Consider the following 72,089-nt stretch of genomic DNA (forward strand, 5'->3'; position numbering starts at 1 on the left):
AGAGTTCTAGTTACGGGATCTGTTTCAGGATGCTAGAGATTGATTTTTCCGAAATTGTTTCTTTATATACACTACTTTAGACATGTCGAATTGCGACGAAAATTGGCAGGTAGCATTTTGAAGTCCTTATAAGGCAATTCTGAGACTGTTGAGAATTCCACTGTAATTAGGATTTATTGACCGGCTTATCTTTTTATTCTGCATCGGGGACCCAAGATTAAAAAATATGTTCAAACAACTATGACCTAGAACTTTACCAAATTGATGTAAAGACTGCATTCTTGAATGGTGTACTAATGAAAACCATCTATATGAAGCAACCTGAGGGCTTAATAATTAAAGGTCAAGAAACTAAAGTATATAAATCAAATAAATCTTTATATGGTTTAAAACAATCTTCAAGACAATGGTACTTAACATTTCATGATGACATTCTACATATGGGATATGAAGTAAATAGATTGGACCATTGCATGTATGTCTCGAAGAGTGGGAGTAAATTCACAATACTCTCATTATATGTATATGATATCATGATAGCTGAAAATGACTTAAAAATGATTGATAAAACTAAGTCATGAATTTCTTCTCGATTTGAGATGAAAGATATGAGAGAAGCATCTTATGTCCTAGGCATAAAAATAACTATAGATAGAAAATCAAATATGTCGTGCTTAAGCCAAGAGAGATATATTGACTCTGTTCTTAAAATATTTTAAATAGAAAATTGTAACCATTATCTACTCCAGTTGAAAAGAGAGTAAAGTTGTTTAGGAAGGATTGTCTCGTAGAAGGCAAAGAAAAGCCTAATATTCCCTATGCATAAGCTATTGGTAGCTTGGTATATGCAGTAAGATGTACAAGACCAGATTTGAGTTATGTCGTATGCCTTGTTAGTAGATATCAAAGTAATCCATGCATAACTCATTGAAAAACAGTAAAAAGAATTCTGAGGTACATTAAAGGAACAAAGCATCTAAAATTGTATTTTCAAGCAGATAAGCTTGAAGTTGTAGGATGTTCAGATAAAGGTTTTGCTGGGGATAAGGATGATAGTAAATCCTCCTCATGACATATTTTCCTCTTTGGAGGGGTAGCTGTTTCTTGATCTAGCAAAAAATAAGGGTGTGTAGCTAGGTACACACAAGAAGCAGAATACATTATATGTAGCACTGTTTGTACTTTTACCATCTGGATAAAGCGCTTCATAAATAAGTTGAAGCTGTAAATAGTCGATAGACCGATCCAAATATTCTGTGATAATCAAGTTGCAATTAAATTAATTCAAAGTGGAGCAAATAACTCCAAAGGAAGACATATAGATGTTCAATATCACTACATTAAGGATGTAGTTGAGAAAGGTGACATAACCGTTAGTTACTTGCCTTCATCAGATATGATCGCTGATCCATTGATAAAGGGTCTAAGTGTTGAGCTACTGTCTAAGCACACTACCTTAATAAGACTTAAAAATATTTAAGTTAGTCAATTTTCATGAGTGACAAATCCGTATTATAGTGAAATCCTCATGATGGACATTTGTCATGAGAGGCATATCGGTGAAAGCGTGAAAAAACCTCATGACAATAAATTTTCTTAAAGGTCATACTCAAAAGTGGGAGTATGCATGTGACTTATTATTACGCTCGGCCATCATGGCCAAGTGGGAGATATTAACATGTATGGCCATAAGGCCTAGCGTGACTTTGCCTACAATTGTGGGAGGAATCCTATGGTTATCACATTCAACGTTCACATGAAGTAACAACTATATAAACATTGGATGAATATTCCTAAGATCAGGGAAGACGCTTTTCTCAAAGACCTGTTGGAAAGATAACCATTAAGCCATTTTCTTCTTCCTATAAAATAGGAAGCCAGAGAGAGGAAGAAAGCAACGAGAAGAAAGAAACACAGAGCTTCATCTGTAATTAAAAATAACTTCTCTACGCTATCTCAAAAGGGCAAGAAAAATCTAGGTTATGCAATTATCAGCTTCATGGCATCTCTTCTCTGATCTCGAGTTGGTCACGTGCTCCATCGATTTTCACTAATAGAGAGTATGATTTTCCAGATTGGAACAATTGCACACTTACGAGAGGTCTGTCTTGAAAGGAATATGAGGATTTTTGAAGGGGATTATCTTTGACAATTTAGTGATTCAAAAGAGGACATTGCATACCTTATGGAGCCGGTACTTGGTTACAAAGGAAGTTTCAATGTTTTTAAAGTTGATTTAGAAGTGAATATTATTAACTTTATGGAGCAAAGGGTGCTTAAATTGAGACCCATAGGGCATTGGGTGGCTCCTTTGGTGAGTGCATCAAGATGAATTGTAATGATAGTCCGATAGACGATATTTTGCTTTGTAGGCCCATGTTGAATTACAACTACTAATGAAGCGGTGCTTCAATGTTTGAAAATCATCAAGGAACGTTGTATTCAATTTTCATGCATTGTCAATGGGGATTCTTTGAATGTTATTAATTAGTGTAACCTTATAACAAGATTCTCAGGGAAATTGCGATCAGGTGGATAGAGATCATGGATTTGGTGCGTGTCATGAATGTGACTTTTCAACATGTGTATAGGAAGGGTAACGAGGTTGGCTAAAAAAGGTGTTGTTTTGCAGACTTTGGTAATTTCGAATGTTTTTATTGTATGAATTCCTTGTAATTCTTTCTCCTTAATAAATTATGGAACATTGTCAAAACAAAAAAGAAAAGAAGAAAGAACATCGCATTTATATAAACTTTTTCCTATAGTAATTATTATACTATGTGCATACGTGGTGTTACAAAAAATGGTACAAAGGTGAGAAGTTGTTGGATGAGAAAATTGTATGACATACTTCTATCGGAGCATACTATATAATTATCTTATATTTTGAATATCTTATATCAGAGGACTATTAAGTGTTTTAAAGAGCTAAAATTTAGTGATCTACATTGTTTTTTTTTTTTTGGGTAATTCAGAGGGGATGACGAGCTCCGACGTGTTTTTTGAAATCGTTAATGGTTGTTTAATGTGTTAGGTGAGAATAGAAGCCTAGACTTTACTTGGGGCACCCCTGGTGCCATCATGACCCAACCCCATTCTCATTTAGTGATCTAGTTTAATTCACACATAGGTGTTGTTCATAGGCACAATTAATTTCCAAGCTTTTAAAAATCTTATAAATGATTTCTCGCCTAAGTAACGTGTTCCTAATGGAGCATAAGATCATTTGAAGTTTGTATGTTATGTTATGTCGTATTATCGGCTTATATGATAAAGTTTGATGTTTTTGTATTATTCACCGAGCTCCTAAACTCCTAACAATTTTCTTTCGGCCATGTGGTCCACGAACCACATGGTGTTTTTTTACAATATTTACACTGAACCATGCTCTTAACCTCCTAACAATTTCTTTAGGCCCACGTCATCTACAAACCACATGGTGCTTTATATACTATCGATATAGATATAGTTTAAAGAAAATGGAGGTCGAGATTTACATGGTGCCATAATCAAATTCCACTCCAGGATTGAATGCGCGGATGTTAAATCTAAAAAATTATTAGTTGAAGTCCCATTTTTAGATAATTGATATAAGGATTGTCTATAAAGAGACCATTTATCTTTGGTAAATAGATGTCACAACAATTTTTTTCTCTTAAGTTGCAAAATAGGTTCTTGTAACAGTGTCATCAAGTAGACCCAAGATTCCAAAAAGAAATCTTTCTCGAACTTTGTGACTGAAAAAATGTTTTACACAAATCCCTTGGAGTTTTAGTGAAGTGACCAGTTGTACAATTTGGTTCCGCCAGACCATGATAAACGCACGAGTCTTATGCATATGTGTCATTTGGTGGGAGGGCGAAGAGGTGGGCTTCAAGAACGGTATGCGCCAATTGCGTGCGCTCTCTCTCCAGCCGCGTCGCGTCACAGGAACCCGAACGTGAAATAAACTCGGTAAAAGAGTCTTCACATGTGACTGCGGAGTAGGTTTTCTTGGCTTTTGGGATTCCATATCCTCTGCTCTTTCGCATAAGTTTGGTCGCTGTAGAACGAAGAGAGGAGAACGCTAAGCTTTCGAGTCCCCGTCGACAATGGCCAAAGTGGAGAAAGAGACGGCCGCCACCATGACTGAGGTTTACCCTTTTCCCCTTTCCCCTCTCTCTGTCTCTTCTGCATAGCTCGTCAAGCATTATGGCGATCTCCGATTCTTCTGCCAAGCTTTTGTATGAGATGTTCATGCTCGAGGATTTGTTTATTTAGCATATGATCCTTTTGGGCACTGACACTCGATCCAAAGCTTTGATTTTTTGTTTTTATTTTTTTTTCCCTTTTTGTGGCATTGATATTTTACAAGTAGAAGCTATTCACAACGGTTGTTGGAGATCTACGAATTTTACTCAGGGGAATTTCCTGTTGTAAAAATCCATTCTTGAATTTGCTAATGATTGATGCTCTTAATGGGAATCAAGCATCTGGGTCAAAGTTACAATGTCGATCCATTAACTGATGTGGAACTTTTCTTGTGGGAATTTGTCCTTCCATAGCCTGCATTTCCATTTCAGCAACGCATGGGTACCAGAGAAAACGGCTTTTTTTAGTTGTCGAATAAAGATAGCCTGGTTGAAGGTGCTGGCCTCATCTGAGGTGAACAATCTAGGGATGACTGGCTTTTTTTTTTGGAAAGAAATTCATTCTTTATTTTGGATTCAATTTCATGCAATTGCAATGCAGAAGCTCTCTGCCAATTACCTGCATGACTGATCAATGATAGTGGTCATTTTTCACTTAATTCCATTCCTTTACGAGTACGTACAGGTGCCCTTTACTAATTCCCTTTATCACTTAACTTACTGGCAGTTTGGTGCTCTAGGTCTCATAAGCCTTTGGGTTTTCATGCTTGAAAATTATCATTTTTAATATGGATAAATACAAGGTATTGTCAGGTTTTATTGCAGAAACCTATTTGATAGAATTAGGAATAGTGGGAAAAAATGCCACAATCGTTTTTTTTCTTTTTTTCATTTATTTTTTTAATGATTGGCACTAGCTGATGTCATGCTGATGGGAATGTGTTGCTTTTGTTTGAAAATGTAAGCTGCGGATCATTTTCTTAGGACACTAAATGAGTAATCTGTGTAGTGTAAATGCGCAACTTTTGTCCTCTCTGGTTTTCAAAATTCACTTAGGATGTACTGCTACTAATCTATGACATATGCTTTAGATGCGTTAGCCTTTAGCATGTAATTGTTGAGACCTTTTCCAATTTTTTTGGATAAGTTGAAAAAGAATTGCGGTAAATAATCAAAACATTACATGTGGTTCTTAGGAGTTACGGCCAGCAAAACAATCTCTTAGAAAGCCTTTTCATTCTAGATGGCCACACCATCCCTAACGGCTTTGTTGCCTTTATGATCCATGTAATATAATCTGTATGCATACAATTCATCTGCAGTATTCTAATTATTTGAGTTATTCTGTAATCTTTGCTGATAAGTTGCATACCAGACGGATTATGAAATCAACAAAACTAAGAATCACCACACAATAAAAAAGATTACTCCCTTGATTTTCTCCAAATGTGTCTTGTCTTTAAATTTTAAAATGCCATGCCCCCATGCTACTTCCATCAAAGTCTAATTGCATGTAAACTATGGTTGGAGCAGTGTAAACCACCCCTTTTATGTAGAAGGAGATTCGTACTTAGATGCTATAGGCGGCCATATTTGGAGCATTAGTGAGTATACATCAAGTTATACTACAAAGAGTGCAGAAGAAACCTGGAGAAATGGTATTAATAGTTTAATACCACCAGCAGTTTCAAAAGGCATGAAGTGTTCCTTATGAAACCACCCTGGAAAATTGGTCTATGTCAAATAATTCTAGCATGCATGTTTCTGGCCTTCATGATTAATTTTCAGAACCTGTATGCTGTATGAATAGTTCAGATGTTCTTCTTTTCGTCTTCTTCATGGTTATTTGTAATACTAGCACACACATTATATTGGCTTGCAAACAGATCCTTGCAAAATTTTACCACTCAATGTATGCATATTGAGTTGAACTGAAATTTATGAGCACACTTGCAATTCATACTGTAGGAGAAAGAGGAACAACAGGAAAAAGAAGTTTCATCAGAAGCAAGTGTTGATGAAAATCAAACAGATGCACCTGAAGAAGTGAGTGAAGAAAACAACATTGAAACTGCTGCTGCGGAGGAAAGCAGTGGAGCCCCTGAGCAACAAGAATCTGAGGAGCAAGAACAAGAAGAATCTGGGGAGCAAGAGGATACCGAACAGCCACCAGTCATCAAGGTTTTGATAGACATCGATCAAATATTTTTGAAAATTCAATCATATTCTCTGGCACTTAAGCTCTTATATGTGTAAAATTTAACATTTATATTTAAGTTCCACTTATCAAATAACGTTTATCTTTCAGATTGAAACAGCTCCAGCAGATTTCCGTTTCCCTACAACAAATCAAACAAGGCATTGCTTTACTCGTTATATCGAGTATCACAGGTGGTTTATGGTTTTCTGTCAACAAGTAGTGATTATATGATTTTGGTCTCATCTCCTGATTTTACCATTATAAGCTAGTGCTGTGAAGTTGGCCAAGTATGTCTTCTTGAGTCAAGATCAGACATTATTCACTAGTAGCAACCACTCTTGCATTATCAGGTGCATAGCAGCAAAAGGGGAAGGTGCCAACGAATGTGATAAGTTTGCTAAGTACTATCGCTCGCTTTGCCCCGGTGAATGGGTATGCTTTATTTTCTTATTCATAGCTATTAGAAAATCTATTATTCATATCATCAATGAGATCTTTCTTAGTGTATTATGGTGACATTAATATTTAGCATTGGATGCAAATGTATTCTCATGATCTTTTTCTAGGAATATTATCAAATATAGTGGCTTATATTCATGCATGTGAGATGCCTCATCTCATGGTTCTGTTTTTGTTGAAATGCAGTATCTAGATCATTCTTGAGCTGCTCCGGTTGAGTTTTTTTAATTTGGATGGATGAATAGTCATTTGTATTGTAACCATGAACGAGAAGCATACTTTGTGGACACTGTTTATGATTGAGGTTGAAATGCTTAGTGGTGTTTCGTAGTGTAGTACTTCTTGTAGTTCACTTAATACAATGACCAAACATTTATTTTTCTTTTTATTTAATTTTTATTTATGTCTTATGCTCATCGATTAGACTCTTTGTTAACGAAGCAAATTTCTATTAGCATCTACTTTCTATAGAGGTCAATTGGACCAACAAAATTAAGTTTTTTCGTGATGCTCCTTTATTGCAAAGCAGAAGAAATGCATGGCATAAATGCTATGAGCTAAACTTATCTGGCTCTTGTACCAAATAACTTTGTATAACTAAACATGGGATAGGAAGAACTGTAACCATTTAAAGAAAAACAGCACTGGACTAGAAGACCAAAGCCATAGAACAATTGCACCAAAGTTGCAGATTTGTGTAATTACTGAAAGTAACTTGCTGTATGGTTGGACAAGTTTGGAAGTTTTATCACTTATTAAAGGAAGCATATTGAAGGATTTATTCATTATCTATCTGGGCTCTCCATATATGATTCCTCCTCGTCTCATTGAAATTCAAATACACTTCTTTATTTTGAGGCTACATTTCTGTGCATGCTTATGGTGGCTTTTTAGTTTTTACTTGTGCATGTCTGTCATTAAGAGCGCATACTTTTCTGGTGAATTTTCTACAATCAGAAACATAAAGGCATTTTATTCTGTGCATAGATCTTCTTACACTAGCCCGTTCGAAGCCCTAAATGGAGACTTCATTGGTAAAGCCAAAGCTATCCTGGATGAGAATCAAGGAGATTCCTCTACATACGCGGATGTATGAAATCTTTGGGACTATTGGAAAGATCTAATCCAGATTCGGTTACAATAGATTTGGAGACCATTGTGGGGGAATGCTTTGATGTTGTGCGGCTGCAGGAGTCTACTGAAACTTGACAGCATCTGAATAATGTTTTTGTGGTGGTTGATGGCAATGAGGACAAGATCTAGTTCACAGAGGAGAAAGCATAAGCTATAGGGACAAATGTTGATTGGTGGTTCCGAATAATGAGCAAACAGTGCAAAGATGGCGGTTGATACCAAGGTGGAAGAAGATGAAGCCTGGGTAGTTGTCGACTCAACAACTGTCCAGGTGGCTGGAAAAGAAGGAACATGATGAGGAACCCATGGATGGAGGGAACTCAGACAGACGATGAACAATGATACTGGCCAGGAAGATTATGATGTAGTGGCTAGGCCGCATGGCAACAAATAGATGGTATGCATTAATTTAGGGGTTTGCAATCACATTACCCTACAGAGGCCAGATCAGCGGATGCCAACTGACTCCAAAAGCATCTGCGAGTCCTTCAAATCATGAAAGTATCTCATATTAATTCAAATTAAAATTAAAATTTGAATTCGAATAAATGAAGGTAAATGCAATCTGTGAGGATCGGAGAAGGCCACTACTGCCTCGGACACATGTCATGGAGGACGAGGCTCTCTTCCACTGACTAAAAGAAGCTGAGATGAACGTCTGAAGAAATGATCCTATGACTAAGAAAGAGCCAGGAAACGATTATGTGGAGGAAATTGGGCCAACTATCAACAGATTGAGGAATGAATGTTGGTTGCCAATTGGCAACAAATTTGAAGCTGGACATTGGGTGGTGGGGAATGACATTGGGCGACAAGGGTAGATGAAAATGGAGCCCTTATTTTTCTAATAAGGCCGGAACACCAACTTGAATATCAAAGAGCAGTAGAACCAAGGGGGCTGGATGATGAGCAATGAACAGAAACTGAGGCAAGGCACATATTCATTCAAACAGAAGTATTGAGCTCAATGAGGAAGGGGAGAAGAGAGGAATTATGAATTAGGCCCTGCCATAAGAAAACTGTATGGGGATGGAGATGCAGAGCAATGGTAAAGGAGTAAGACTGGAGGTTCAAAGGAATCAGACACTAGGATCAAAGGTGTGAATGTGAGAGGACCCATTTCAAATGAAGTGAATTATGGGAAAGGAGTAGGTTATAAGAAAGCAAACCTCCTTGTGCCACATAAACAACCCATCCCATATCCCGCGCCCCTTGGGGTGCCCCAATCATGAGGCTTGCACCTAGGTGAGCAAGAGTTGCTTAGGCAGCCAAGACCCATGGCTGCCTAGGTGGCTGACTCCGTGTTTTACAACATTACCATAAGGTACTCAAATAAATAACCACAGTTCCATAGTTTATAGATATAATTGAAAATCCAAAGTCTGAAGTTCCAAACCGCGATATAGTCAAATTTAAGAAGAAATTACAAAAAAGATGCAAAAGAAATTTAAGAAGAATTCAGGCTTCAATCTCCATTTTCTTTGTTATCATGGGCTTCTTTTCGGTGATCGCCGTCCAATTCTGGGCAATTATTTTTAGAATCATCATTTTAATATAATGGCCCACCTCAACTTCCTAATAGTCCTCCTCCTCTAAGATTGAAAACTTTCTTGAAGCCTCCTCAACCATATCCCAAGTCAAACCCCTAACAGGGAAGACTTCTTTATTCCCAGGGTCTACATCCAAGCACTTACTGGCATCATCCATGTCTTTGGATGCAATGGAATCCCTCTTCTCATGCTCATTGACATGCTCTTTTAGCCTTTTGTCATACTTGACAAAGAGTAAATCACTGAGCCTCTTTTGCTCAAGTATGTTCTTTTCCTTTGTATACACCGGTAGGAAAATGCATGAGCTGAATTTAGACTTCAGAGAACTAAGTATTACTGTAAATCTATAAAAGATTAATAGTATACTTATGGAGTTTAATAACTATAACTTAATATAAGAATATTATTTTAAACTAATTAATAGTAATACACTAATAATTGACTACAAATATAGCAATATTGATATGAATTAAGAAATATAAATGATTATACTCTTTGCTAAATACAAATTGCCAACTTAGCATCTCAAATGAACTCCAATTGCGATCAAAACCAGATGAGCTGCATGTTAACCTCAATAACCAGATGGTCATCCTTGTAAGTTTGGAGCACTACTCTCATGTTGGCTCTAACAAATTATATACAATCAATATAAGTCTATAATTTGTTTTCTATAATGTTATATAAAAGTATGAATTATGCAAGTTGAAATAGGAAAGAAATGAATCATATTGATAGATTAATTATATTAGATATTGTCTTTTGTTTCGCTTCCATTTCCTTCCCAATGATTTGGTCCTTGGTCTCACCACCATTTCCTTCCCAAATTTAATGCCTTCGCCGATATTTTATCCTAGATATCTTTATCAGGAACTAGCTTATCATGATCCTCACTAAAGCCCTCCATCATTGTGTTCTTCGTCTCAATATCTTGGTCAGTATAAAACCCGGGTTTAAATAGTACCCAACTACATGCAATGGCCGATGCAGCTGCCTATCCATTTTCTCTCTATAATCTCCTTTTTGTTTTTTTGATAACTGTTAACTTTTGTATTGAAAAAAGAAGAATACAAGAGATGAAGGTTAATCCAAGAGTACCTTAGTATTGAGACTCCTGGTAAAAAGAATAGGTCATCCGACCCTATATAAAATGGGGTTATAAGATTATCCCCTTGCACAATAATTTGTAAATGTACAAAGAAGATACAAAAGGAAAGTAAAGCAAAAAAGTAGAGTGCGTGCTTAGTGCCCGACCCAAAGAACTAGCTGCGGTAGGGCCTATTCTTCAACATGGGCCATGGCTCTGTCCTTAGCTAGCAGATCGATGAGCCCGTTCGACGTCCTTGAGATATTCATCCATAAGACTGGCGTATCCCTGCAAAGATGCTCAATCTCATGATAAATGGGCACAAGATACCAAGGGGGAGAGGTTGTCCTGGAAGCCCAAGAGATAATGTTTCTAGCGTCACCCTCCACTGAAAGAGACTGCCCTCATGACCGATCAAAACTTTGTTTGCCTTTAAGGAGGGCCATAGATTCGGCAAACTGCGAATCTTGGATGACGAGGTATTCAGAGTAGAAGAAGCGAATGTTTTGATGGTGATCTCTAAAAACCCCTCTTGCACCTGTGTGGCCTGGGTTGTCTAAAGAGCAGCCGTCAAAATTTAGTTTGATAGCTCCTTGGGGAGGAGGTTTCTATGCAGGTTTAACTTTGTTTTTCTTCGGATTGTGGAGGAGAATATGCTCCCAATTCGGGAGGAAGGCGCCCATAGGGATACCGTTGAATCAGAGATGGTTTGACGCCCAGAAGGTAACCAAGGATGTAACCTTAAAAAAAATCGAGGGGCCAGGGTGAACCTGTCCCCAAAAAATTTGGGCATTTCTTTCTTTCCAAATGGTCCAAATAGTTGCTGCCACTGTTGCTTTCCATAGGATTCTACTCGCCTTCCGCCAGTGCGCATCCAAGTTCAAAACGAAGAGGTCCATAACAGTTTGAGGTATTACCCAATGCACCCCGAACAGTTGTAGTAGTAGACTCCATAGATCATGGGCCACATTACAATGCAGAAACATATGGTTATTTGATTCCTCTTGGCTCAAGCACATGATGCACCTATTGGGAATAGGAATTCCTTTCCTTTGTAGGTGATCCATAGTGAGAACCTTGATGGAACCTGCGATCTAGTTGAAGGTTTGCACCTTTGGACGTGCAATAGTCTTCCATACCTGAGAAAGAATCGAGGTTGGGTTGAAAGGGAAAGTAGGGGGTTGGATGAGCTTTTAGTTGAAGGAGGCCACTGTAAAATCCCCTAATGGAACAAGGGACCACACCAACTTGTCCCTTCCCTAGAAAGGGATAAAGGTTTTGTAGAGCAGTGACGAGAGTGAGAGGAATTGATTAGATTCCCCCTCTGAAAGGTTCCTTCTAAAAGAGGGATGCCATCGTCTTCTTCCTCCTTCCAAGCTGAACTCGTCCTCTACAGTAGCCTCTCTATTCACCGCGATTGAGATCAGGGATGGATAGCATTCCCTTAAGGGGGCATGACCTATCCATAGGTCAGTCTAGAATCGCACTCTAGTGCCTTCTCTTGGGCACAGTCTAATGTGTTTCCTGAATAACTCAAGTGAGTCCGTTAAGGACCTCCACACCCCTGAAGCATTAGACCAAGGTTTGGTCTCTGGGACCCATTTGTGGACTAGAATATTATACTTATTCTGTAGTACCTGAGCCCATAGGGATTCAGTTTGGGTGGCCAAACACCACCACCATTTCCCTAAGAGGGCGAGGTTATGTTTTCTCAAGTTTCTAATTCCCAGCTCCCCCCCCCCGGTTTTTGGGTAAGAGTACCTTGTCCCAGGAGATAAGATGAAACTTTGTTTTTTCAGCTTGTCCTGACCAGAGGAAGTTCCTCATGAGCTGGTCAAGGCTGTTAGCCACCGAGGCCAGCATTTGAAAAAGAGATATCATGTATACTGGTGCATTGGTTAGGGTAGTTCTACCTGCTTGTAACGGGTACCTCCCTTTCCAACCAGCCAACCTTCTCTCCACCTTGTTTATAACATGGGACCAGTGGCTCTTTTTAGGTTTTTCGAGGCCTAGAGGAATGCCCAAGTATGAAGTTGGGAGGTCCTCCACTTTGCATTCCCACTCTGGAATAAGGTCTCTAATTTGGTTGGTGATGATAACAATACACATCACTTTTTATTTCTCCATATTTACTTTGGGTCCAGTGGCCAATTGAAAACATTTGAGGTAAATTATGAGGTTTTCCACCTCAGAGGGGGAGGCATCAAGGAAAACCAAGGTGTCGTCTACGTATTGCAGATGCGACACAGTGGACCCTCTTCTCGAGGAGCTAAAGCCTGAGAGAAGACTAGCTTGGTAAAGCCGACTTCAAGATCGGCTAAAGACCTCAGTCGAGATGGCAAAAAGAAAAGGGAAGAGAGGGTCCCCTTGGCGCTGGCCTCTCGAAGACTGGAAGTACCCTTTGGATGTACCGTTGATAAGGATCCGGAAAAGCACCCCCTCATCCACTGGTGCCGCCGGTTTCGAAAGCCCATTCAAGCCATTTCTCATTTAGAATCAACAAGTTAACATGGCCATAGGCTTTTTCCCAGTCAATTTTAAATATGAGACCAGGTTTTTAGCTAGGTGCCTCGAGTGGATGCATTCGTTAGCTATCAATGCCCATCAAGGATCTGTCTACTTTTAATAAAAGCCGACTGTGAGGGGGAGATGACCGATGGAAGAACCTACTGGAGTCTAGAGACCAGAACCTTAGAGAGAATTTTATAAGTTAAGTTGAGCAAACTTATGGGAGGGAAGTCCTTAAGCTCCTCAGGCCCTTCGACCTTACGAACCATGGCAATGAAAGTGACATTGATGGATTTGTTGAGAATACCACGCTGAAAAAACTCATCGAAGAAGCTTAAAAAATCCAATCAAAAAGTTTCCCAAAAGGTCTTAAAGGGGGCTACAGGAAACTCATTAGGCCTAAGAGCTTTGTCTTTAGCTAGGTCAAGCAGAGCTTTAAGAAATCCTCTTCGAGGAATGGGGGTTCTAACATAATTGCCTATTCATACGAAAGGTTCAAGAAATCTAAGTCAGCCATGGAAGGTCTAAGACTGGTAGGGGCAGTATCAAGGTTCTGGAAGTAGTTGATGATAGCGGATTGAATCTCTGTTGGCTGTTCTAGATAATAGTTATTAACTTTGATGGTCGAGATTGTATTATCTGTCCTGCGATAGTTAGCCAGTTGACCCTTGACCTCTGATACCAATAAATCTCTTCTTTGTTCAGAGTGGAGAGATAATTAAGTTTTGTTTGGGTTCTGAGCTCAGCTTCAGGAGAGGACAAGGGACGGGATTCTTCGAGGCTATCCAGTTCTTGTAATGTCTTAAGGAGATTAGACTTGATTTGAGAGAAGTTCCTCGAAACAGACAATCTCCGGGACTTAAGAGAGACTTTGAGGAGTTGAATTTTCGATTGAAGTCTGAACCTTGCGCTACCATTGACCTGGGTAGAGAAAGAGTTCCACCAGATAGGTATTAGAAAGGAGAGAGACTTCTCTTCCATCCAAGCCAATTTGAATCTGAAGGGTTTAGGGCCCCTATTGACAGCTAAGGTAGACAAGAGGATGGGGCAATGGTCTGAGACCGGTTTAGGCAGGGCCACAGCATGAGAGCTTGGGAACTTTTCTTCCCAGTCAAGGGAAAACAGAAACCTGTCTAGTTTGGAAAGTGAAGGTTGGGAAGAGTGACTGGACCAGGTAAACTTGTTTCCTTGGAGCGGGATATCTAGCAGGTCGTTCCTTGTTATAAAGTCAGAAAACCCCACCATATCTTGAGAGATATGAGAAGTAGAGTTACGTTCGTGGGACCACCTTGTGATATTAAAATCCCCACCCAGGCACCAGATAGGATAAGGGAGAGAAGTGACATAGTCCAATTCGGACCAAAGGCGCGGTCTACAGGCCGCAGAGCAGGGGCCATAAACGGTAGAGAGATTCCACTCCAGGCCATCAAAAAGCCTGGACAGTATTAGGGTGACGGAAAAAACCCTGATATGCGAGGATTTTAGTGTGTGCTCGGTGGGTTCCCAAATAACCTAGATTACCCCTAAAGCACCTTCCGTGGGTAGAGCTACCCACTGGCAAGGTCGTCTACCCCATACCTGAAGAACTTGGAGTAGGGAGGGCTCTGGGCTCTTTGTTTCAGTGATGGCCAAGATGGAAGGACATTGTTTGGAAGACAGGTCCTTGATGGCCTTCCTTTTTGAAGGATGACCCAGGCCTCTGATATTCCATGAGACAATCTTCATGAAGAAGAGGAGGAGTAGAGAAGAGAGGCTATTCTGGGTGAATGCCTCAAAGAGCGGTCTAATGGGGAGGGATGGACCCTTTGATAGAGGATGGACCCAGGCCAGCTAAGGAAGAAAAGAGATTCAGAAGCTCCCTGTTTCCTTTGAAACCCACCTCCATACGGCTCTGGGGATTGACAAGCATGAACCGGTGTGCTGCCGTCATACTCTCTATAATCTCCTTTATTTGGCCATAAATGCTCTCATCATTGGCCAAAGCTTCTGCTATCTCTTTAGCTCCATCTAGTGTATCATATAAAGAACACAACAAGCATCACTTCACTATCAATTGATCATAAAATTTTAATAGAGTAGAAATGCTTTAACTGGGTAGAAATGCTTTACTTGAGTACACCACCCTATTCCAAAAACACAAAATTATATCACATGTTTCTTGCCTTAGCATGCTTGTACCACGTGCATCTAGATCACTCTTTTTAAGTGATCTCAATTGGTTTCTCTTATCCAATATGCTTTCTAGACTTAGGAAAGAGGTGGCGAATCTTGTGACCCTAGGCCTTACTCCTCTTATGCTAATGATAAAGGTTTGATTATAGAGTAATATTATCATGACCTCAGCCTTGTTAATTGTCTCTTTACGTGTGGCATTGTTGCCGATAGCCTCAAGCATGAGATCTGTGCAATATGTTGAACATGGTATCCAATGAGGGCACTCTTTGCACAACAAATTATTAGCATCCAAATAGATGCAACATTGTATATTACAACTTTGAATGACATGCTCCTTCCCTACCTTCACAATACAATTGTTAGTTAAAAAAAAAAGCTAAAATGGTAGCATGAATATCATCAAATGCTTCAATAGACCTCAAAACACTATTCCTAAAGGACAATTCACCATCATGCTCATCAAACTCATACTTCTCTTACTAGTGCATGTATTTATCGTTATTGAGACCCCACATTGCATTTGCACATTTCTACGGGCTTATTTGGCATTGGGTCCTTCAACACTGACCCAGAAATTCGCCGATTACCTCCACCATTCCATCGAGCGAGTTGCATTGAAAGCAATACCTGCCTGATACATCCACAAAGTAATACATACTGATTTACTTGGGCTCGATCTACCTTCTTGAACTTCTTGTTTTGTCGCTTCTCTATTGTAGCCTCAGAATTTGGGGGAAAAAGGCATCCATTATCCCCTTCATATGGGACCCTCTTGTCCTAGCTTTAGCATTTCGAGGGGAAACCATTTCAATTATCCCTTCGTCACCTTTGTCCTCATTATAGCAAAGAATATTCACCCTGGAACTCTACTCTGCTATACTTGCCTCCCTTGCCACCCGTTTCCTTTTTTCTCCTCACTTGGAACTTCCTTGCATGGGGAAACACCTCCCACATTGCCGGCAAGGTGTTTCTTAAATCTATTGATCCCCATGTTTTTGTATCTTTATTACAAAATGCTGCAGCCGACCCCAGTTAGTTGGGAAAAGGCGTTGACAAGGATGATTACAAAATGCAGTATTCTTATCAATTTCAACTGGGCAAAAGGTAACCATATATCCATCCTGAATCCCCCCTACCATTAGGACCTGTAGAATACCTTTTGAAAGACAGAAAATACGAAGATATTTTACCAGCCTTTGATGCCTGATCTTCTATCCTTGATGTTTTGGATGTATACCAGAGGCTCAAGATCACCCAAAATATTGTTTTAGATCCTCTCTTTACTGTTCACAGTCAATCCAATAAAAAAAAAAAAGTGAAGTTTGGGATGATTTGTCGAACTTTTAAAATTTTTCAATCTCTCATGAATTTCACAAATCCAAGCTTTTTGAGTTTTATGCTGGACAAAAAGTCTCAAACAAACTTAAGGGGGGTTAGAAAACCAATCTTCCTTTACTCTTTTGTTTCTATTCTTGTGCATATGTTTTTTTTTCCCTCTTATCTCTTTTCCTCACATGAATAAAACCAGATTCCTAAGTCATACTCTGAAACATTAGTTCTACTTCCGAAGAATTTTTTCTTTCTACCTCATAAGTTAGTGTCCATCATCACAATGGTTAAAAATCTGATGGGTTGTGATTCCTACTAAATGGTAAGGCAATTGCAGGATTAGGCAATATCTAAGAAGTATGATTGTAAAAGTTCTATGTTTTTGAACGTATGTGATAGGAATTACTTTTTAAAAGAACTATGTTATCAAGTTTCTAGAAATGGAGCAATGTTTATGCAACATTCTCCCGCTCACTAGGAAGTGTTCCATGGTAAAGTGAATAGGTTTAGTCAGGGGACCTAAACCCTGAAAGGCAATAATAATTATGTCAGACACATCCCATGTCTCTGTAAAAAAAGGGCTTAAAAGTTGACTTATGGAATAAACTTGTTCAGATGTTTTGTTTTAGGACCACGATTGAAGTGTCCGGGTGGTCCTGACTGTTAAAGCTTGATCAGAATTTAACCAGTAAATTATCACAAAAAAGTCCGCTAGAAATGCTTAGGACATGGCTAGACCACTCTACAAAACTAGTCTTGGCTTGATGACTTTCTCCACAGTTGCTTCTGTGGTGAGTTTCCCATATATTAGATAGGAAGTTTCATTTTTTGTCTGGTTTAGTGAATACCATTTGAAATCATCTAAAGATATAGAAGAGATGCTCCTCGGAGGGCCTGTCACACCCGTACAGAAAAACTACTACAGGCTAGCCAAAAATTTACAAAAAGGATGGCCAGGTTATCTCAATGAGTCAAGTGATGTGGGCAAAATCCAGTTGTATCTGCTTCTATTATATGGCTCCCCAGGAAACTTGGGTCTTGAACTTTAATCTCTTTCACTCATAACCTGTTGGCTAAGTTTACAACAACCATGTTCCCGTGCTGAAAAATCTCAGGGGCTTCCTGAATCCAGACTCCCCATGTACTGAAACTCCCTATTAAAGAATTCCTTGATGAAGCACCTAGTTCTGCAAAATCCTAACTAAGATAGGCATTCATAATCTTACCTGACCTTTATGGTCCATATCTTGTTGCTTCTTGACTAAACTAGGCACCTACAAGATGAGGTACCATGGTGTATGATGGTCATGGACAATATAGTATTGATCAATGAGCCCGAAGCAGTGTCAACACAAAGGTAGAACTTTGGATGGATGCTTTAGAATCTAAAGGTTTTAAAATTAGCCGGATTAAGACAAAGTATGTAGAATGCTAGCTTAGTATAATAAGAGTAGAGATGAGGAAATAGTTAAAATTGATAGCCAGAAAATACCAAAAAGAGCGCATTTTTAATATCTTGGTTCGATAATTCAGGAAAATAGAGAGATTGAGGAAGATGTCGCATACAAAATTAGTGCTGGGTGAGTGAAATGGAGATGTGCAACCGGAGTTTTATGTGATCGCTGCATATTGATGAAGTTGAAGGGAAGCCTCTATAGGACAAGTGTGCTTTATGGGGCGGAATGCTGGACGGTCAAGAAACAACATACCCATAGGATGAGTGTTGTTGACATGACGATGTTGAGATGGATGAGTGGCAAGACAAGTAGGGATCGAATTCGAAATGAATACATTCAGGAGAACTCGGGTGTGGCTCCAATTGGTGATAAGATGAGAGAAAGTACATTTAGGTGGGCTGGCCATGTGCAGCATAGACCTAGTACAACACTTGTTAGGAGGTACGAATTGGTTCAAGTGGAAGGCTTAAAAATGGTAAGGGACATGGTTGGAAGTTGTGAGAAAAGATATGGGGATTTATGGCCACATACCCTTTAGATAGAGTAGAATGGTAGATCAGGATTCGTGTAGCTGACCCCCAAAAGTTGGAAAAAGGCTCTGATGACGATGATGATGATGATCTTGTTGCGTCTTGAGGAGGATTACTATGTAAATTGTTCTCATTTCATTTCTAAGTTTTGACTTCTTGAATCTGAATTATAATACCAGAATGTGCCTCTGCCCTGTTTTGGCATGGTTTTGTATGGACCATATCTAAAGCGTTGGATGCATTTCAGGCATTTTATGTCTTCAGTTTTTCTGGTTCCTTCTAAAACCTGTATGTTCTTGTAGTAATTTGGAAGTTTCATAGATCATATCTATCCGATTCTTTTGACAATCTATTAATGGACAAAGCTATGAAGTTTATTATAAGATTTTTTCTATGTTTCTTTCTATTTGTGTTGGTGAACTCCTCTGAGATATTCCCTTGCAAAAAAAAATTGGTAGTCTATATTTGTATTAAAAAATCATTTGAGACACTCCACTGATGGTGCATTCCTCCATATGCTTGCAGATTGACAGATGGAATGAGCAAAGAGAAAATGGAGCATTTCCGGGACCTCTTTGAGGCATTTGTCATGATGCCATGGGGTGCAATATTTTCCTCTTAGATTATTCAGAAACTGAGAGAGGACAAATTTGTTCAGACAGCGGATAATGTGGGACCCTTCTCGTGAATAATTTGTTTAATAAAAATTTTGGCTGTTGTTGCTGCCTTGTTACTTCTTTGGCCCCATTGCTAAATGATATAGAGTTTTGGGGATTGTATTGCTGCAGTGTTATGGCAGCTGCTATTTTCTCTCGTCTGAAGTTGCTATTTTTATCATGGCTTTTTTTCGTTTATTGGAGCATGGGCCCATAATAAGATTAACATTGATCTTACATGAGAACTTCGCTTATTGGGTCGTGCTTGTTGAAATTGATATTCTGCATGAGTATCTTAGTGCAGTCTTACATGTCGATTCATGCTTTAAACTTCTGATGCCAAATCTACTTTGGTTTGTTATGTACTTCTTTTGTTTTCTATATGATCTGAGTAGCTCCATGCAACAGCAATCAGATACACGCTTTAGATTCTGAATCCAGACATGGCTGGTGTTTATCGTGCTGCATTTGTTTTCTATTCAGTTTAAATTATTTTTTGATTTATTTCTGCTATTTCAGATGAGGGATATTAATTGTGTTTTGATATGGTATTTTCTAGTCCTCAAGTTTAGTCAACTTCCCATTCAACCTCATATTTTTATACATTGGTCTGTATTTCTGGTCTTGTTGATTTGTTTATTTTTAATATTGCTGCTTCTAACTTTCTGCTTTATGTAATTTCAAAGCATTGAGCACCACATCTTTTGTTTGGCTACTGTATCTTCCAAATGAACATGTGTTGGTTCTCGACGAACTCGAATGTACGAACTCGAATGTGCAACTTTTAACTTGAATGCCTTGCGATATTTGTAATGATCTCCATTTCATAATAGATGGCATCTCCTCAGTCCAATCTTGGGTTATTATGCCCTTTCTTCTAATGGAATTTCTGTGGCAATTTACGTGTGGGAATGGTGGCCTGGCTCTTGAAAAATGTGATGTCCCTAGTTATATATTCTTGAACTAAAATGGTTCCAAGAGGAAACCCTGGACCGACAGTGTGGGTGGTCTACCTAGAGATGAAATTGGTAATGCCATATTATCATTCTCCGGACCATGTCAAATTTGTAGTGCACATGAGGCAGCTATAAACCCTGGTGTCCAATGTCTTTTTTCGTCTCGTAACTAAATCATCATGAGGGAGACTGCTAATGTAATCCAATGGAGTAGTACAGCACAGAAAGAAAGTTCCCTGGAATCGATCAAAATTTATCTGAAGATGGAGTTTACTTGTTAGGGTGAAACCCTCTGGGAGTTTCTTGCAGAGAAACTAAGTCGGGGATCAAACATAAATTTATCTTAGAAATTAGAATATTGCAAGGGAAAGGTGACAAAGAAGTAATGTAGTAAAAATCTTTTGGATATGGGCACACTTGAATCCAAAATGTGACATATGTTGATTTTTTTCCCAATTTGTTTCTGTATGTTGTTACCAGCAAAATGTCCTTGAGGATATATAGCAGGTTTGGTCACTTCATTTTGCCGCTGTTTTTAATTCAAATTTGTCTATCCATGTCTTTTGTCTTGTCTAGCTACAGAGTAGGAGATGGGGAATTAGATCACCCAGTCTATCAAGGAACTATTGTATTCAATATCTATCTTTAAATTTTTGTGAAGATTTTTGGGTTCCATTGAGAGAGAGAGAGAGACTTTTTCACCCTGGTTAATTGTATATTATAGTTTCAAAACTAAACACAGCATACAAATGGTCAATTATTTCTTTTTTCTTTGAAAAAATGGTCAATTGTATTTGTGTACATTTTGCCATGGAGGGAAATGGTCAGATTGTAATTGAGTGCATTCTGTTCTTTCTTTCAAAAGTCGGCTGGGTTTGATTTTTTGAACTGCCTTTTAGATGAGTTCAGAGGGGTGGGACTCGAACATCTCGTGTAGTAACAAAGTAACCAATCGATCCCATCCTCGACTTCCACATTTCCAAATGGGTAATTCATCTTGCTTTTTATCCAACCCTAAACATTCCTCACGCAAACCAGATGTGTGTTACCCATTGCTAAGAACAGGCCCTTGCTATTTCCTTTCTTGCTAGAAACTTTCCAGTACTTGCCATGCATATATAATTCTTGGGGGCATCCCAAAGGACTGCAACATTTTCATCATTCATGCACAAAACCTGCTCCAGCTTGCTCTCCCCCTCAAGCCCACACCCCTCATCTCGTCTCTCACTTTGGCCACCTCCTCCCATTGCCCCACTCCTCCATACATTGAAAGTGCAGCCAGATATGTAGCAGCATCCTCGGGTTTCAACTCCTTGAGCCTCTTCATAGCCGTCTCACCCACCTCCAAATCCCCACTCTCCTTACAAGCCCCCAATAACACCCCCCAAACCACTGACTCCCCACCAATGCCTGCATCTTCTATCACCTGGACTGCCTCCTTTCCACGACCCAACCTGCCCAACAAACCCACAATGCATGCATAATGCTCGGCTCCTGGCTTTGTCAAAGGATCACTTTTCATCATCTCCAAATACATAAATCCCTCATCTACTAAACAAGCCCTATTGCACGCTGTCATAATACCCAAATATGTACACGATCAGGCTTTTGTCCCTTGCTCAGCATAGAATGAAAGACCGCTAAGGCCCTGTGCTCTTGGCAATTCTCAGCAAGCCCCATAATCAAGGACGACCAGGAAAACCCCGTCTTTGAGTGAAATCCCATTGAAAACTGCCTCTGCTTCATTGATTTCGCCGCACTTAGCAAACATGGTCAAAACAGAGTTGCTCACCAACGTGTGGGCCTGAAACCCAGATTTAATGACCTGCGCATGGATAGCGCTGCCTAGAGGGAGAGTGGGTATAGCAGCGCATGTGCTCATGACTGTTTAAAAAACGGATCGGTGACCAGGATCGGGCTTCCAAAAAACAGATCTGGATCGGCGAATCGGCGATCCGGATCAGGAATCGGGTGAATCGGTCAAAATAAAGTTTAAAAAAAATCCGAAAAAATTATTAAAATTCATTATAAATATTGTTTTTTAGGAATTCAATAAGAAATGAGGGTACTCCATTAAAAATTTTCATGTTTTTGAATGAATATGCGAATATTGATATGTTCTTTCCCTGCATGAACCGCCATTCAGCATTTTATTTACATCACACAAAAGGATAAACATAGAATTATCATGGAATAAGTATATCAACATACATGGACTACAATAAAGCATAATATTAGTAACATATGATCTAAAAATAAAATGATAGACGACGTTATTGTTCTTCTTGGTCACGTTGGTGCCATTGATTGAATTCGTTTAACAATTCATTGATTCGATCTAAAAACGAATCATCGATATTAGCAGGCATCTGACTATTTCCAAATCCCTGAGTGTTAATGTTTTGTTGTGTTCCCAATCTAAAATCCCCGAAGATTGTCCATCCTTCATGCTCACCTGCACTATCGTGCTCATCCCTACACTGTTGCTGTTGGGACTCGATATGTGAATAATATGGCTGGGATAGGGTGGCCTCATAATCATCATCTCTCTCATTTTCTCTTTGAATAATACGGATTAAAAAAAAAAAAACAAATTTTCAAAAAAATCGATCATGGATTAAAAAAAAAAAATCACAAATTTTCAAAAAATTCTATCATGGATTACAAAAAAAAATTCGATCATGGATTAAAAAAAAAAATCACAAATTTTCAAAAAATTCTATCATGGATTACAAAAAAAAATTCGATCATGGATTAAAAAAAATAAATCACAAATTTTCAAAAAATTCAATCATGGATTACAAAAAATTCGATCATGGATTACATAAAATTCGATCATGGATTACATAAAATTCGATCATGGATTACAAAAAAAAACAAACAAACAAAAAACAAAAAATTCAATCGCGGATTACAAAAAAAGAAAAAAACAATTCGATCATGGATTACAAAAAATTCGATCATGGATTACAAAAAACTCTATCATGGGTCACAAAAAAAGCAAAAAACAAAATATTCGATCATGGATTTCAAAAAAAAAAACAAACATTTCGATCATGTAGTATTACAAAAAATTCTATCATGGGTTACAAAAAAAAAAAAAAAACAAAAAATTCGATCATGGATTACAAAAAAATCGATCAAGTATTACAAAAAAATCTATCATGGATTACAAAAAAAAAAAAAAAAAAAAAAAAAATATATATATATATATATATATATATATATATATATATATATATATATATATATATATATATATATATATATATATATATATATATATATTCCGTACGGGACTCGCCGATTCACTGTTCGGACTCGCCGATTCCGTACAGTGAATCGGCGAGTCACTGTATAGAATCGTCTGGTTCTCTCTAGAACCGGACGATTCCCGTTTTTTTCGCCAATTCGATCCGTCCATTGCGATTCTCGAGTCGAACCGGACGAGAGCACTGGGTGCAACAGAAGAGCCGCCCCAAACTTTGTTTCTTCTCCTAATTTGTTGACGGACACACCTATACTATGCTCCCTAAGGAGCGTAATTTACTTCTACTAACTTTCATTTCTTTTTAATTTAAAATTTTAGAAACCACTTGATGATTATTCAAAAGGATTTGAAATTTGAGTTTTTTAGCGCTTAGAACTTGCGTCTAAAAATTAGATAGTTTCTATTCAATTTGGACGGGGTATATACCGGAAAGGCTAAAAAATAAGTCATTATTACTTAGAAAGATGGATCCCTGTTTATTTTCAAGCCTATGCTAGCTTGGTAACCCCGATGTTTTTTATTAGCTTGGTAACCCCGATGTTTTTTTCTTTTTTTTGCGAAGTTGGGGTCCAGTCCTATTTTTTAACTTTGGATTGGCCCCAACATTTCTCATATTTTGTCAAGTTTGCCCATCAGACCAATCTTTAGACTTTAAAACACCCAATTTTCTATAAATTTCCTTCCTTTTCTCTCTCTCTAAATCTCTCTCCGTCTACCTTGCTTTGCCTCTGTAACTCCCCCCTCTCCCCTGGCCTCTCTCTCCCCATCGCCAAAGACATATGTATCTCCATCACAAAGAAGAAGACGATTTTAGTTCTGATTTGTAAATCCCAACATCGTAACAATATTTAGTCTTAAAACCCCCAATTTTTTACTTCAATTCTGATTGGATTGCATTTCCCACCCTCTGAATCAAGTAAGCGTTGACTCCATTTTTTCCCACTTTCTCACTCTATCTATGACGGTTTTGGCATAAATTTTTTTTTTTTTCCTTTATCATTTGTGGTTTTTTCAGTTTTTTGTTGCTGTGATACTAGGGTTTTGGTGTTTTCAAATGAAATTGTTTGATTTCATACTCTTAGTGATGGGAGTAAACTGAAATGAATATTTAATCGAATGGATATTGAATGAAGGGTTTTTTCTTATTGTTTCATTCACTTTACCTTTCGATTTTTATTGATTATTAGTAATGAATGGGATATGGTTTCAATGACTTTATTTTGTTTGTTTAGTTTGTCCTATTAATTTTGTTGTGAGTTGCCTTTGCTATCCCATAGAATGGGTTGATATCACAAAAAAAAAAAAAAAAATCTGAAGATAAAAAAAAGATTTGTTTGCCTGATTCTTTTTTTTGTTTTTTTCATTGCATTTAGTTTTGTTAATTAAAGTGTTAATTATTTATATAATGAACATGAAGTTCAAGTGGGTTTGCTCCAATTTCATGGATTGTGATTTGAGGTTTCTATGAGTTAATGGCCTGATAAAATTGTTATAGGTTTCTTATGGCACTACTACCATTGTATGAATATGTAAATGTAGGCATAAAGAACAACTATGTGACAGTGTGATCTCCACATGTTCTTTCTAATGTTTGATTGGTAGATATTTTCATATACTTATTGTATTCTAAGTCCATTTGGTCCATATCTCCTTTGAGGTTTATGATAAAAATGATAATTTGATGGGTTGAGGTAAGCACGGGAAAGTAGTTGGTTTTAAGGGTTAGAAGCCTTGCCCCTACCCATTCTTGTGTCCTTCAAACATATATATGTCCTATTTGTATATAACATTCAAGGAAAAATAGTTGTGATTTATAACTTTGTATGCGGTTTGTATTTGTTGTAGTTTCGTGGCTGGTGTTTCTCATTGATGATATGCCCCACCTTAAAGCGATGAATTTTGATTGTTGGATATCCAAAATCATATGGTAAGTCTTGTTCTCTTATATAAGTTTTTGTTTGAAATTTAATTAGGCGATTGGCGAAACAAAGATACAAAGTAAAAACCAGTGGCAATGAAGCTAATAATAGCGGAGAAATGATGATGACTTGTCTTATGTAGTTGGTTTATTCTAATGGTGATGGATCTGTAGTATGGGTAAGAGGGATGCAATTCAAGTACCTGGAATAACCTATATGAATGGGTCTCCATATTATTTGAGTGCAATATAAGTCTCATATGGATGGGTCTCCATATTATCTGAATGCAATATAAGTCTTATATGGATGGGTCTCCATATTATTTGAGTGCAATATAAGTCTCATATGGATGGGTTTCCATATTATCTGCAATATAAGTCTTATATGGATGGGTCTCCATATTATGACAATTGGTAAATTATGACAATTGGCTAAATTAACCTATATGAATGGCTCTCCATATTATCTGAGTGCAATATAAGTTCCTTCATGAAATATGCATACTAAAAAGGAAGTTTTATATAGTTTGAAACAAATATTATGGTGCATTCAGTAACAAACGAAGGAGCTGAGTCTGAGCTCCTATACTTGCAAAGGCGGTATTTGTCCAACAATATTTTGTAAAGGAGTGGTAATTAAATTTACATCTTAAAAATACCTACCTACTTGATCAGCACTATCTTCATAAATGACTATCAAGGACTTTTGGAAATCTTGACAAAAGAGGAAAAATATTTATAGTGATGAGAGATTGAATAATGTCCGGAGATGGTCTAGGGTGTTGACAACGGCACAAAGGACCTTGTTGCTAGAGCAGGGTTATTGCGTCTTGTAGATCAACACCCATGGATCGTTGACCATAGCCTAATCATTGCAATGGCGAAAAGATAGCGGCCCGAGACCAATACAACACACTTTGACGATCATATTGGTGAGATGATGCCTATGTTGTACGATGTTTAGCAGATATTACTGCTCAATGTGATTAGGGACCCCATCAATATATAGGATTATCAACACTATCACTTGTATTTGCATAGATGGTTTGGAGCTGCTCCTGGAGGTTTCTTTGATAAGTTAGTGACTATCAAATTTAGTTGGTTGAAAGACAAATTCATGGTAGCCAAAAAATGCTACTGATGATGTGCTTGAGAGGCACACGAGGGCTTTTCTAGTATATCTTGTTGGGAGCACAATATTTACGGGCTTGAATGGTAACGAGGTGCCCACAAGGTATCTTAAGCTCTTCGACGATTTTGACAGAGCGGGGCGATATGCATGGGGTGTTGCGGCACGTGCCTTTTTTATTCTACTCTCTACATAAGTTTGTTATCACCAAGAATCGACACTTTAATGAGTCGGCAACATTTTTTAGGTAATTGTGCATGGATAGTTGTGCGTCGGTATCACAATATATTTATGTGATTTTCATTTCTAAAACCTGTTAGGTAGATATACTTATTATATTGTGTCATTAATTCATTTTGTAGAGTTGGACATTTGAGTGTTTTTTTTTACTCTGCTGCCTAATGGTGAGGACCGAAAGGTTAGAGTAGGCAAGTCATGAGCGAAATGATAAAGAAATCCCACTAAAAATAGAAGCCCTTCACACAATGTTGCCTACTACAGTCAAGAGCTCGACCTCATTGATATTAAAAAGGTTAGCACAACCACAAGTATTTTGTCACAATTTTTAATTTCATTGAATAAATCTAGCATAAAAATTTAATTATTTGTATGACTATTTGTGGGTTTCACATTATACTTATAAAATGAAGCTTATTATTTTAAAATTGTAGGTTTAGTGGCAGCCATATATCATGGAACTAAATAGGGGCCAAATGGATTAGGATGGTTGGGAAGCATCTAATGATGCTTTCACCTCCGGAATGTGCAATTCATTTCTTATTTTTGATATACCAGAGCGAGTGCTTCGTCAGTTTGGCTACAAGTAAGAAAGTCCAAATAATCCTAAGAGCTGGGAACAAGGAGAGTGGCATGGTAGGTTGGTGGCTTGATGGGTACAGGAGCTAGCCACACAAATCCAAATATGGAAGGATCAATAAAATTATTGGGCTGGGGGTGTTGATGTTGAAGCAGACACTGATGATGGGGTGCCTTCCGTAGAGTAGATGCAATGGTTCTAGAGGGTGTCTAGACCGATGATTTGGGCCCTACATTTCCAAAGGAAGTAATATATATCCCGAGAAGATATCCCAACAACTTGAGCATATGGTAATAAACTGGTGTTTACTCCTTTTGATTTATTTTACGGTTAAATTTTTATGGCATGTGACATTTATCTTTTATAATATTAGTCTCCTTTGTAGATTAACAGGGTACAACGCATGCTGCAATACCTCACTTTTGTGCTAGCTTCAAATGATATGGAACCCCTTATTCGAGAGCACGTAATAGCTGCATGTTGAGAGCTATCCATCCAGGAGGTGCATGCAGTCGAGGAGGTAGATGAGGAGGAGGAGGAGATAAATGAGGAAATATATGAGGAGGCGGACAAGGAGGCAACAGACGAGGTCCCCGTGCTTGCGCTTGTAGAGGCAGTAGAGGTGGCGACCTTGCCTGAGCCCATGGAGGTAGAGTGCCGATTCAATTTCCAAATACGATCGAGTCAAGACATTACATACTGGTAGGAATACACCTGAATAAGTCATCTTGTAAGCAGCTATAGAGAAAAAAGACTGGCAAAATGCACCTACTAGAAGGTGACAGTGGTCTATAGTAACAATTGCATGACTGCAAGGTGAACCATTAATCTTTTACACAATGAATGTACAAGTCCACTGTTCAAAATTTATGGCATACCTCATATCCTCAACCACCACGTACTTTCTTCCTGACACCCATATTAGGTTGTGTGAAAATTCGACTTTCTTATTTGCATGTCTATGTCTTTTTGTGCAGACAACACTAGAATTCCACTCCACGTATATGTCGCCATCAATCTCTCTGTAAAATTATTTATTAGCTTCAACCTAATCCCTCGCACAATGCAATAATCAACTTATCACGAAAAGGTAATATTCAAGCATTGAAACTCTTAGTAATGTTGCACGTGATGTGATTGTATCTGGCCCCAGGAAAAGAGGCATTCACCCAACATTGATGTGGTTGTGCTATTATCCACTCATACACTTGAGGATCAGCTTCCTGTACTCTTGACATCTCTTCCTAAGATTGTCATTGAAGTAGTGTTCTTAAATCACCTCTGGAAGTTCTCTGTAAAATGATGCATGCAAAACTCTGGATACCAGTCAGGGAAGATGTGTTCTAGTGCTTGTAATAGCCCTTTCTGTTGGTATGAACGTTAAATTACGCAAGTCCTTCATTGCATTGAGCAACTTCTACAGGCAATTAAGAAACCATATCCAAGGATATTTGCCCTCATTCTCTACTACAACGAATGCTATTGGGAACATGCCACCATCAGCATCTACACCAATAGCGCTCAACAGAGTCCCTTTGTATGTTCCCTTCAGAAACATCCCATCCAAACCAATGAGAGACCGACAACCATAAAAAAAACTATTGGGACAAGGATGAAAGTACAAGAACATATGCTGGAATATATGGTGAGTTTCTATAGCCTACATTTTAGGGGTTGGTGACTCGTAGCTTCTCCATATATAGGGGCTCTATGTGTGACTGTTTATGCGACCCCAGAGTCATTTTTGTGATAACTTCTTTTCCCCTCCATGCTTGCATGTATGACAATATCTCACCATGTTCGCCTTGAACATCACTCATAATATCTTTGGGTCTTATAGTTATCTTATTGGTCAGATGAGTTTTAATTTTGGCTTAATGCCAACGGCTGGTGAACCCTTCTCATTACAAGTGTGGTCATTTACCAACTCTCTCACCTTAAAATACTGTGGTGGAAACTCTAGAGTATTGCATTTTCCATTCGCACCCCTCCCCAATACAAATTGCAACTAAATGATCTTCAGTTGTTCTTCAAATACTTCATGAGCAAATTTTGACATATGCAATAATCTACTAAACGATTACGGAGTAGCCTGACATCCTCGAATTCTTGTCCCATGTAGAGATGAATATGGGAGTAGACTGAACTATATGGAGATTTCTATAGATGCATACCATCAGGATCAAGTCGGATGTTTCTCGCACTCTCGGAGTCTGCATCACATGCATGTAATTACATTTTGGACGATGGGGACGAGCATTGGCTGAATGGGGCTGCTAAAAAGGGAAGTCCAAATGATTCAATAAGTATTAACTATAAATAATGAAATACATGATAAACATACATGTTATAAGTATTACCTGATCCTCGATGTAGCATATAATGGAGCTACGCTCGCTACATCTAGTTGATGCTCCCTATGTATTGCTTCGGATGGTTGGTTCGCAACACATACATAAACATTGGAAGCCACCAACAACATACATGTCACTTATGCATCTTTGTTTACTTCTACTAAAATATGATTTTCGAGACACATAATTTTCAAATTGCTAGGGTCACAACGCGCAATACACCCCATATGCATCTTTAACTGCTCCAATGAGTCACTTCCATTATACATGGTAGCTTCACATTCCTGCCTTTGTAGTACATTCGTTCATCATTTAGCCTTCTATGAAAGGAACCACTGTATCGACATAACAACCTCACTCTACTTGTGGTCATTGTGATGGCTCAAATGATGACTTTGTAGAGTTATTGGGAGATAGCCGTAGTCAAAGACACCTTAATGCCAAAACACTAAGTCTAAACCTACATTAATTGCGTTTACATTTATTCATTAAAATTAATTGCTGAAAGGAATGTCACCCATTTTACAAGACCCTGAATATACAACAAGGTGTAAACATAGTAGTGCAGATAAATCCAGTGAGCCACTGAACAATATTACAATTTTCAACAAATCCATACATAGAGTACCCAAATGTCAATAAACTTAAGAAACATTACGACATTGATTCAATGTCTTTATAAAACATAAAATGTGCATCCAAGTAATTCAATGTCTTTATAAAACATAAAATGTGCATCCAAATACCAGAAGCAAAATTAAATATAGAAAATGTTAGTATCACCTAATTCTCATAATGCACATGAAACATAGAGATATTGATTCAATCAATTTGCTAAAATATAAAATGGGCATCTAGATATAAGGTTCAGCATGAAAGATATGAAATTGTAATTACTTATACTTAATGCATTCTACTAATGATAAATGTAGAAATTTTGTATTAAATAAAAAGATTAAGAAAACACAGATAGAAACCCTTATAGCTCTAGTTTTCCAAAATTTATAGAAATCGAGACATGAAATTTAAATTCATTTTGTGTACCTCAAAAATCTGTTTCCCCCAACTTCAATGTCTTTGCGATATCCAAATACGAAATCTTAGTAGAAAACTGTAGAAGTTAGGGCAAATGAAAAAGCAAAGTTCAAAGAGATAAGAGAGTAAGAGAGAGCGAACTGAGAGGAGATGCCAGCGGAGAGAGATAAAGAGCGAGAGAGATGATAAAGCAAGAGTAGAGAGAGACAGAGTGCTAGGCGAGACGAGGGTTAGAATTTATTTTTGCGCGCAATGCTCTTTAAAGACCAATCAACTTTAAAACGAAAAAAAAAAAAGAAAAACATTCTAGCAGTCCGATTTTGAAAACATCAGACCGCTTTGAAATGTTACCAATAGGTACGAGGATTCGATAATCGGTCTGGGGGTCAACTTGACAAAAAATAAAAAGTATCGGGTTACCAAGTGGTCCGATGTTTAAAAAATGAGATGGGGGGCAAATTTGATAAAAAATTAAAAAATTCAGAAATCTGTCTTTTTAGGCATGAATGGCCTATTTTCGAGCCATTCCATTATAACAGTATAAAAACTCGGTTCATACATAAATTTTCTTTTTTTCAATTGTTAGAAAAATTTTCTACTAAGGTTAATCTATAAGTTGAAGAAGTTACATCCCCAAAATTTGAGTTTCTAAAATTAATTATAAATGAGGTCTAGCCCAACCGTTCTAGTCCCGCCGGAGCGGAATGTCTTTTTGCTTTGCTTATTCAAGGGCGACACTTTGAGACCGGCTCATACTTCTTTTGTCTTTTCAATTTTTCTTGAAATTTTGAGTAAGTCGTTTAAAAATTCAAATGTACCTCCTAGTGCAAAAAACCACCATTGGGCTGAGTACTCGGCCCATACCCTAGCCCCAAGTAATCAATTCGAGTGCAATTAACTCGATCCCAGTAGGGTTGAGTACCATAGCCACAAAAAAATGTTAAAAAAATAAAAAAAAATATAAAAATTAAAAAAAGAGAGAGGAAAATACACTTAAAGTAAATCACATCTAGATGTGGTAAAGAACAACCAAAAAAAAAAGATATTGAAAAATCAGTTTTCAAAGCTTTTTTGAAAAAGATAGGAAAATATAAACATAAGTATTCATGGCTAAAATACTTTCCAATCTTTGTCAAAATAATAGAAAACATAAAAAAACATATTAATTTATTATTTTTTGAGATTTTTTATACTTTATTGAATTTTTTTAATAACTCAGGGTCAGCCACTATCGAGTCCGAGTAACTCGGCCGAGTCCGAGCTGAATCGGCTGCTTTTTCAAACAATGGTACCGCCTGTTCCTTTTTTCAAACACTGGCTACCTTCCAAACGACGTCACTGTATCCTTTCAACCCTCAATGTTTCTCTCTCCCTCAAGAACCTCTCTGCCACTCGTTCTCTCTTGTCCCTTGGAAAACTTCTCTGTTTTTAATTGCTCCAAGATAGCAGTTTCGAACAGCTTCAAACACATCAAAGGGTGTGGTCTTGTGGGGTATTGAAGTTGGATCTAAATTAGTACTTTAAAAAAGCCTTAATTATAGGGCGAATCGATGCTTGTAATTTCATCAGGCCTTACTCACTAACATGACATAAAAATTGGAAGGAAAAAAAGGTTAGCTTCAGATGTAGTACTTTCAAATCCAGGGCAAAATTGAAGTATGAAAGAGCCAAAACTTTAGGACCGCAACATGTCATGACCCAAAATATAGAACATAGTGTAAGGCACACCTCCGAACGTTGCCCAAAAATCTGGTGCTGGAAACCCTTACGATAGCTTGAACATCAATTTCCACCCCCAACTACGAAATTTAAAACAAAAATCCTACAGATCAAACAAATTTATAAACACTTAAAAATATTGTAAATGGATAATCTAAATAATGAGTGACAATTTTGTCTCTATCATGATTAATCTCTAGATTATCTCTCCTAATCTCTCTCCGTCTCTCTCTGTCTTGATCAATTCTGTCTCTCTCTCTCATGATTAATCTCTATATTCTCTCTCATAATCTTGCTCTCTCTCTCTCTATCTATTTTTTGTGTCTTGGTCAATTCTCTGATTATCTCTCAATCCATTCTCTAGATTCTCTCACTGGATCCCACACCCTCTTCCTCTCCCTCTCTCTTTCTAGATTCTCTCTCAATCAATTCTCTGATTCCATCTCTCATGATCAATTTTATCTCTCTCTCATAATCAATCTCTATATTCTCTCTCCTATTCTCTGATTCTCTCTCGATCAATCCTCTGATTCTCTCTCGATCCATTTCCTGAACTCTCTCTCTTACTAGCTCTCTCGATCCATTTCCTACTCTCTCTCACTGGCTCTCTCGATTAGTCCCCTAGACTATCTCTCACTGGATCCCTCTCCCTTTCCCTATGCCTCTTTCCTGCTTCTACAAACTTGAGGCTTATTTTAGAGTATCTTCATTGCATTTCTTTAAGCTCATCTTCCATGGATTGGCCTTATAATTTCTAATGTATTTTCAAGAAATCAATTCAATGGAATCAAAGTTGTTAAGAGCGTTGATCCGATTATTTCACATCTACAATAGGCAGATGACACGCTATTGTTTTGTAGGAGGAAGTGGAGAATATTAGGCCGATGCTTCAATGTTGTGAAATAGCACAGGCATTAAAAGTTTATTTTGGAAAGACTTCATTAGTGGGTATTAGTTGTTCGCAGGAAGTTGAGGAGAATTAGGGGCTGTTGAAATGGAGTCTAGGATGGAAACTTTCCGTTTTAGGGGTTCCGATTCATATTCGAAATTGCCCAAATTTTTTTGGCATCCTGCTGTTCAAGGAGTGCACTTCAAGCTTGATTTATAGAAAACAAAGCATTTATCTTTGGGAGGTAGGCTAGCTCTTCAAGTTTTTTTGTAAAATTTATCTATACATATATAATGTCTTTGTTGGTGATGTCGGCATCAGTATGTAAGCACTTGGAGCAATTAATGAGGATCTTCTTTTGGGTTCTTGTGGAGATGGACAAAAGTATCATTTGGTTAATTGGGAGAAGGTGTGCACTCCTAAGAAGGATGGGGAATGTGAATTAGAAGGGTTAAATTGGTAAATCAAGCACTGGTTGCAAAATGGTGAAGGCGAATTATGATATCAAACCTAAAAATAGGGAGCGGGAGCATGAAGATATTTTTCTTTTATTTTTTTGGGATTTTTTTTTATTTTTACAAGTGTGTATTTAAGAGATGAGTGGATACCCAAAGTTCAGAGATAAAATGTTTGTAGAAAAATTAAAAATAAAATATTATAGATGCATGAAATTGTGATTAGGGTCATCTCGGCCTTCCATTCACAATTGATGGTTAGATAGAATAAAATATATAAATTTTATGCAATAGAAGAGTCATAGAAAGCTTGCCCTTTACTCCCTCCTCTAAAATCCATAATTTAGGAGTAACTACTCATTTATGAAAATAATCATCATGTGATTGGTTGATGAGTCCATTTTTGGGGGATACCATGAAGAAAGAAAAAGAAAAAATTACAAAAAAACCCCAAAACCATACTTTCTATGCAATTTACCCCCACCCTAATTTTTTCTCTCACTTTTTTCGTCAAAACAAACTTTCTATGCAAATACCCCCAAGGGAAAAAGTTCATATTTTTAGACGGAAATGCCCTTCCCGTACACAAAAATCATTTTGGCTAAATTTGACGTTGACTGTTGGACCCTAGTAACACATTGCCGGAGCGCACAAGTGTCGGACTGCGCAAAGACAATTACCGGACCGAAACTAAATACTGTTGGACCGCCCGGTGGTGGAGATCCTGCGTAGTTCATGATCGATTGTGACTTGAGGTGCTGGTTACAAATATGGGTTTGATCTTATATCTTAGTTGGTCTCAAGAGGAATAAGAGCAAATGATCAATCTCCAATTTGGAAAGTTACAGTTGAATCGCAATAGGGTGTCAAATGCATTGATAGTGTTGTTTACAGATCTGTTAGACTTTCTTAAAGAGAGTTGATGTACACTATCAATGAATGATGAGATCGTATGGGAGGCATAGAATGATGGATAATTTAGTGTTCGATTTGCTTATGATCTTTTGTTTCATGATAGATTGAGATATCTTTACAAAATTTATGGAATGGGCCAATACCCTTTTTGTGGATTTTATTTTAATGGAAGACTTTACGGTTGACAATTTAATTAAGAGGGGTAGAATTATGGTTAATTTTTGTATTCTTTGTAAAGAGAATGAAGAGTGTGGTGATCATCTTTTTTTACATTGCTCGTTCTCATATATTTGGACTTGGGTGCTACAATTGATGGGGTTGTCAATGGTTTTTCTGGGATCTCATGTTGATATATTGGAACAGTGGGATGGTGGAAGATATATCTAAGGTGGGGAGAATGTTTTGGCAGATGCGGTGTAATGGAAGATATGGAAGGAGAGAAATTGCGGAGTCTTTGAAGGTAGAGGAGTTGAGATGTGTGTGGTGAAAATAAGGATCATTCATAATATTTGGAGTTGACTTTCAATAATTAAAGAGGGATTTTTAGTCTCGGAGGTAGAACTTTCAGTCAATCTCTCTAACTTGATCGGCCAAAGGATGACTAAAGTTCGGACAATAAGTGTATGGAGACTGCCGGTTAGTGGAATCCTAAAGTAGAATTTTGATGGAAGCTTCTTTGAGAATCCGAGAGTTGCTGATTATGACGGGGTTATAACATTTTCAAATGGTAAAGTGGTTTTATGTTATCTAGGGCCTTGTGGGGGTAACAATGGCGAATTGTGAAGAGATGGAAGTCGTACTTCAATGATTACGTATTTTCGTTAAGCGATTTAAAATTTGGCATTGTATTGTTGCAAGGGATTTTATGAATATTATCATTTGGTGCACGAAGGAAACTCGATGGCCATGGAGTTTGAGAAGTACATGGATGGAAGTCATGGATATTAGTGGTCAATTGGTAGTTTCTTTCCAGCACGTCTACATGGAGGCAAATGCGATTGTGGATGACTTAGCAAAATAATGACTCAGTTGGATGAATTGTTGGTTGCTGAAGAACTTTTTATTTGATATTTTATTTTGACATTTTTGTAAATTTGTAACATCTTTGTGTAATTAATGAAATTATAATACTTTTGTCAGAAAAACAGATGCGTAACAAGATTATGTCAAAAATAATAATATGTAATAAGATTAGTATAGGAAAAATCTGACAGTTCAAATATTAACCACTCGATTAGATCGGAACCGGCCGCTGGGCAGTTCAGATTTTGGTGAATAGGCCGGATATTTCTAAAAAATTCAAAAAACAAAACATAAATCCCAAAAATAAGGGACTTTGTTTGCAATGTATTTTTAAATTTTTTCATCATTTTAGCAAATATTGAAAAACAAATTCGCCATTAATACTTATTTTTACATTTTTTCATTTTTTTAAGAAAAATTCAAAAATACCTCTCGGCACAAATCGATTCTTTAAAATCCATTTTTTTTTTTATTAATTTTTAACTCCATTTGAATGTTCTTTGTTTAATCATGTTTTAAATATATTTTTCATATTTTATTAGATTTTGTTAATTTTTTATTTTTTTTAACACTTTTTTTATCGTCCAAGACTTGCTCGGTTAGGCTGGTTGAACCGGATCGGCATACCTGTAAGGCAGTTGAATTGCTTCCGTCCCATTTCCAGTTTAACGTTCGGGTTCGATTTTAATAAGATACACTATGTCAAGATATAAAATAATATTTTGTTGTTCATATATCTAAAAGTTAAAGATGATTAATAGAAGAGTTTTCTCGCATCATAACAAACATTTTCCTATCAATATTTTAAGATGTATGTTATATAGTAAAGAGTTTGCGCCCTATATATACTTATTTAACGTAGATTTATATATGATAAGCATTGGTCCCTGTGAAACTCAATTGACTGAGACGCGCAACAACAAATATTGTTGTCCCTGCTACCCAATTTGTTTCATCCGTAGTCGTTGCGCACTTTACCTGGCTGCAATTTGTTTAATCCGTAGTTGTTGCGCACTTTACCTGTCTGTTCAGCGACGCCATGATTCAAGCATATGGCCTGGTGAGCCTTAGGTGACGATATCTTATTTTCTTAAACAAATTTTGCTATTTCCTCTTTTGTATTTAGGGGTGTCAATGGGTCGGGTCCGGTCGACCCCGATTTTTCCCGACTTGATATGACCTTGTCTAGCTGGACCTAAATCCGGGTTCAAGTCTAAATAAACGAAAATAATTTTTATTACAAAAATTTAGAATTATAAATAAATTGATTTAGAATATATAAAAAAAAAAAAAAGTTTATATAAGGTTGAAATCTTAAAATGTGGAATTACAAATGCACCTAAAAAATCCATTAGAAAATGTTGTTTTAATGTTGAAAAACATCTAATTGATCATGTCAACGTCGAGATGTATGAATATGAAAGAAAAAATGATTTTGAGTCCCAAAAATAGTGCATCTTGCAATACATTATCTAGACTGTCCATTTCCGAGATTTTCATATATTTATAGATCTGCTTGATTTTGACCATTTTTGGAGTTCAAAATTTTATAATTAGATATGAAAATAGATTTTGAGATAATCCTAATAATTTTTTCACCAAAATTACATATTATGGTAAAATTTGGAGCTGCGCCTTAATTGGATTGTTTAAGGTTGCAGCCTTATAGAAACCGCACCCTATAAATAAAGGGTGAGGTTTGTATAAGGTGTCAACTTTATACTATTGAAGTAAGGCGCACATCAAAATTATGTTAAAAATGTAGTTTTAGTGACGCAAAATCCTTGAGATGAAATGAAATCTATTGTTGCCTCCAATTATGAAATTTAAAGTCCCAAAAATTGTAACGATCAAACAAATCTATAAATACTTGAAAATCTTGACAATAGGCGATCTATATAATGTGTTAGAAAATGAACTATTTTTAAGATTAGAAATCCCTTTTTTTCATGTATATGAATCTCGAGGTTGAGATGATCAATTTAAGAGTTTTCCAATATAACAACCGTTTCTAGTGGGTTTTTTTGATGCATCTTACTTGTACAATATAAAGTTGACACTTTGAATATGTACTTATATATAAATATTGGGTTGGGTTAGGTTGACTTAAACCCAACCCGACCCAACCCAATGAGGTCCAAGATGCCCAGATCAGGTCCAGGTTATTTGGACTTGGATCTCTAACCCATTGGGTCTAGATCCAGGCCATAGTTGGGTCAATCCATCGGGTCAGGTGACTGCACCCAATTAATAACCTCATGTATGCGTGAAGGTTCGCCCTAAATCGAGATAATACTTACACACGGTGCCGCCATCATGGGATTTGTGTGACCCCTGTTCCTGATTGTCTCTATGAAAGGATCATTCAATCACAATGATACATTCACTATAACTTCATTTATTATTTTCATAAAAAAGATTGCCCTCACGTTATTGGAGCAACTAGCGGAAAGGAAAAAAATATTTGTATTCAAATAAGACCAATATACCCTTGCGATTTTTGGGGTATTTGATCTTTTTATTAGAAATTTTTTTTTTTATTAATTTCAAATGTGCCCCTATGAGAGGTATGAACATCTTAAATTTCACTTTCAAATGATTTATAAAATAATAATAAAAACAAAACACCACAAGAGAGGATGAGACACTCAAAAATTGACTTTTGTTATTATTAGTTAAGTGATCCCAACCGTCCAATCTTTATCATTCTTTAAATAATAACATTTATCCCAACCATACATTCAAATCAAAACAGTTGCAAATATTGCGAAGTAACAATGCAACAAAGTTTGGTTCCATGAAATGATTCATCCCCACCGTCAATTAGATTGGATGAATCTAAGATGTTCATGTGTACTACGACTTGTTTGTGAGCTTATACATTTCATTAAATAGTATTTAATAACTTTCATCAAAGAAAGAGCTAAAAAATTTCATTAGTAACTAATGAAAATTGCAGATTACATAATTATGCATTGATATAGGAGAACCTCTTAAAAAACGGTTGGAGCAAAATTCTATTGGCGATTGAACGTTCAAGGAAAAATTTATTGGTCGATGGACATCATGACCAAGAATATAAAAAGACTAATAATTTTTTTGAACCTTGAACATGAAGATCTTAAATTTATTTTAGGATCGTTTTTATTGTTCATGTTTATTCTTATGAGAATGTTGGGTCCGCATTATTTATGATATACAAAGTCGATATATAGTGGGATTGCATCTAGAGTGCTAACATGTATTTCAAATCGTAAATCTATCTCTAAGATGAATTTCGAAAAGGGGCAACATTTGAGTAGGACCTCGTTAAACTTGGTAAATTTTCGCTAGCATCGCTTATAATTAGTGGTATTTAAAAAATTTAGAAGCAAGGTCACTTGTTTGAAAATGAGGTTTTGAACCTAACGATTTATTTATTAAGAATTGTTTAGAAGAAAACATGAAAAAGGAAGTAAACCAATATTTCTTTTAAAACTTTTAATTTTTATTTATGGGAAAAGTATACAAAGAGACCGTCTATCTTTTCAATACAAGGTTACAATCTCTGTGGTCCAGCATATTTCAAATGAGGAGGTGGTTGTTAGTGTATTATTAATTAGACTCAAATTTCAAAGAAAATTTTCTCGAACTTTTTGACACTCTCCAAACCATCTAATTTGACATCTAATCACTTGTAGCAATTGTGACCTCTTTGTAATAAAGATAAATGGTATCATAATATACAATCTCTTATTTATTACTAACGGAACCAAGAGTTGCGTATAAATTAAGGTTTTAAAAATCGGCGAACAAATTAGAATAGGCCGGTTCCAATCGGATCTGCTGTTCAAATCGGGAATCATGAGGGCAGGTTCGGTTTTGCCTAAACATCAAGAGCTTGCTGGTTCCCCTTGGGAGTTGGCTAGTTTTGGCCGATTCTCTAATCGAGCCTGCCGGTTTTGAAGAGAACTGGTCCCCCATTATTTTTAGTATTTTTGCTTTCAAATGATTTTTGTTCCCTAAATTTTAAATTTTTTATTTACCAATTCACTAGGCTGGATTGTCGATCGAAGCCACCAATAAGCGAACTGGACAGGACGATTTGGGTCATTGATCCGTATTTTTACTCCTAGGTATAAATTAATAAATCCATGTCCATTGCTTAATACCACAAAGAATCAGGCGAGGACTAGTTGTCTACACACCTTATGCATTGTCCAATACTCTTTGAACTCCAATGGTGACTACAAACTTCAAATGATTGCTACAGAGGGAGACACAACACATCATTTAATCCCCAATTCATCACCCATTTTGAAACATCCAAGAATATAAAAAAAAAAGGAATCCTCTTACCATCTCTTTCTCTCGACAGAGAAGTAGACAAACTAATTATACAATAAAACAACACATCTCTTTATAAAAACACTCAAAAGTATCTTTATACACACATTCTGTCTCTACAAAATACAATACAGAAGCCCTCTCTGTAGAATGAAAAATGATAAATAAAGCACTGTGGATTTGTGAGAATGGTGAGAAAGTTAAGGAAGGATAACACAGAGAGTGACTGCAATAGCAAATAAAAGGATGGCAATGCCTGTGAAGTTGACCAAGAGTGCTTCCCTGCCATAAACTTTGAGTCCTCCGAAAAGCTCAAGAAATGTCAATTTCTCGAGCAGCCCCATTTCAGCAGTGCAGGTGGCCATCAAGAAGAGTATGAGCCCAATAAACCAATGCAAAGGCACCAATTTAGATCTCCTACTGGTACCCACTTTAGGGAACCAGAAGAACAGGAACCCCCAAATAAACTGCAACCACACATGAAAACAATAAGCAACAACCTCTTCTTTTTCCTTCAAGAAATCAGCTGAGGAAAATGCTCTGCTTCGTTTCCAAATAGTGCCAAGGGAAAACTTCTCCTTTTCGGCGAAGTAAACACTATGGTAAATGCAATAAGTAAATGAAAATTGTCTCATGCGAGCTCCACCACATATGCTGTCGTGTTCCATCTAAAATCAATACAAACTAACAGGCCAAATTTTTTTTTAGTACTAGTTTTTAAAATTTACCTTTTTTTTTTAACTCATGATTTTTGAGTTAGATATTACATTATTGGATAGGGTGATTATCCAAAATCACCCGCATAGAGAAATCCCATATTATGTGGGATTGGGATTGATAATGATAAGTTTCATAAAAGAATTGGGATTGGGCTGAAAATTTGGGTCACCATATAGGAAATGTGGCTTTCTTCAGATAGAAGAGAGTTTTTTATAGAGAAAAACTCCCCGTTGTACTTTACGTAAATTGAGAGGTTGGTTTCTTGAAAAAAAGATATTCCCATAAAGATTTTGGGTGGTTTTCCCTTTTAGTGAGAAAAAGTCTGGGCTGTTATCAAGGTTCTCCTCCTTGACAGTAGTTTAGCTGTAGAATGTAAATGATCTCTTCTGGACATTGGTTTAGCTGTGGAATAGAGATGAGAGGGTTTACTTGACTGCTTATTTCTGTCTCAAAATCTATAATATAACTTTCATTACTATAGTTATAGTGGATTTCAGTTTGTCATGACTGTGGATGTAGCCCTCTTGAGGTGAACCAAGTAAATCTTTGTATTTTTGCATTGTGTGTATTTCATATTTTATTTTTCGTATTATGACTTGTGCTCTCTTCTATTTTTTTCTAACTGGATAAGTACACGATCATGGTAGGATCCAATTTTTGAGATTCTTGTTTCTACATCTAAAGGGTTATTATATCCTAACATACGTGTCTTTAAATATTAAATCCAAAAATCCATCTAAAAAGTACATTTAATAGGCCCGCATTTCTACATATGCGGGCTTGGCCGTATAGAAACCAGTTCCATATGTGAAAGGGAAAATTACTAAAACCCGCATTGACTCAACTTTTTATGCATCCCCGACGAACTATTTTTTGAACTCCCACGTTTTTCCCCAAAAATATCTTTTGGAGCAAATAACCCCCTTTTGAATCACCACTTTTATCCTCAAAACTAGCTTCACAGCAAATAACCCCCAAATTCAAAAATTCATAGGCCAAAGGATAAAATGCCCCTTCCCGTACACCTTATGTCACATTTCTTTCAAGTGTTGAATCACTAAAGACAATCCGACACATATCTCAACCCAACCGGAACCCAAATCGAACAACACCAATCCGTTAGTCAAAACAAATGCCAAATAGCCATTGAAAACTGCCGGACCGCTCCAAAAAAGTGCTAAACCGCATTACTTAAATTGTTGGAGTGGAGAGTGCGTCCAGAAGAAACAATGCTGGACCACAGCTAATAACTGTCAGAACCCCATTAAAAATCGATGAACCGCTCTAAGAAATTGTCGAACCGTAATTAAGAACTGCCAGATCATACTAGGAGAGAGAAAGGAGCATGAACCTTACTGAAGAGAAAGGGTATGTTGCTCTTTAGTCGACGAGGGATATATGTAATTTTCCCAAAGTAGAAAGCTTTCTTTTCCAAAATACTAGTAAGGAATGGCCACAGCTGGGGTACCGAGTCGAGTAACTCGATTGAGTTCGAGTGGGTTCAGACGAGTCATATTAACCCATTTAAAATGTAGGAAAATAAAAATAAACAGTAAAATTTTTCTAAAAATTATAAAGATAGACAAATATAAATATTCAATAGAAATCATTAAAGATCAAAAGAGATAAAAAAATAATATGTAAATTATAGGGAGTTGAAAATTTTGATCTATGTCTTGTATATGTAAAAAAATTTAGGCTGAGGAAAAAAAAAAAAAGTAATAATCCTATGAAATCCTCTCACTCCCATATGTGTAGGACCTTAAAGAAACACCATTAAATTTGACAGATTTTTAAAAAAATCAAGTCTCATACCCATTGATAACTTTGTGTTTAGAGATGTACACCATGTGATCCTTTGAAATCTTACATGGTGTGAGAGGTTTTCTTAGGATCATTCCTCAAGGAAAGAAAAAAAATATAAAAGATCCCAAATCATCCACAAAACTATCAAAATCATCTTAAAAGTTTATGTCTAAGCAATATACTGGCCATTTATATTTTTCTTAGATTTTTTCTTTTCTTTTTAGGAGAGCCATCGGTGAAATTGGGCAAAGAAACTATACTGAATGAAAATGATGACAAAAAGAGGAATCCTTTCTCCAGGAAACAACTTTTACTAACTGATTGGATTCCAAGTTGCAGTCATAATAACCTGTAAAAAAGAAGAGAAAGGTTGAGAGAGAAATGGGTTTTTACCTGCAATCCATAAAGGCATATGGTGCCCATGCCAAACCATGAATGCAAAGAGTACATATCATGGATTTTTGACTCCCTGTGAAACTTAAACACAGCATAGACTCCAGTAATACCAAGAACAAGAGCAACAAGATGCAGAAGCATATGAATCGATTTCTGTCCCTTCTTCGACCCTGGAACCATCTTATAAGCCACGATTGCTGCCCCACAAAACAAACATTACCAAAATCCCACAAGGAAATATAAATCCATGGTTCAAAAGAAAAGAGAGAGGGACTTAAATATTCCTTACCATTGCCACTCACAAAAATGAACCCAATAAACATCAGAACAGGGTGTATCTGTCACAAAACCATACCAAAATGGAATTCAGCTTTAGTGAATCAACTTGTTAAGAGAGACAGAGTGAGAGAGAGAGCTGACATTGAAAATGAGTTGCTTGTTGGCGGATCTGAAAGCAAGCCCTCCGCGAAAATGTATGTTCCAAACAAGCATGAGAACGGAAGCGGCCACTCCCAGCAGAAGCGCAACCAGTGTCCACGGTCTCGCTCTCATGCCGAGCTTCGACCCATCTTTCGCAGCCATGATTTTACAGAGAGAGAGAGTAATGGTTGCAGGTTATGTGGGAGTTGGCTATTAAGAGAGAGTGAGAGTGATGGAATGGAGGGGTTTGTGCGAGTGGCTATTTTTTCATTTCCCCCTGGATATGTCTCATCACCATTTATGTGGGGTTATGTTCGTTTAGCGTCGTTCTCTGGTTGGAAATTTCCAAGAGTTGGGAGTCCCTACGGCCATTATTATCGGGTCACATCGACTAAATTGTGGCCATGGTGGCTTCCCACTGTTCAATCCAAGCAAAATGGGGAAATAAAGTTTTCTCCAAGTTTCCTTCCTATTTCTCATATTTTCCTTCGAAACCAGAGAACTGGGGAAGCACTACTTGTGCCCTAGATAAGATCTAGGTTTATTTTTTTACCTAACCCTCCAAAAACCACTTCCAACTTAGAAAACGGGTAGGAGCTCGTCATCCATACTAAATTACCCAAAAAAAAAAAATTACTATTTAGAGCCGAGTACTCCTACCGAATCCAAGCAACTTAGCCCGATTAGGGTTGAGTCTTATAACAGCAAAAACATATTAAAAAATAAAAATAAAATATAAAATCCAAATAAAAGGAAAGATGTATTTAAAGTAAAGTTACACCACAGACATTTAAATGTGGTTAAAAAAGTGGAAAAAAATAGATTTTGAAAAATCTGTTTGTAATTGAGAGTATTTTTGAAATTTTTTTTAAAAAATAAAAATAAATATTCATGACCACAATATTTTCCAATCTTTGCCAAAATGATATAAAACATAAAAAACATACCACAAATCGATTTCTTATTTTTTGGATTTGTTTATATATTTTTTGAGTTTTTATAATATCCTCAAGTTGGACCCCTAACTCATGACAACTTGGGCTTGGCTAGTGCCTAAGCCAGAGTAACTCAACCGAGCTAACTAGGCCAATTTTTCAAACATTGATCACAGACACTATTAGCCATTAGTTGTGATCAGTGTTCACAAAATCAAACCAGAACAGTTAACCAGACATAGGGTTGGAAGCGGTTTGAACCGGAACTGGACTAATCGGGGTGGTTAACCGGACTAATCGGCCAAGTAAATTTTTTTAAAAAAAAATGGGTCAAAAACCCCCCCCAAAAAAATTAATTATTTTTTTTAAAAATAGAAAAAACATAGATTTATTATATACTATCATATTACATACATTTATCCTACAAAAAGAAATGAAAACAATTTTTTATATAATTTAATATTTGAATACTATGGAGATATGCAAGACAATTTATAATTTGACATAAATTCAATTGATCAAGTTACAAAATCCAACTAACAATGGCTTGTAGTAATGAGAATGGTTAATAGTATGTGATTATAAATCTATTTGATTTGAACAATTTTTTAAGCCTAAAATTTTATAATTAGAGATGAAAATAGATTTTAAGCTTATTATAAAAATTGGTGGTGCACCTTATTTTGATGGTTTAAGGTACATAATTGAGGTCTTAAACAATCAAAGTAAAATGCACCTTCAAATGGTATCAAAATTCAAATGGTGTTGTTTCGATATTGAAAATCTTGATGACATTCTCAAAATCCATTTTTATCTCTAACTAAATAATCATAAAATTTAGAGCTTCAAAATTATTATAGATCAGGCAGATCTATAAATACTAAAAAGTCTTGAAAAATGACAATCTAGAAAATGCATTACAAAATGTACTATTTCTAAAAGGGAAAGGTCTATATAGACCTGAGGCTCTAAACCATCAAATTAGAGCCTACCTCAAAAAATTCACTAGAAGAGGTTATTTTGATGCTCAAATATTCTCAAATTGATCATCTCGACATCAAGATGCATAGACATGAGAAAAAAAATGGATTTCAAGTTTCGTAAATAGTGTATTTTGAAATACATTTTAGACTGTCAATTTTCAAGATTTTCAAGTTTTCATAGACCTATCGATCTACACTATTTTTGAAGCTCTAAACTTTATAAATAAAGATGAAAATATATTCTAAGGCTATCACAATGATTTTTAGTATTGAAACCACATTTCTCGACACTATTTGAAAGTAAGCTCTAATGTGATTGTTTAGAGCCTAGGCTCTATACAAACCACACCTTTTCTAAAATACATTACTCTATGCATTATTTCTAAGACTGAAAACCTACTAATATAACATTAAAAATAGAAGAATCGATTTTTTTTGTCATATTCATCAAATGTAATTTTATCAAAAAAATAATTTTATTACGAAAGATAGAAAAACATTTCACATATTCATCATAAAACAAAATTTTATTAAGCAAGCAATAATTTCAGTCAGATATTGTCTGTTTTTGTTGTCAAATCCATTTTTCTATTGAATGCAATCAATAATTTCAGTCAGATATTGTCCGCAAAATCCTAACAAAGGCTGAAAAATTAGGAAACAAATTAAAAAAAATCCGGTTGGAGCTTACCTTGTTTTCTTCCAACTCAAATGAAGCTTCAATCTCAAAATCAATCTCGAAATCTCTCGATTTCAATGAAATCAGGAGTCTAAAAATCTGGATATCTCTGTGATTATTAAAAACCCCCTATTTTTATCAAAAACAAATAAAAAAAACAAGCCCTAATCCTTAGACTTGTGGATTTTTCATGGAAATTTGAAAAACACCGAAATAACGGCCAAGAAATTGCAATTTCGAGCCCGCAATCTATGGATTTTGTTGAAACCATGAATGTCTTAGTCTGACCATCTCTTTCATCTACAAGAGCCCTCCCTTTGGATCGAAAAAAAATCAACAACAACGTCAGGAACTGTAGATTGGTGGATTTTCATCAAACTAATGAAGAACAACTAAATAATGCCAAAAAAAACTTGAAATTCGGTGGTTTTTTAGTTCAAATAGACTATTTTATAGAGTAACATTAATAATTATGTTCAAAATATTCTCTTTAAAATCCTTAAAAGGCTGATAAGTTCACAAATTCAAATCAATCTTGACTCCAAAGAAAACTTGTGGGTTCTGTAAAAAATAATGGGCCCTGTATCAAATAATGGAGCTATTACATAACACCGTTATATATATACCATTATAATGTTAAAAACGGTTTTATGAACAAACCGGTCCGGTTAAGTAAAAAACTGATCGATTAGAAAGAAAATAGAGTGGTTCGGACCGGTTCCAATCGGTTTTGGCCCGGAGGTTTTTCCAGGAGGTTTGTCCTATAGTTGTACTCTAAAACCGGTGCTAACCAGAACCGGTAGGGTCCCAGTTCCGATCTAACTGGCTGGTTCCAGTTTGAACCAGCCGATTTTTCAAACACTGGATGTGATCAAGTGTTTCACAATATTTGAGATATTTTATTCTATTCTTTGTGTCTAGTCTAGGACATATCTCTAACAATTTGATTCAACATCTAATGATCAACAATTGTGACATCCTTGTATACTAAATAAATGGTTGCATTATATACATTACCATTGGGGTGGCAATGGGTCCAGTCCGGCTGGACTCAGACCCAGACCTAGACCCAAACCCAGACCCGATAGTATTTGGGTCCAAGTTTTGGACCTGAACCCGACCCGTCGGGTCCAAAAGGTTGACCCATGCCCATACTCATCGGGTCTCAGGTTTGGGGGTCCATTGCCACCCTCACTATGAGCTTCATTTTTTTTTTACCTTTTTTTACCATCATATACACATATTATTGACAACAAGGTCACAATCACACATCAATCTGTCATTAGATTTCAAGCTATTTGATTTGTCGTTTTATAGGTAAAGATGATTAGGAGTTCTTATTGTATACAATCAGTAATACACATGAATACACCTGAATGAATAGGATTTGAAATATTTTATCTCCAACAATATACGAGTTCGAGTTTGGCAAAACCCTTCCCTGGAATTGGGAAAAACAAATTATTTCTATCTTGTTCCCGCTAAAAGGCTAGAGAGCATTCTTTCCGGTTCTAACCTAGCAATGCAAAAGATAAATTATGAGATTTTTATGAGAAAGGAAAAGGACGTAGGCCCTCGTTTTGAAATTTATGCAAAAGAGCAATTATAAGATTTTTATGGGAGAGGAAAAGGATGTAGTCCCTCTTTCTAAAAGTTATGGTCCACCTAAACCTTCTAGCCTAAGGAAGCACACCCTCCCATTTATTTAAAGACGGGCAAGCTTTTTATGTTTTTCCTATAGCATAGAAGTTCTATCATCCCCTGATCCAACCGTTCATTTTTAATGGAGGGCTAAGCTTGCTCCAATCAGAATGTCACGTCTCTACACTATTTTATTTTTAATGTTTTTTCTATAAACCATTTTGATACCAAATTTTGGATGTCCATTCCTTTATTAAACTCGCATTAGCAAAAAATATTTTCAATAAAATAAAATGATCAAAATACCCCCGAAAAGTTTAAGGGGTATTTTAGTTATTATATTTTATCGAAAAATATTTTTAATATATTTTATAGATGTGCACCAATGAGAAGATGGCATGTACCAAATTTCACATTCATACAATTTCTATAAAAAAAACTAAAAAAAAAATACTTTGAGACGTTAGATCTAAGATCAAACAGTGACTGGCGCTCTTGATCAAAATTGGATGGCAGGATGATAGGGGGGGATAGAACTTCTATGCTGTAGAGGAAGCATATAAATATTTCCCTTAGAAAAGATGACTAATGCCCCTCCCCACCCTTTTCGGTGTTAAGTTTACTATATGGCATTGTATACAATGAGACCATTTACCGTTAGCACGTGGAGTTCACAATTATTTACCACCATTCGATGTAAAGTCTGATAGTTTGATTGTTTCACAAAGTTCGAGAATATTTCTTTTAAACTTTGAGCTTGTTAATGCAATAAATATAGCCACCCAATTTCACATCCAATGGTCAAGATTATTTGTCATCACTTTGTATCACAGGTAAATGGTATTATTATATAATTTCCCTTACTATAGGGATTGTATTCAATGAGACCCTTTACCTTTAGTACGTGGAGGTCATATTTATTTGCAATCATCCGATATGAAATTTGATAGTTTGTGGGATCCAAATTGTCAACGAGAGGCAATTTCTTTATCTTCTCAACAGATCCCCCTCTCTCTTTTTTCTTTGCAATTTCCCTACTTCATTTTCTTTGCACAATCTCTTCTTCTACATAATTCTCTCCCTCACTCTCTCTCTCTAACAAACCAATAATAAAAGAAAAAACTTTTAATCTTCCCACAAGATTTGGTGGTGTTTGGTAATTTGGATGATATTGACACTTTGTAACAGGAAAATTATATAATGAGACCATTTGATACAAGATGATTACAATTAATCTTAACAATTGGATGAGAAATTAGGTGGATACATTTATTTCATTGACCAAGCTCAAAGTTCAGAGAACAAGAAGGTATTTGGTGTTTGGTAATTTGGATGATATTGGCAGTTTGTAACAGGGAAATTATATAATGAGACCATTTGATACAAGATGATTACAATTAATCTTGACAATTGGATGAGAAATTAAGTGGATACATTTATTTCATGTGACCTCTATGACAGGACTGTGTATGGTCTAGAAGGTTCAGAGAACAAGAAGCTCGAGAGCCATGGAAGGTGGAGAGACATAGAAGAAAATTAAGATTGGGTTTGTGTTGGATTTGAAATCTGCCTCTTGTGTGAGTAAGGATCTTCATAGCATTTTTTTATATTTTTTATGGTTAATACTTAATAGAGAGAAGAATGTCTATAGTATTACTTAATTTGTCCATGGTAGAGAGAAATGAAAGGGAATTCTATATAATATATCTCCGAATTACCGATAAAGTTACCTAAATGAATTTTTTATTTTTTATAAGATTCCATTATAAGATATTTCGAAAGTTATAAAGAGAGAAAATATCGAGAGAAAAAAATTAAGAGTTTGTACCTCTTGAAAACAACTTTTCTCTATTTTTTTTATTTAAAACCCCTAAAAAAAGAGATCTTGTATCACCGATTTAGGAGATCTCGCACTGTCTATCCAAGCCTTGGGATTTAGCGTTTGTCTATATTGTACTTTTGATTATCATAAATAAAAAGGAAAAAATTTATACAAGGGTGATGCCCTAAACCATCAAAATAAAGCGCACATCAAAAATTCACTGGAAGAGTTTGTTTCGATAGTGAAAACCTTTTAATTTAATCATCTTTACCTCAAGATGTATGAATATGTGAAAAAATAGATTTCAAGTTTTGAAAATAGTGCATCTTGTAATGTATCATCTTGGCCATCAATTTTAAATATTTTCAAGTATTTAGCAGATGAGTGGCCACTTATCGTCTCTCTGCTCACTTCCCCAATCAATTGCCCCAATCAAGAGTAAATTACGCTGAAATAATTCTCTAAAATAGAAATTGATCCATGAAAATTACAAGAATGGTCGATCAACTCATATTTTTTATTGTTTCAAAATTTCCTCTTGGTTTGAAAATGAAATCCTCGGAGTGCATTTTATTTTATTCATTAGTAGGGCAATTTTAGGGGTAGTATCCAGGCAGTTTGAGGTTTAGAATTCTCGAGTTGCCCCATGAACACAGCAAAACCCTAGTAGAGCAAATTGAGGTCCCCAACCAACATTTAGGGGTAGTGCCCAGGCAGTCTGAGGTTAGAATTCTTGGGTTGCCCTAGGAACACAACAAAACCCTAGTGGAGAGGTTTGAGGTCCCCAGCAAACACTTAGGGGTAGTGCCTAGGCAGTCCGAGGTTAGAATTCGCAGGCCGTCCTATGAACACAACAAAACCCCAGTAGTTGTCGAGGTCCCCATCCTGAGACCGCTCTTTTTTTTTAAAAAAAAAGAAATAAAATACGGTTCGAGGACCCCATCCTCGCACCCATATTTTTCATTAAAAATAAGAAATAAAGTGCAGTCCGAGGATGGGGACCTCAAATTGTTTTTTTCTCAAAAAATAAGAAAGAAGAGTGGTCCAAGGATGTGGACCTTGGACTGCTCAAGAACTAGGACCCGCTTAGTCCAAAAGGCGGTCTGAGGATTCTAACCTTAAACCGCCAAGGCACTGCCCTACTAATGAAATTACTAAAAAAATAAAATAAAATACGGGCCAAAAGGAAATTTTGAAAGAAATAAAAAAATGCGGGTACACCGACCTCCCACATAACTTTCAACCACAATTACACTATTTTGTATTTTAAATCAAGGTTTATAAGCTTGTGGGTAAATCAGTCCCGAACAATCATGGCCCGTTCTTGCTTTTTGGAGTCAGCTTCAATGGAGTTTTTTTGGCCGGTTCTGGATCGGGCCAAAAAAGGACTTTGGGACCAGTTAGGTCCGGCTCAGTGGGCCAGGTTGGAGCCCCAATTGGGCAATATGTGGATTATGACACAGAAAGCCATAAAATGAGAGCTTAGAGGGAGGAGCAATGGTGTACTTGAGAAGATTCTCTCTCTAAACCATTGGGAAGATATTGATGGGGTTCATTTTTATTGGTTTTGTCGGCACTCCAGCGAAAACTGCCCTATTCTTATTTGAGCAAGCTTTCCAATAAATGGCATTTCTTTGTTTCAATGTTCTCAATGTAATTATGGGTAAATATTGAGGAAATAAGGGCTTTATATAAAAAGACCATTAACCTCTTTATAAGGAGATCACAACTATTCTCACTTGTTAGATGTTAATTTGGATAGCTTAGGGTGACTCATGAAGTTTGAGAATTTTTTTTTGGAATTTTATGTCTAATCAATAACACTCATTTTAAAATCTAAAAGACAAGAATGGTCGTTACATCCTTGAACAAAAAATAAATAGTATTTTTATAAATATTCTCTAATTGTAAATAGAGAAAAAAACACTATGAAAAATACCGCATATATCCGTTTATTTTTACCGTCAATTTAGGATTACTTCTAAGTTTATGTTATTACGTCTATACCGATTTTTTCCACATCATAACACTTTGTTTTAAAACAAAATAAATACGAATCTACTTTTTTTTTATTTTTAAAAAACCGAAATGTTCAAAATTTTTAGTTTTTTAAAAATATAAATTTAATATTTTTTTTCGGATTTAAAAATCCAAATTCATACGTTTTCTCTCCCTCTCTCTCAAAAAAAAAAGCATCCCCTTCACAAGTTTACTAGAAAATCACGTCAGGTCTTCGACTGAGAGATCCAACCTCCATGAAGTTACCCCGTGGGATGCCGTCCCTGAAATCAATCTTAATAATCCCAATAAAACACAAATCGTAAAAGAGGTTCAGTTTGCCTCTCTCTCTATCGCGTCTCTCTCTAACCCAACTCTCTCTCTCTCTCTCTATTGCCTCTCTTTCTCGTGTAAAATTTTAAACATTTTGGTGAAAAATCCAAAAAAGGCAGATCCGTGTTTTTTTCTAGAAAGTGTTATGAAATTGGAAAAACGGTATAGATGTAATAATAAAAAATATGAAGATAATCTTGTAATAACGGTAATTAAACCGGATATATATATATATATATATATTCAAAATAATATGATGTAAGTCGAGTTGCGGTGTTACAAGTTTGAAATAGAAAAGTAGCAATTGTGACCTCTTTATAATAAAAACAAAAGGTATCATTGTATGCAATTCTGAACTGAAAATGTATATAAAGAGACCCTTTACTTTTAATATAAAGAGGTGACAATCACTCTAGTTCCTCAGATTCCAAATTGGGTTGTTGTGATTGTGTCATTGATTAGACTCAAACATCAAAAAACAAAAACTTCTCGATCTTTATAACACACCTCAAGTCGTCTAATTCAACATTGAATGACTAATAGTAATTGTGACCTCCATGTAAGAAAGATAAAGGATCTCATTGTGTACAATCTTGAAATGTAAAAGTTTATTTACTTTTAATACAAGGAGGTTACAGTCACTATCATTCTTCATATTTCAAATTGGATCGTTGTGATTGTGTCATCAACTAAATGCAAACAAACAAAAAAAAAGAAAAAAAATCTCGAATTTTGTGACACTCTTCAATCCATTTGATTTGGCATCTAATAACTAACAATAATTGTGACCTCCCTAGTAACAAAGATTAGGGATAGCAACGGGTCGGGTTTGATTGGACCCCGATAGTATTCGGGTCCAAAATTTGAACCCGTAGGATTTCGGATGTAGTTGGATCCAGTGACTATGAGCACATTTTTTATTTTTTTGCCTTTTTTTTATTATTTACCATCATATACCATATGACCACGAGCTTCTATTTTTTGCGAATAAATGTTTCTAATTTCATGACAATATGAACACCTAACGTGCATCTAAAGATACATGATTGCCATCACAGACCTTATGACTAAGGTTACAGGTCCAGTCTGCCTGGACCCAGACCCAAACACGACCCATATCCAAACCCGAATAGTATTCGGGAGCTAAAATTTGGACCCATTTCTGGAACCAAGGTCGGGTCAACCCATTGGGTCCATTGCCACAACTACCAAAGATAAAGGGCCTCATTGTATATAACCCCTTTTGAAAGTTGCACCTTTGGATATTTTTTGCGTGTGTTTTTATATAAACACACACATGAAGTAAACTTTTTTACTTAGAAAGTGAAATAGAACGTACTAGTATCCCCTGAAAATGGAAGGAAGTCACCAGAAATTGATTTTTTATATGGAGAAATCTTCATTAGATTGATTTTCTAATGATTTTTGGAAAAAAAAAATGATCCGATGCTTGTTTTTAGTGATGTCCATTTTTTTTCTAAAATCGATAATATAATAAATTTGGCACTCAAAAAAGTAAAACACAGAAGGGACATTCGTCCTCTTTCTTAAAGGAAGGGGGGTCCCAAAGCCTGTCTGGAACCGTAAATTTTAGAGACGAGGGAGTACGTCTTTTTTAGCATGCGGCTTGCCTTGCATATTGTAGAAATGCGGGCTGGCAATAAATATATTTTTTAAATAAATTTTAATCGTAATTTTTGGAGAATATATCATTTTTAACATGAAGATCATAAATATGAATAAATAAATAAATTTTGAAAACTAAAAATAATAATTATATTAAAAAAATATTTAGACCGTTAGTTACATATTTTTAGATGGACCGCTTATCTGCTGCATCCATGTTTAAGACGAATGCTTTATACCTCTGGACCGCATATTGTAGAAATGCGGTCCAGCCCACATAAAACACTTGTTCAAGTGATAATCAACAAAATTGCATAGGAGTGTTGTGAATCATAAAGATTTGAAATATTGAACCTCCAAAGTAGACAGCTCTTGCATTTAATTTGTAGAAATGAAATCGACGTGTCATCTTCGAACAACTATCAAACAGCAAAGACCATTAGGTGTGCACTAAATGGATGGAAATTGGATTGTTGGTGCGTCAGCTGACGCACATCTATTCAGATTCGAAAGAGGCATCTTTTTTATGTAGAAGACAGATTATTTTGTCTAACATACATTTTAAATGATTCACACGATCATCATATTTGCATTATGTATCGGGAAAAGTTTATATAGAGCCTAGGCTCTAAACTATCAAATTAGAGCCTACCTCAAACAATTCATTAAAAGAGGTTCTTTTAATGTTCAAATTGATATCAAATTGATCATCTCGACATCAAGATAGATGGACATGAAAAAATAATCGATTTTAAGTTTTGGAAATAGTGCATATTTTAACGCATTTTTTGACCGTCAATTTTCAAGATTTTCAAGTTTTCATTGATATGTTCGATATACACTATTTTTTAATCTTTAAATTTTATAATTAAAGATGAAAATATATTTCAAGGCTATCAGATAAAGGACATGGTTTCTATGTGGCTAAGCCTTTATATGTAGAAATGCGGGCTTATTAATAAAATTATTTTAGAGATGAGTTTTTTTACTTAATTTTTAGGAAAAATTTCATATAGAACCCTAATTCCTCATATTATTTCATGGTAGACACTCCTTTCATTTTTTTTTTCAAACGGCATAAGGAAACCCCTAAAGATTTCACTGCACCCCCTCATCTCTTATCTCCCTATTTTATTGACTTTTGACCATAAAAATTAGCCCCAACAAATATTTTTATACCATTTCAACCCAAAATCTTTTTTAATCATCTTTTTCCTTTCAACCCATTAAAAAAGTTTTTGGGTTGAAATGGTATAAAAATATTTTTTGAGATTAATTTTTATGATTAAAAGTCAATAAAAAATGGAGATTAGAGATGAAGGATTATGGTGAAATCTTTAGGGGTTTCCTTATGCCGTTTGAAAGAAAAAAGGAATGAGGGCCTACCATGAAATAATATGAGGATATATGAAAGTTTCCCTAATTTTTTAGGACATATAATATCTATCATGGATATCATAAATATGAAAAAATAAGTAAATTTTAAAAACTAGAAATAATAATTTTAGTAAAAAAACATTTGGATCGTTAGTTTCCATTGTTTTTAAATGGAACACCTACTTATATCCATCTGTAAGATGGATGCTTTACACTTTTTGGACAACATATGTAGTCATGCGGTCCAACCTACATGAAACAATTTTTGTAAATGTCTAGTTTGCCATATTTCTCGACAGTATTTGAAGGTGGGCTCTAATTTGATTGTTTAGAGCCTCGGCTCTATACAAATTGCACCCATATGTATTTGATATGCAAAATAACATAGGGTGTGGTTTCTATAACGTTGCAACCTTAAACAATCCAATTAAGGCGCACCAGCAACTTTTATCTTAACATATAAGTTTGGTGTAAAAAACTCTTAGGATTATTTGAAAATCTATTTTCATATCTAATTATAAAATCTCAAACTCCGAAAATAGTTAACATCAAGTAGATCTATAAACATGTGAAAATTTTGAAAATCTAGATGATGTATTGTAAGATGCACTATTTTTGGAACTCAATTTTTTATTTTTTATTTTTTATATTCATACATCTTGATGTCGAAATGATCAATTAGATGGTTTTCAACATTAAAATAAGCTTTTTCGATGGATTTTTTAGGTGCATCTTTAGTTCTAGATTTTAAGGTTGCAACCTTATATAAACTTTTTCCAATAACATATAACATGAAAAGTACAATAGAGTATTTGATTGAGATTCTAAATCTAGTTTGAAAGGAGACGGCTTTTGAATAAAATAGAACCCGATGTAAACATGTCTATACTAAATTACTAATACGAAATGGAAAAGCATTTCGTGCGTTACGAACGTTTTAAGACTCATCCAATGTATCAAACATCCATCTTTTAGGTGGACTTGAAAAAAGGTGGCTCTACTAAAATAAAAACTAATGCTATTAATAAAGATATGGTTTTAAATTTTTAAAATTGTTAATTTTTTCATGTTTACCATAGTTGAGATTTTTAACCTCTAAAATTTTTTATTCAAAGTGACATGTAAATGTATCAGTCAACAAATTCCATCAAAACCTTGTCTTTCAATAATTATGGGTCAATGTTTTAAAACCGGATCGATGGGGCGGATCATCCACCCACAGATCCATGTTTGATCATTTGATCGGTGATCCGGATCGGTCTAAATTGATGATCTTAAACAGGAAAAGTATACAATGAAACCATTTACCTTTACTATAAGGTGGTCACAATTAATCGTGATCATTTGATGTGAAATGTGGATGCATTTATTCACGAAGCTCAAACTTCAAAATAAATTTTCTTGAACTTTGTGTCATATACCTAAACTATCAGATTTCACATAAGAAGGCTGTAAATAATTGTGACCTCCTTGTAGTAAAAGTAAATGCTCCTATTGCATACAATCCCAAAAAATAATTAAAAATTGAAATAGAGGTCTATGGGTTAGGGATTAAGAGGGGCATGAAGAAAACATTACATAAGCTTAAAGATTAAAGGAAAAAAAAATATCTAGGGTGTTTCAGCGGTGAATTGGGTCAGGACTCATACCATCTTGTACTGGTTTAGTCCTTATTGATTCCCATCAGGAATGACTAACTACATCAAAATCACAAAGTTTTAAAACACAAGCTGAGCGGGTGGGGTTCAAGATGTGGGATTCGTCAGCAATTTCTTGTATTGATGATCCCTCAAAGACAAGCTAGAAAGAAACTATGAATAGCTGAAAATCGTTGAGTGAAATACGGCCAAAACATAAGTTTGAAATCCTTCATATTTTCTTGCACGCAGAGCGCTTTCTCAAGACGATATTTATCCTCTTGGGATACTGTAATTGGTGTGTATAAGAAGGGCAATTCGTCATTGAGATACAAGAATACCTGAGCTAGAAGCCCACTGTAGAACACCAGAAAACAGAATGTCTCTTTTGATGCTTCAAAGTTCTATATACCTTAGCTAGAAGCCCATTGTAGAACACCATAATCTTATAATTTTAGTGAGAGAGAGAGAAAAAAACGAGTAGAGAGAGAGAAGGATAAGTGCTCAAGCTTTCTGTTAATTCGTACTGAGAATGGTGTATAAAAAGTCTGTATCTCTAATGGAAAAAATGGCGCAATTATATAGAGCTTTAAGATGCAGCATATTACTATTAAAGTGGTTACATGCACCACCAACAGTTACCTATTATATGGACCACCTTTAATCTCAACGACTGTGATATATTACAACTTACAAGCCTTCATGTCTTTAATAAATAGTGACTGTTGAATGTCTCACACATGCTAGGCTTGCAAAAAGATATTGATTCACGAGCCCGACCAATACAAGTGCTCAGGCGAGGGCACCTCATGTGTCGATGTGCCTCCATTTTTTTAATGGCTAGTGAACATTGTATATCCCACATACTTCACGCTCGCAAAAAGATATCGAGCCTTGAGTCTAACCCTCACATATGCTTGGGTAAGTGACGTCTCCTACACCAATGTGAGCATGCCCTCATATATGCACATGTATGCGCGTGTGTTGCACACTTCACATGTTCCACACATGCACCAACACTTTCACATTTGTTCTAACTTCTAAGAATATAAAGCATGAGAATACCCACACTTAAATACCATTCAATCCACACCATCCTCTTCTATGAAGGACTAAAATCCCACACCATTTTTGTTGGATATTTGTGGCTATTAAAGGGCTTATCAGAGCATGTAACCAAATTTACTGTCGGAACAATAAACTCCAGTGGGAGTGTGATCCAGACAAACCGAGATAAGCAAATACTATTTATCGATACTTAGACTAAGCTTAACATGCTAGGCTAATTGAGTTGGGAAACCTTTAATTATCTGAATATAAAGTACATTTGGGGAGGGTTAGCAATGTCATCCTTTGATGAGATCGGAGTTGCCCAGGGTAGTGAGCCAATGAACTTTGCGACCCTTTTGTGTGATGGTAGGATTGTAGAGACAAGGTCCAAAACCTTATCATTGAACCATCACACGACACGTACATATGATAGATGTATTGGGAAAGAATCACCACGTGCGAGAGATGACTCCTAGGCACTATATAGTTGTGGTTGCACCAGGTCTGTGTAACATTGGACTTATCCCCCTGGGAGAACTTGTAAACCATAGACAGTGATTGTATCCCTTCCCTAGTGGCTGGCCTTGGTGGCCCGATCATGAACCATTGCGATGGTCTTTGGGTCATGGGAATTGCTTGTCAATTGAGAAAATGAGTGTGGATTATTATGCGTAGTAGAAGATGGAGTGCTTCAACAAATTTATAATTTCATGATTTCGTTGGATCCGATTCCCATCATAAGTATTTAAAATTAATTATTTTGATGTTCAATGATTTAGAGCACAAGAGATGACTCCTATGCACCATGCACCATAGAGTTGTGCACGTGCGAGAGATGACTCTTATGCATCATAGAATTGTGGTTACACCAGGTCTGTGTGATATTGGATCTATTCCCTGGGGAGAACTTGCAAATCTTAAACAATGATTCTGTCCCTTCACCTATTGGCTGGCCTTGGTGGCCCGATCATGAACCCCTGCGATGGTCTTTGGGTCATGGGAATTGCTGATCAGTTGAGAAAGTGACTGTAGATTATAGTTCGTAGCAGAAGATAAAGTGCCAAATATATAATTCCTTGGTCTAGTTGGATCCAATTCCCATCATAATTATTTAAAGTTAATTATTTTTATGTTAAATGATTTTTAGATTGATAATTTAAATTTTGAAGTCCCAAAATATTTCATTTTCTCAATATAGATTTATAAATAGAGAAAAATTGATTTTTCAATATTTTAAATATTTAGAAAGAAAAATCGAATATTTATTTTTTCCTAAAAATCATTTTATAACTTTTATAATTCATGTAATTGGTGGCCCACTATGAGTTATGGGCCCACCATAATTTACACATGGAGATAGAGTGTGGCTCATTGATGGGCATCATAGACTGGCATGCGCCACTTGTGGGAGCCACTTTCTTATTTCACGATGAGGCCTATAAGGCACTCAATCAAGAAAAAATAATTTTGAAAGTTTTTGAAATTAAAGAAATGTGATTTCAATTTAAAGTATGTATAAGAGATTTATACAAGAGATAGGAAAATATAATATATTTTTCATATTTTTATTATTTGATGAGATTAGGTTAGGGAACTTGAAGGATAATGTTCTAACAACTTCCTTTAAATCATGATGGCGGACCTAAGAATTGTGTGACTTAGATCTCTCTCTCTACAGGTTTCCTCTGATCAATGGTCTAGATCTAATCTCCATAAGGATGCCTAACTGTTAGAAACCCTAACCCTAGAGAAAGTCTATAAATAGGGGTCCAAAATCTCTACACTTTCTCTATATCTTCTCATATCTCTCTCTATCTCTCTTCTCTCTCTAGGTGGCACTCCACCCTCTCTCATCTCTCTTGATCTCTCTAGCTCATCTCTCCCCCTTAGATAATACTTGAAAAATAGCAAAAGGAAGGGGGGGCACGTCCTATCTATATGTCAAAGGAAAATATATATTGTATATCAGGTTAATATGGAAGGTGTATATTATAATCAGTAAATATGGGAAGGGTAAGCACAATATCTTGTATTTTATGGTAAGTCTAGGTATAATATAGGTGTATATGATTTATTTTTATTTTTATCATCTGTAATTTGTCTAATAGGCACATGGAGTCTCTTTTGAGACACTTGAGACACTATCTTGAGAAACCTGAGACTCTTCATATGGTATCATAACCATATTCATCTTTGATGTATTCATTCATCCATTCATTTATAATCAAGTTTGTTAATATGTTATTACTCGATCCTATTCCGAACATATGAAATCTGACCCAGTTAGTGGGAAAATCCAGTTTAACTGAAGATCTACCAAAAATAAGCACTACAGATCTGCCGAAAATTCCATCCTTTGCATCTGTTCTAAAACTTATGTTCCCAAACTTTGCTCTGCAAATTGGTTAACTTTTTTCTAAAAATTCAGTATCGTTTTATCTCTTTAATGTTCTCTTTTGTTGTTGTCGTTTTGAATGGGATTTTGTCTTCATGCGTGATCAATCCCCTTGCAAAAATCTTCCCCCTTCTTTGCCTTGTGCTGCTTGTTTGCTTTGTGGACTCTCAGGTCCCCATTGTTCACATGGATGGACACTATCTTTGAAGCATAGAAGGCATTTCAGGTAATAGTACTTGGGGTATCAGAGGACTACAACAAATTATAGTATTAATTTGTTTTACAATTTTGGTTGCAAATCAAGATTATGAATTGTACAAGGTTGACACTTGAAGACAATGTGAATCTCCAATATTTGTGCCACATGGCTTTCCTTCTTGCCCAACTTTATTTCATGGTCCATGTGATTATGAACTAGTAAGTCAAAGTTCATCCATGGAAAAGTTCTCATCTCTACGTATGGCTTTGAACATCAAACCTGAAATCTTTGATGAACGCGTACAACCCAATTTCGTCAATGCAACCTCACATTTTTGGTGAAACAATCATGTCTCTCTCCTCATCTTGCTTCTGCCTTTTCAAAGATTATATGGATCCGGTTTATTTGGGGTGAGTTTTCATTTCTTTCTCTAGTCTGAAATAATGTAAATCATTTATCTTGTGAGCCCTCAACACTTGCTTCTACCCCTCAGATCTGCCCCACCCCTAAAATCAACCACTCTCCCAGTGAACCAAATCCATCAATCAAAATTGCTCTGAAACCCTTCGATCGAAAAAATAAAAAAACCATGTCTTGTTTATGATATTATCTTCTCTGTGTGTTTTTTTCTATATGATTGATTATGTTTTTCCGTTAATCGATCATGTTTTTCTGTCTGTGAGCTGTTGAATGCATCACAGAATGTACGAAGTCTTGTTGGCTCTTTCAAGTACCATTATGATATTATCTTCTATGTCTGTTCTTTTCTATATGATTGATTATGTTGTTCTGTTAATTGATCATGTTTGTCTATTTGCGAGCTGCTGAATCTGTCTCGGAATATACCGAGTTTTGTTGGCTCTTCCAAGAGCCATTCTGTTTTTTGAGCTATCTCAACTATTTTTTTGTCTCTGGAGAAGATTTGGAGTTTTTGTTTGTAACTCAAGCCTACTCTATTCAAGCTGTCTGTTTCTGAGGTTTGTTGATCTGTCGTTGCTTGAACTTACCCTGTTTTGTTATTCATATGTACTTGTTGATCAAGCAATTTGAGAATGGCAACCACTGCTTCTACTGATTACTATGCACATGAAGATCCAATAACTTGTTTATGCAACTAGTGTTCAAACTCCATGTGCTCTCTTTCATAGCATCTTGAGTTTGAAGGGGAGTTTCAAAGGAAAGTATACATTGTATATCAGGTTAATATGGAAGGTGTACAGTAAATATGGGAAGGGTAGGCTCAATATCTTGTATTTTATGATAAGTATGGGTATAATATAGGTGTTTATGATTTATTTTTATTCTTATAATATATAATTTGTCTATAAAAGACAAATCTATATATTCATACGTTTAATGAACACAGGGAGTCTCTTCAGAAAAACCTGAGACTCTTTACAAGATAGATTATTGCTCACAGGCACCATTAGAGGAGGAGATCCAGAGTGGGGTGTGCAAAGTCCAGTTGGAGTAATCTTTTATGTTTTTTGTTCCCATAAGTATTGAGTGTTTCATGATCCCAAGATCAAGTTTATGTAATTATGTTTGTGCAATAAACAATTGTTAAAGTGGCAACACATGAGAGTCATTGGTATTCTTTGTGTTTTTATTGTTTCTCTTTATAGATTTGGACATATATAAGTAATCCGACTGGTGAAAATAAAGAAAGAAAGAAAAATTTTAATTGGTATATGCTTGCCAAGGTCACATAGTCTAGCTTTTATTTTTATATATGTAATAAAACATAAGAAAATCATAAAAAATTTAGTTTTATTCCCAACCACCAACAAAGGCTTGAAAATGCTACGGTTGCTGTGTCTTAGGCTGTCCATGGACCCCTATTACAATAAATGAAAGACTGGTGTTGGGTTTGGATATCTATATGGTAATGGCTTAATCATGTACATCAATAGCATGGGCACTATAGATATTGGGGTACCAAACCATCATAATTCTCGATTTCTCCTCATACTTGTTAAAAATCAAGGAATTGCTAAAACCAAGCCTCTTAGACCATCTGAATCCTGATTGACCTCGCATTTTTACTGTAAGTAAACAATAGATATGAAATTCATAATGTAAAATAACACTTTTAATGTCATAGATATTACCTTCATTATTAATGCCCCTAATATTCCAAGATAAGATAAACTTCTGGTCCTTAAATTATCATTCTAGACCTTAAAAAAGAAAGACCTCTTGTTATTTTGAGTAAGTGATTTTTTATCAACAAGGTTTCCTTTGGTTAATATTATATGCTTTCATCTTTCTTTTCTGGAAGTCTATTATCTTCTTCAAATTCGAAGATACCTTTGAAGTTACACCAAATCAAGGTCAACTTTCTTATATTTCATTATCTTTTGATACTCTTTCTAAGATTGGGGCAGCTTGTGAATTATAACACTTACTTGAAAAGATTCATCTAAGTGAATACCATAATACTTAGATTTATTGACTACAAACTGTAACTTATATACTTGAAGAAGAATTGGCTTGTTTTCAATGAATAAAAGGTCCAAAAAATTAGAAATTAGATATCTTTTATTTCTAGTCTTTTCTATGATATATTTGGTTTCAAGAAGCTTACATAACCCTCTTGCTGTCACAAGAGATGCATGCAAATCGTATATGGGATCCTCTAATGCATTGAGAATATGGCCTTTGTAGATGTAGTTATCATCAATCCACCTTTTGTAAGATTAAATTTTTCTCCTCAATGGAATCTTCAGTTGGTTGCAGCAGTTTAAGCATATATTCAGTGACTATGTAAGACACTTTGAGTGTAGTGAGTAAGAAGAGTACATTTTGCTACCAACTTTTGACATTCATTCCATTGAAGTGCTCTACCCTTATGAAATTGTGGATTATAACTTTCAACGTGAGTCATGGCAGTTTCCTTGTTTTCACCCATGAAATATCATCTGGAATTATTGGAGATCGGATGGGTGAAATAGGAACACAAAGATAGAACAAATTAGGCAAATGTTAAGTTTGAATCCTTCCTATTTTTGGGCATGCAGAGTTCTTCTCAAGATGATGTTTGCTGCCCTTCGATACTGTAATTCGTGTGTATAAGAAATACAATTCATCCTTAAGATACAAGAAACATAATGTCTCTTTTGATGCTTCAAAACTCTAAGCACTAGGATGGGAACAAAACCAATGAGATTATGCATAATAAAAAATCTCAACCTAGCCTCTAGTGCTCACTCTAGCTATATTCCCTAATAAAAAATACAGGTTGAAGGCACCAACTTTGAGTTCCATATGAAATACAAACAACCTTTAGTTGGAGAGATCATGGTAGTTTGGTGGATAATGGGGAGTTTTAAAGAATAGAAGTCTGAGTCGCAAGCAACCTCCTTGAATAGTAGCATTATTCACCTTGTTTTGAATCATCATATTGTAAAAGTAAACTGGAGATTTATATATTTAAGAACCCAAAAAACATGTAAATCTTTCTTGGATCGTTGTTCACGATCATCGAAAAATAAGAATAGAATAGTAGATGTAAACATACCTTTCATGATCCAACAATAAAAGAAAATGACTTCTTGTTATGATTTCTAAAGGGGTGGATCAGCCTTCACATCTTTTCTCCTCCAAACTTAATGGGAAACTTTCTCATGGAGAATGAGCAAGTGCTGAGACTGTCACCTTATATCCTTTCCTTATTATGATTCTTTCTTTTTTCCTAATCCATCATAGGTAGTTATCTTTAAGAGAGAGTAGGGGAGATGATTATCATTAATCTTTATCTTAATATTGGATAATTGACTCACTTAAATTGTGTACAATATTATATGTATACAATTATCATTAGACCACAAATTAGGGATATTTTCCAACATTTTCCCACTAGGGTTAACAATAATTATTATTTGAAATACATCCTCAATTCAAGCAAATGCAAAATATTCTCTCAAAATTAAGACTTTGACAAGTGAAACTACTAATACCAAATCATGAAGGATAATTGTATTCTAGAAATGACACATTGTTGTTCCATAGTTATAGTATTAGCACCAACACTCTCTATAGTATCCAACATTTAACCTTTATGGTGGACAAAAATTTTATGATATAGTAAAAATCCATTTCCCACCTAAAAATGGTCCAAAACTTTATATCATGTTATTCTTATCTATACATATAAAACATGAACTTCGATGCATCCAATATGCATAAATCAAATTGAATAAGTGTCACATACTGTATGGAAGCAATATAACTCCTACTAACTAAGCGCATCCCTCATGTCAGTAAATCCATATGAGCAACATGCTCTACAAACCATTTGGGATTCAAACCCTTGGTCAAGCTAACAACAATCATCAGTTTTGTACTGATGTGCTCAATGGACACTATAAGTTCTCTTACCTTCTCCCTTATAATAAGATATTTAATTTTTATATGTTTAGATAAGTCCAAGCTCTTGTTGTTTTAAAAGAAGAAACTGCTGCAGAATCATCAAATTAAAATCTCAATAGCTTAGATATAAAATCTATAACCCGAAGACCCGAAATAAAATTCTGCAACTACAAAGCTTGCTTGGTAGCCTTATAGCAAGCTGTAAATTTTGCTATCGTAATCGACGAGTTTCCATGGAACGACTCCACCAGCCATCATAAACATATAACCTGATGTCGACTTCTTATCATCTGGATAGGTAGTAAAATCTATAACCAAATATCCAATCACATTAAGATGATCAATTTACTTTATGTGAGTATAATATTCTTTATCCCTTGCATATACGTCATTATTTTCTTAGCCGCTTTCCAATTTTCTAGCCATTGGTTACTCTGATATCTAGCTAATATATTGACCACAAATGTTGTATTTGGACAGGTGCAGTCCTGAGCATATATGTAATTTCCCAGAGCTAATACATAAGGGATATTTTTTATATTCTTCCTTTATAAGTTATTTTTGGGATATTATAATTTTTGACTTTATCATTATTGATAATAAGCGCTATACTTGGAGAACAATTATGTATACTATACCTTTTGAGCTCAGTCTTAATATATGCCTTTTGTGATAGTCCCAAAATTCCTTGAGATCAATCTCAATGATTTTTTGTGCTAATCACACATGAAGCTACACCCAAGTCCTTCATATCAAAGATAAAAATATTTATTTCATGCAACATATGAAAGTCACAGTTGGCAGTAGAATGTCATTTATATGTAGAACCAAAATAGTGAATCTGCTCCCATGGAACTTGAGATTTATCCACAAGATTCTCCAGTAATTCGGAAGACCTAAAAAGTAATAACTTATAGACATTAAATCTAATTTTTTCAAAAGGGTTATAAAATCTGACTTCTGCAGAGCATCCCATAGATGCAAATGTTTTAAACTAGGCTTCCTACTAGCCCATAACTTCAAATAGGGTCTCTGGTATAGCATTTTACTAAGAATAAGATTCACTATTTAGACAACAATCTTCATGGCTCCAAGCTAATTTGAGTTACAAACTAAGCTTATTACTTGACTAATCTCTGTAGCTTTTCTCTTGGGATGTGCCCTAGCCTTCTACGCTACAACATAAAAATTCTCATTCACATTTTTATGTTTCACATCACACACATGAAGGGATAAAAGGGATTCAACAAAAAATATAATCCAAATTCAATTTATAGAGACCATTACATAAATTTTCAGAACCCACAATACACTCATTATGAAATAAGAAGTAATTTTTATTGTGAGAATTAAATTAAAACTATAAATATCTAATTTTCATACTAATATAAGATTATGCCCAACAGTTGACACATTAACAGTATCTCTCAGGTCTAGTACAAGACAAGCATCTAGAATTAACCTAATTACTTATATCGCCTTTATGTTTTCCTCAACTTCATTTTCCATCACAAGCCTCTATTCTCCATGATTGAGTCTTTGATTGTTGATGGATATATTTATTTTCCAACCACTTCTTATATTTGAAGCAATCTCTCTTCAAATAGCATTTCTTCCTGCAAAAGAAGTGCTTTCTTTTCTTCCGGTCATTTTATTTCTTAATTTGAGGAGTAGTCACATTTGATTGATAATTTGCATGTGTCCCATAACCTTTTTATAACCTTTATTTTCTAATCCTCTAAATGGTCCTTTTCTGCCTTAGCTAGTCACCGCTAAATGGGCAACTTCTAGCTTATTTTGATTTAATATTCCTTATTCTTGAACACACGTAATTTGAATTTCATTCAAACTCCACTTTTCCTTATGAGTTTTATAAGCAAGCTTGAAGTTATCAAACTGCGCAAGCAAAGAGTTGAGAATGAACATCACTAGAAAACCTTATGAGATATCCATGTCAATAGATTTCAACTGATTTGTGATATCAAGTATTTGTATAATATGGTCCCTAATAGAGCTGTGATCATCATACCTTATAGTCAGTAACTTTGTCATAAGGGTGTTTGCCAAGGCTTTAGTGGGACCTACAAATTGTTCCTGTACTTTGCTCATGAAACTCTCAGCATTGTTCTTATTAGGAATAACACCACATATAGTCTTACTTAGAAACCTCATCATAATCATGAAGCTCATACTGTTAGATCTTTTCTATTTCTCATATTTAACTTTTTGTTTAGTAGTGCTTATATTGCTAGGTTTGGGAGGTTCATCTTCATGCAAGGCTAAATTAAGATCCAAAATACCTAGCGTGATATCAATATTTAGCTTCTAATCAGAGAAGTTAGATCTATTCAGAGTTTCAATTCCGGCTAAGTATCCAGTAAGTGTAGAGGGATTTAGAGCTTCCATGATTTTAGAACAATTAAGCTCACAAAATTGTATTTACCCATAAACTTGAGTAATTAATATTCCATTATCTTAAAGTCAAATACCTTTAGTAAAAGGATGCATCATCACAACCCCTCATTTGGGCCGAGATTATGACATGCAAACGGTCTATTGTTAGTGAACAATCAATCCTTATGTCCATTATAGGGCTTGTTGATCACAAACATTATAGATAACAAAGACGTTACTCTTTTGGGTTTAACGCCATCTATGTCTACAGTGCCCACACCAACCACCCTATTCTGTCAAGTCGTACAGATTAAAAAACCACCTTTAGGTTTGATTTTTACTTGTAACGGCTCAATGCCAATTTGTGGGCTCCTTGATGATTCACACTTTTTGTTTTTATTACCAAAATCAATTAAAACAAAAATTATTATTGAGAATCATCAAATATTTTAATACCATCCAAGTTCTCATGATTGCACCACTTTGGCGGTTACACAATCATTCTTACTTGTTTGGTTTAAAATAAGGATCACCCACCCTTAATTGACTAAACGAATTTAACTTGGCTTTTATTTATTTATTTATTTATTGATTTACTATAGGCAAATTTTAGTCTGCTAAAGGATAAGAGATTGCATAGTAAACAATAACTGACATAAATTTGCAATCCATTTTAAAATGAAAATTCACATTTTTCTAAATATTAAAATACCACATAAGGCACCTTATATCAATACCGCTTAAATACTAATTGATATCTCATAACTGAGGAAACTATATAAGAAAATCATATTCCACACATGAATCCTTTAAACAGAAAAACCCCAAGATAGAATTAAAAGAGACCAAAAAAGCTATTCACTAAGAATTGCTAAAAGCATAAACCAACGTACTATAGGAGATGCCACTGTTGCATGTTCTCAATCATGAGCTGGTGTTATCCCAACACAGCATGAAGAATGCAATATACTAACTAAGTCAGTCAACCAAAATTTGCGCTCAAAACAAACACTATGTGCATAATAAAAAATATATGAATAAAACAAGTATACACTAGAGATCACGCGCATATATGCACAAATATATGCTATAATATATATATATATATATATATATATATATATATATATATATATATATATATATATATATATATATATATATATATATATATATATAATAAAATAATAGTATATAAAAATTTATTATAAATCTCTACTACTCTCTCTATAAAATAAAAATAAAATAAAATAAAATTGTTGAGAGCGCAAAACTACCTCTCAAGCAAAATTATCAATCTTTCTCTCTCTTAAGAGAGCCGTTAATGAGAGCACGGATTTTGTTATGCAAATAAAGGAACTCTCTCTCTATCTTTATCTTTCCAAAAGTATTAAATGAAACTCCCTCTATACATTTTAAAATAGTACGGCCTAATGACCTTCCTATTTGCCTTAAGGGAAAGAGATACTATTTGCTAATCCATATGGCGGTGCAAATTGTTACCCCATAAGGTGGTGCAAATTGTTATGAATTATTAGAGAGAGGGGTACGATTTGCTGAGCAAATTGTTATACACCAGCGGATACGCCCTCCTCTAAATTCAATGGAACTCGTCCAAATTCATATACAGCAGCCAATACGATTTGCAAAAATATTAACATCCAGAGCAGATTCCCATGAAGCTTAAACTGCATAAGAAGCAAACTCATGCTCAAATAAAGGAGGAAAAACTAGAAAGCAACTAAGAATCCCAGGGATCGGACCTTTTTAAAACTTGTACATTTTTCATAAATATATTTTCTCGACTAAGCATCCTGGCTGGATGTCGCTTCTGAAAACTTAGTGTGTTTGGTATTCATGAACAAGCCAATCATTCTCGAATGCCACATGTAAAAGTAAACTGCAAATTTATGTATTTAAAAACCTAAAAAGCATGTAAATCTTTTTTGGATCATTATTCATGATTACTGAAAAACTGGAATAAAATAGTAGATATAAACATACATTCCATGATCCAACAATCAAACCAAATGGCTTCTTGTTATGATCTCTGAAAGAGGTAAATTAGCCTTCACCTCTTTTCTTCTCCAAGCTTTATAGAAAACTTCTTTATGGAGAATGAGCAAGAGCTGAGATCATCATCTTATATCCTTTCTTTATTATGTTTCTTTCATTTTTCCTAACCCATCATAAGTACCATCATCGGTAGTTATTTTTGAGAGAGAGTAGGGGAGATGATTATCACTAATCTTTATCTTAATATTGGATAATCGACTCACTTAAATTGTAGACAATATCATACGTATATAATTATTGTTAGACCACAAATTAGAGATATTTTTTAATACATATTCCATAAAGCATCCCACTAGGTAAGAATCGTTCATCACCAAGTGACTTCGACTGCTATCATAGTCCTCGAGGCTCGATTAGGAAGTGTGTTTTCTAAAGGTCATAGTTTGATTTAATGCTCGATCTAATATTACCAAAAGTTTGTAGAGTAGGTTGGAGCAATTTTTAATGGATAGAAGAGACGTTATGGGTTAGTTCTATGAAAAATTAATATGCTTCTTTCTATGTAGATACTTAATGTCTCATAACAAGTTTCCTCTACAGAGTTCTGCAAGTGTTGATGAGTCCAAATATGCATCCAAGAAGAGGGGTATATATATATATATATATATATATATATATATATATATATATATATATATATATATATATATATATAGGACATTAAACAAACACGCCCCTCTCTCTTTCAATCGCTTATGGGCTCCCCTTTTAGTTTCCCTCTCTTATTCTCAATCTCTAAAAAGGGGCAACCCTGAGAAGGGCATAAAACCCCAACTCATGTTTGTTCAAAATCTGAGGCCATTTTTATCGAGGCTCGTGGATTTGTTGTTTGGTTTAATATTTCCTGTTCAAGTAAACAAGGGGCTGACCAAAAATTGGAGGCACCAAACTCGTGATTTTCATAAGTTCACGGTTTCTATGAGTCCACATACTTACATGTAGAAATGCAGGCCCCTTAATAATTTGTTTTTGAAATAGAATTTGATCTTAATTTTTAGGGAATATATAATATTGAACATGGAGATTATTAATCTGTAAAAATAAATAAAATTTACAAACTAGAGATGATATTTTTTGGAGATATTATTTGAATCATTGATATTACTTTTTTTTTGAAAGACTATTATTTACATGACCTAATTTTAGTGGACGTGTAGACCTAATTTTTTTGAAAGACTATTATTTACTATTATCAAGCCCGCATAATAACAAGTACGGGCTTCGATGCACTGAACAATTTTTCTTTTCACAAAGGAGTGCCATTTTTGTGGAGGGTTGTGGATTTGTGCTTTCATCTAATGTTCTAGTTCTAGTTATCATGGGACTGACACAAGATTTGCATACATCAAACACTTGATTTTCAAAAAGGAGTACCAGCGTTTGCAAAGGAAGGCAATTCATAAAAGGGTGATCAGACAAGAGCAGTACATAAAATGTAATCATTGCCTTTGTCAAAAATAAAAATAAAAAAATATAATCATTTTCAAGAGGGTGTGGTTTCTACAAGGTCGCAACCTTAAACAATCCAATTAAGGTGCACTTTTAAAGTTTATCATAGCATGTAATTTGTTGTTAAAAATTATGAGGATTATCTTAAAATCTATTTTATATCTAATTAGAAAATTTAAAACTTCAAAAATGGTTAAAATCAAGTAGATCTATAAATATATGAAAATCTTGAAAATAGATGGTCTAGATAATGTGTTGCAAGATGCACTATTTCTGAGACTCAAAAGCGTTTTTTTTTCCATATTCATACATCTCAATGTCGAAATGATCAATTAGAGGGTTTTTCAATATTAAAACCACCTTTCCAATAGATTTTTTAGGTGCATAAGTGATTCTACATTTTAAGGTTGCAACCTTGAACTTTTTCCTTTTAAAAAAAAAAAAACATAAAATGTAGTCACTATCAAGTCCTTCTATTTTCTTGTGAGGAATATTTTTTGCGTTTTCCTTTGCATTGTGACTTGGCCATTAAGTTTAACACGACGGCAAAAGCCCCTGTTAATTTAGGGAAATCCAAAAACAGTCTTTTCCAACATAGTTAGTTTAATTGTGTATAAAACTCCTTTTTGGAATATTCTAAAAAGCATAAATTTCAAGATAACATGAAGAGAACGTCAATCATGGACAAAATTGAAATACTGCAGCATTTTACCTTTTTTCTAAAAATATACCTTTCAAAAGAAAAATTATATATCATGTATTGCTTTAACTTTATTCTTCTTTAGTATTTATATTGGTTGATTTGTTTATTATTTAGGTGAAACCTTTATACAAGGTTGAAACCTTAAAATGTAGAATTGAGGTGTATCTATGTAATCCTTTGAAAAAGATTGTTTCAATGTTTGAAAAACATCTGATTGATCATCTCCACATCTATATGTGTATACATGGAGAAATAGTATATCTTGCATCACATTACTTGGATCATCCATTTTCAAGATTTTTCATGCATTCATAGATCTGCTTGAAAATAAAATTTTATAATAAGCGATCAAAATAGATTCTCACACCATCCTCAGAATTATTGGCACCAAAATTGCTTCTTATGAAGAAGTTCGGATGTGCACCTTAATTTGATTATTTGAGGTTGCAACCTTACACAAACGGCATCCTTATTTACATTATAAACTAAAAAAGTATCTTTATTTTCTTGAAATTTATTTCTAGTAGACCCTCCACCAAAACACACATATATTTGAAACAAATCGGAGCCAATTATATTTCAAATATTTGTGGTAATTCATTTTCTTTGACCCGTTCCTTTAGCTTTGTTTGTTTGGAGTAGACCCAAGTTACTACCACCTTTAGCCGAACGATATTGCTACTAAAACAATTCAAAGTAACATGAAGGAGAAACCCAAAAGCCATCTCTATTCCAAAAATGTGAAGAATAAAGATAATAATAAGTAGAAACTGAATACTTGAAACATGAGAATTACATGAATGTTCTTTTTAATCACATTGAAAGCTTTATAAATCCTTAACAGTAGAAATAGGTTTAGAGGAATAGACAGAGCCCAACAGCAATAGCAAAGAAGAGGATGGCGATTCCCATGAAGTTCACCAGTAATGCTTCCTCACCAAAAATTCTCACTGCCTTTGCCCTCTCAAGGAATGTCAACTTCTCCAATATCCCCAACTCGGCTGCACAAATAGCCATCAAGAAGATAACCAGTCCGGCAAAGACATGCCAAGGCACA

General features: G+C 35.5%; 4 protein-coding genes and 2 long non-coding RNA genes across 7 annotated transcripts in view; 3 read left to right on the forward strand and 3 right to left on the reverse strand.

The window, feature by feature from the left end:
* Nucleotides 1-4,061: 4,061 nt before the first annotated feature.
* On the forward strand, nt 4,062-19,452 carry LOC18423356 (cytochrome c oxidase subunit 12, mitochondrial). The gene is made up of 5 exons (XM_011628229.3): nt 4,062-4,133; nt 6,099-6,311; nt 6,439-6,521; nt 6,681-6,762; nt 19,085-19,452. The coding sequence occupies exons 1-5, from the start codon at nt 4,092-4,094 to the stop codon at nt 19,136-19,138; spliced, it is 474 nt and encodes a 157-aa protein (XP_011626531.1). The 5' UTR covers nt 4,062-4,091; the 3' UTR covers nt 19,139-19,452.
* Nucleotides 19,453-21,333: 1,881 nt separating this feature from the next.
* Nucleotides 21,334-21,750, reverse strand: LOC148782338 (pentatricopeptide repeat-containing protein At2g20540-like). The gene has a single exon (XM_088864617.1). The coding sequence runs from the start codon at nt 21,748-21,750 to the stop codon at nt 21,334-21,336; it is 417 nt and encodes a 138-aa protein (XP_088720743.1).
* Nucleotides 21,751-23,908: 2,158 nt separating this feature from the next.
* On the forward strand, nt 23,909-28,172 carry LOC105421306 (uncharacterized). 2 transcript variants are annotated; one of them, XR_966946.3, is made up of 4 exons: nt 23,927-24,358; nt 25,288-25,369; nt 27,285-27,596; nt 27,692-28,172. It is a non-coding gene; the product is annotated as an uncharacterized LOC105421306 (long non-coding RNA). The 2 variants fall into 2 exon arrangements; XR_016053322.1 differs by lacking the exon at nt 25,288-25,369 and having other exon boundaries at nt 23,909-24,358.
* Nucleotides 28,173-28,283: 111 nt separating this feature from the next.
* LOC148782339 (uncharacterized) lies at nt 28,284-29,836 on the forward strand. The gene is made up of 2 exons (XR_016053323.1): nt 28,284-28,951; nt 29,429-29,836. It is a non-coding gene; the product is annotated as an uncharacterized LOC148782339 (long non-coding RNA).
* Nucleotides 29,837-40,070: 10,234 nt separating this feature from the next.
* Nucleotides 40,071-43,646, reverse strand: LOC18423358 (putative ascorbate-specific transmembrane electron transporter 1). The gene is made up of 4 exons (XM_006827960.4): nt 43,365-43,646; nt 43,234-43,282; nt 42,942-43,141; nt 40,071-40,489 (listed from the first exon to the last, which is right to left on the reverse strand). The coding sequence occupies exons 1-4, from the start codon at nt 43,524-43,526 to the stop codon at nt 40,223-40,225; spliced, it is 678 nt and encodes a 225-aa protein (XP_006828023.1). The 5' UTR covers nt 43,527-43,646; the 3' UTR covers nt 40,071-40,222.
* A 28,090-nt stretch (nt 43,647-71,736) lies between these two features.
* Nucleotides 71,737-72,089, reverse strand: part of LOC18423359 (putative ascorbate-specific transmembrane electron transporter 1) — a 1,936-nt gene continuing 1,583 nt past the window's right edge. The window contains exon 4 of the mRNA XM_006827961.4: nt 71,737-72,089. This exon is cut by the window's right edge and continues 62 nt beyond it. Coding sequence (XP_006828024.3) covers nt 71,888-72,089 — 202 coding nt within the window. The 3' untranslated portion in view covers nt 71,737-71,887.

Source organism: Amborella trichopoda, chromosome 4 (assembly GCF_054954075.1).
Source record: "Amborella trichopoda isolate Santa Cruz 75 chromosome 4, AtrichopodaSantaCruz75HAP2 v2.0, whole genome shotgun sequence".
NCBI lineage: Eukaryota > Viridiplantae > Streptophyta > Magnoliopsida > Amborellales > Amborellaceae > Amborella > Amborella trichopoda.

Bases quoted from the DNA above. Each gene is read 5' to 3' on its own strand.
- LOC148782338 (XM_088864617.1), bottom strand. From the start codon at position 21,750: ATGACAGCGTGCAATAGGGCTTGTTTAGTAGATGAGGGATTTATGTAT.
- LOC18423358 (XM_006827960.4), bottom strand. From the start codon at position 43,526: ATGGCTGCGAAAGATGGGTCGAAGCTCGGCATGAGAGCGAGACCGTGG. The intron at 43,283-43,364 runs GTCAGCTCTCTC...GTTTTGTGACAG, and splicing joins ACAAGCAACTCATTTTCAAT to ATACACCCTGTTCTGATGTT. The intron at 40,490-42,941 runs GTAAAAACCCAT...GTGTGGTTGCAG, and splicing joins TATGCCTTTATGGATTGCAG to TTTATTTGGGGGTTCCTGTT.
- LOC18423356 (XM_011628229.3), top strand. From the start codon at position 4,092: ATGGCCAAAGTGGAGAAAGAGACGGCCGCCACCATGACTGAG. The intron at 4,134-6,098 runs GTTTACCCTTTT...TTCATACTGTAG, and splicing joins CGGCCGCCACCATGACTGAG to GAGAAAGAGGAACAACAGGA. The intron at 6,763-19,084 runs GTATGCTTTATT...ATATGCTTGCAG, and splicing joins CGCTTTGCCCCGGTGAATGG to ATTGACAGATGGAATGAGCA.